General features: G+C 39.2%; 3 protein-coding genes across 6 annotated transcripts; 1 reads left to right on the forward strand and 2 right to left on the reverse strand.

Moving 5' to 3' along the window:
- The first annotated feature begins 4,543 nt into the window (after positions 1 to 4,543).
- On the forward strand, positions 4,544 to 9,375 carry RBIS (ribosomal biogenesis factor). Of its 4 annotated transcripts, none has more exons than XM_054595133.1 (4): positions 4,544 to 4,679; positions 6,835 to 6,951; positions 8,827 to 8,943; positions 9,231 to 9,375. In XM_054595133.1, exons 2-4 carry the CDS (start codon positions 6,838 to 6,840, stop codon positions 9,300 to 9,302), a joined length of 303 nt encoding a protein of 100 aa, XP_054451108.1. In that variant the 5' UTR covers positions 4,544 to 4,679; positions 6,835 to 6,837; the 3' UTR covers positions 9,303 to 9,375. The 4 variants fall into 4 exon arrangements, with proteins under 4 accessions (XP_054451108.1, XP_054451109.1, XP_054451110.1 ...); XM_054595134.1 differs by having other exon boundaries at positions 4,614 to 4,683; XM_054595135.1 differs by lacking the exon at positions 4,544 to 4,679 and adding an exon at positions 4,804 to 4,824.
- Positions 9,376 to 9,460: 85 nt separating this feature from the next.
- E2F5 (E2F transcription factor 5) lies at positions 9,461 to 24,571 on the reverse strand. The gene is made up of 8 exons (XM_054595132.1): positions 24,359 to 24,571; positions 17,919 to 18,028; positions 16,880 to 17,041; positions 15,611 to 15,654; positions 14,470 to 14,534; positions 13,169 to 13,436; positions 11,257 to 11,301; positions 9,461 to 10,116 (listed from the first exon to the last, which is right to left on the reverse strand). The coding sequence occupies exons 1-8, from the start codon at positions 24,569 to 24,571 to the stop codon at positions 10,007 to 10,009; spliced, it is 1,017 nt and encodes a 338-aa protein (XP_054451107.1). The 3' UTR covers positions 9,461 to 10,006.
- Positions 24,572 to 27,198: 2,627 nt separating this feature from the next.
- LRRCC1 (leucine rich repeat and coiled-coil centrosomal protein 1) lies at positions 27,199 to 56,637 on the reverse strand. Its single transcript, XM_054594864.1, has 19 exons — positions 56,450 to 56,637; positions 54,330 to 54,535; positions 53,958 to 54,023; positions 50,201 to 50,368; positions 49,660 to 49,835; positions 49,355 to 49,564; positions 43,670 to 43,866; positions 43,267 to 43,414; positions 41,966 to 42,114; positions 40,924 to 41,128; positions 39,935 to 40,074; positions 38,478 to 38,679; positions 37,786 to 37,971; positions 36,867 to 37,041; positions 35,854 to 36,017; positions 33,007 to 33,215; positions 32,776 to 32,913; positions 30,253 to 30,388; positions 27,199 to 27,470 (listed from the first exon to the last, which is right to left on the reverse strand). Exons 1-19 carry the CDS (start codon positions 56,536 to 56,538, stop codon positions 27,348 to 27,350), a joined length of 3,087 nt encoding a protein of 1,028 aa, XP_054450839.1. The 5' UTR covers positions 56,539 to 56,637; the 3' UTR covers positions 27,199 to 27,347.
- Between the last annotated feature and the right edge of the window lie 14,986 nt (positions 56,638 to 71,623).

The raw sequence follows: 71,623 nt of genomic DNA on the forward strand, positions 1-71,623 counted from the left end.
TTACCAAGCAGAGAAATGACCTTTTTCTGGGTAGCAGGAGCAAGATTCCTGTTACCTAGACAGGCAAGACATTCCGTGGGACACAGCCATGGTCTGTAGAGTCCCAAGTCCAGGGTGCTCTCCAGAAGTGCCTATTTCCTGCATCATTGCATCCTGTGGTTTGCACAGTTGGGACTTATTAACCACAAGAATGTCTTATCATTTGCTATCTTGTGAAAGGTGTTGATTTTATGGAGCTCACATATGGAGTTTCTATTATTTTACTTCCCCATTACTAAGGTTACCCTACCATGTGCGGGGGTGCATAACACAAGCTGCCTAGGAGAGATCTCACCAGGAGATTGCACAGAGGCCCAAGGGTCCAAAGGACTTACTCAATGACCCAGGTTTCATGCTAGAAAAATTCTCAGGCCAAAATTGAAAGGGTAATTCCAGTGAATCATGGCTCAAGTCACTTCTCAGATTCCAGTTTTTAGAAACTGGAGGCAAACATTTTGTCCGTTCCTGTCAGACAAGAATACATTCATTGCTAAAACCATACGCTCTACATTTCTGTTCTGTTTCTTCCCATACAGTTTTTAAATAATTTGTCCATATCCTATTTTTAGTGTTGCATATCTTATCTGAGCATATTACAGAAGCAAAGTATGAAAAACAAAAGGAGAGAGCTAAGATTACTTAAAAGGAAGTGAAATTGTATTGACAGCAGAACAATATTGAAAAGTCCAGATAATTCAGGCCAAAAGAATCCAGCTGTCAAAGAATTTAGTCAATTATTCCTTGGCTTCAATAAGTAAGTCAGCATCATTCTATTGCTGTATTGTAAGTGTTCATAACCTTAGATCTTATTCTCAGATGTGCTCCCCAAGAAAATATTAGGGGATGCTTACAAAGCTTTATGTGAAAGGATGTTCATCACAATGAAATTATAATAGAAAAAAATCTAGAAACAGAAATGCAAATGATAAGAGAGTTGAAATAACTTATTGTATATCAAAAAGACGTGACTTTAGAAAGACATGAAATATTGCATTTAAAAATATACTTAACAATTGTTTATATTTATATTTATAAATTATAAATTTTTATCTAGAGAATAATTCTCATTTTTAATTAACAACATAGTATATTTGCTAAGAAGAAAAGGCTGCAAAGAAATCTGTTTTTCAAAATCTGAGTGGTGGAATATCTTCATTGTTCAAACGTGTTTGTTGGGATCTCTTTATGTGCTGGCACTGTTTCTGACACAGGGGATGGTGCAGTTGCACAGCCAGCCCCTTGTGGCATCTCCTTCCTCCCTGAATCAGACTGGCAAAGTGACAGTGTGTGACTTCTGAGTCCTGGTCACTAGAGACATTGCAGTGTCTTCCTCTTTTGGATCCTCAGTCTGGGGGCTGTCTGCTTCCACTTCATGGGGACATGCAGGCCTGCAGAGAGGTCCTCCTGGAGAGGAGTCAGGTACCTGGCAGTGGCCAGCACCAGCTGCAGCCCTGAGCTATGTGCTTGGCTAGCCGATCCCCAGCCCCAGCTGAGCCTTCAGAAGCCTGCAACCCAGCCAACATCTAACTGAAACCTCATGAAAGATCTGAACCAGACCCATCCAGACAAGCCCCTCCCAAAGTCCATCCCCACAGAATCATGAGATAATAAATAATGACTGCTGTTTTGAGCAATTCAATTTTTGCGTGATTTGTTACACTTTAGAAAACAAATACAGCTGCAAACAAAACCAGATAGGAAAGCTCTGCCTTTATGGAGCTTACATTCTAGCAGAAGAGAGATAATAAGCAAAATAAATAAACTATGGTATATGATAATAATGGCATAGCAGGAAGCAGGTTGGGGAATAGGAGGATCCTTGATTTTACAGAGGTAGTCATGAAGCCCTCTCTGAAAAGATGCCCTTTGAAATAAGACCTGAGAGGTGAGGGAGGAGCCTTGCAGACATTTAGGGGTCAATGCCCCAGGCAGGTGGTCCAGAAGCAGGAACATACCTGCCATGATTACAGGAGAGTAAGAAAGCAGTGGGGGGTGGTGTGCCCGAGGGGACCACAGAGCTGGCCACAGAGCTACAGGCCCTTGTAAGTGCTTTGGGTTTTATTCTGAGTGATGTGGGAACATCGAAAGTTTGGAGCTGAGGAATGACATGATCTGACCACCTTTTCAGCACAACTCCTCTAGCTGCTGGGCTGGGTAGAGATGAAAGCAGAGGAACCAGCTAGGAAGCCATTACAACAATCCAGGTGAGACAAAGATGATAGTGAGTGGGATCAGAACCCCATCATGGCTGGTGGTGCATTTCTTCTTTATGCTTTTCTGTATTTCCAAATTTCTAAATGACTCCATGACTTTTCTAATTCAAAAGGAGAAAAAGAAGTTTTTAAGGATCCAAATGTTTGTTTCTGGTTGTATTTAATCATAGTATGGCCACCCATGTAATTCTTAGCAAAATTTTAGCACAAAAGGGTTCTAAAACACACCACAGAGAGTCAAAAACTGTCAACTTTGGTCTGTGAAAACTAACAATTTTAACTGAAAAACAAAATCACTGTTGAGCTTTAGAAAGCTTGAATGTTTACTTATCAACTAAACTTGATAATTACAAAGCACAGCATCCTTTTTTTTTTTCTTTAAACATTGCTGAAATTTAGAGTGTTAAATCCCAGTTTAATAACAAACACCATTCTTTGTCCTTGCCAGTTTTCTGGGTTTTAAACATGTACGTGCTGTTTCACAATTCCTGTCCTTTTTAAACCTTTACTTTCATTTTAACCAAGCATCATAAAATGTGAAGGACTTCATGTACCCTATAAATATTTTTATGGCCTTTGTGATATATATTTGACCATTTCCAACCTTCAGTTATTACATATGTCTTTGGTGACTGTCATTATTTCAGGTTTGGGATTTCTAGGTATTCAGCCAGGAGATTACTCTGGATAAAATCTGCTTCTTTAAATTGAAACACATTTGTGGAGCACCCATTGCTTCAAGGAACAGAGATAAAAAGAAGTGTTCCTCTAGGTACTTTGTCACTTTAGAATCATTTTCCATGTACTGGCTACAATCCTTGCTTTTTACACATCAGGGAATTTTCTCTCATTGAGCAAATGTTATGTCACAGCTCTGTGCACTGGAAATACGGAACCCTGGGTGAGATACAAACGTGACAGAGTAAGAGACCTGGCGGACTGCATGGATGATTGCAGACAAGCAGACATACAGGTCGTGTGACATTTGAATTATAGAAAATGCAGAGTGATTCCAACTCTTGGCTACTGTAAATAGTGCTGCTATGAACATAGGGGTGCATAAGTTCTTCTGAGTGGATTAAAAACTGGTACATTTACACAATGGAATACTATGCAGCAGAAAGAATTCCTACCTTTTGTAACAGCATGAATGGAACTGGAGGCTATCATGCTAAGTGAAACAAGCCAGTTGGTGAAAGAAAAATACCATATGATCTCACTTATAAGAGGAACCTAATGAACAAAATAAATTAATGAGCAAAATAGAACCAGAGGCATAGAATCACAGAATAGACTGACAGTAGTAATAGGGGAGGAGAAAAGGGGCTGTTTGAAATAAGATGAAGGGGTTAGTCAAGAAACATATATGAAAGACACATAGACATGGACAACGGGGTTGGGGTTGACTGTGGAAGTAGGGGGCGAGCTGGGTGGAGTGGGGCCAAGAGAAAAATAACTGGAACAACTGTAAAGCATTAAAAAAAAAGAAGAGGAAGAACGAAAGAAAGAAAATGCAGAGTGAACAGCTAACGCCTGAGATCTGCGTCCTGCGGAAGTCATTTCCCTTCACTACAAATGGTTAACTGTTTTCTATTTAAAATGACATAGAAATGTCAGTACGTATACATTTGTTTGAAACCTGGCTTTTTTTCTACGACGGCAAAAAGGAATTAGGGAAATACGTGACACTTTAATGCAGAGATGATCTTGGAAGCACGGGATCACTTTCCTAGAAAAGTCAACCTAGAGGTCTTAAGTGGGAAGTCTGTAAATACACAGCCTGAAGGCAGACGTGTTTCCTCTGCGTTTCTGATGCTCCCTGATCCTCGTTTGACAGCATCTTCATATCGCCCTGCACCCTTCCCTGTTCCATAGGTTGCTTTGAAGGAAACCACTCCCCCCAAAAACACTGCGGCTCCTCGCGCGTAGACACCACCTGGGGTGTATGTAAGTCCCCCCACCTGGGAGCGAAGACACCGCCGGAGCAGCGGGCGGGGACCACTGCTCGGGTGAAGTCTTCCCCGCTCGGTGACGAGGAGGCGTTCCTAACGCGAAGACCTGGGGAACTGGGGGCGGGACTTCCCATGGTGGGCGGGTCTTCACTCTAGGGGCGGGGTGTTGCGAGCTCAGTTACAGTGCCCGGAAACGAGAAAGGGCCCTGGGGGCGGGACTACGTCAGGAGGCGGGAACTTGCTGAAGGACGGAAACATATCTATTACGTTGATGGGCAGGGTTTCATTTAGACTGTGGGAAGCCCGCTCTGTGGGCGGAGCTTGTCTGTCCACGAGCTGATTCACGAATGAGACTTCGCTTTATGGACTGAGCTCTGCTTGGTGGGTGGAACCAAATATAAGAGAGGAAGCTTAATTGGCTATCTCTCCTAGAACTTCCTGGATCCTTCCTGTTACCGGGAACTAGGGCGGTTCTGTGAGTATGTCAGAAGTCTGCTTCGGGAGAAGGTGGTGGGTAGTTTTGGGGCTGGGACAGGGCTGGCGGGCCTCGCACCGCTGCAGCCCGGGATCCGGATTCGCCGCGCTCTCTCTGGAAGCCCTTTTCGGCGGCGTGCCGGCGGGTGGGAATCAGCCCTGGGCTTGGGACCAGTTTTTTTAGTGTCTGTTGTCATCATGGTTTACACGTGGTTGCCAGTGATATTCCCTGCCCCCGCCCCCCCCCCAAGAGAGTATTACCTCCACGAACCTGCCTTTGACAGCACCTATCATTACTTGTCTGTGCCACATCTGGTATATAGTAATTGATTAATGAGTACTAGATAATTGGTTGGATTTTATTTACTATTGGAAGGATTGTAGATCATTTAATTTGGGGGAATTTATTATGTGTATGTTGTTTCTTCTATATTAATGTATTTTTTTATCGTGTTCATTATTTTTAAGTACTATTGGGGTCAAAAGCGTTGCTGTTACGTAGTTGCCTGAGGTCAGACGTGGGGGATGTAAACTTGAGAGAGACAATGTGAGCAAAGGGAAGGAAGCCAGGATGTTCAGGTATCTTCAGAGAACAATATGCAGAGCAGGTGGATGCAATATGGAGAGGTAGCAGGGGAGAGTGTGACAGATGTATGCTGGATCCTAGGTACCATCAGTAAGGACAGAGCAAATTGCTTCTTGTGCCCTGGAGGAGCCGTCACTGTTTTTAATATTGGAAGGTTCATGTCGTAGATAATGCTGGATAGACTTGAATGCATGTGGCTCAAGCCAGGGGTGAGCAATCTTTCTGTAAAAAGCTAGATAGTAAATACTTTAGGCTTTGTGGGACACAATTGTAGCAGGAAAGCATCCATAGACAATACACAATTGAATGGACATAGCTATATTCTAATAAAACTTTTACAAAGACAGGTACCTGACGTGATTTGCTCTGTAGGTATAGTTTGCCCAGCCAGTGGTTTAACCAAATAGACCTAGGGACTGTAGCAGTAACTGAGTAAATATTATGTCATACTTTTTATTGCATTTTAATTTAAGTAAGGTTGGCCAAAGGTAGGTTTAGTTGCCTGTATGGAAAGTAATACAATAATTAATAAATAACACAAGAATAAACTGTGTCACATACTTAGAGCTGTAAACCTACTTATGCCCCTTCCTGTACAGGAGAGGCTACTAGGTCTAGCTTTGATTCTTGGCATTCCCTGATTATGCCCAGTGTGATAATGGGCACATTAACTTCCCTTTGCATTAATTTTGTTTTTAAGTTTGTAGGATGGGGATAAACAGTATCTTCCACAAAGTGTTATGAGGATTAAATTAGTCAAAGCACACAAAACATAAGCATGGTACACCTAGCAAATCTTTACTAATATTTTAAAGATTGTTCATGTGCATTGTTAAAAACATTGGAGAGATGTAAGGTTGAATTTACAGGCTTAGTGCACGTTTGGCTATAGAACAAAGAATATCTGTCTGAAGTTTCAAGGCAAGAGCCATTCACAGAAGGGTGACCTGAAAGTCATGAAAGTAGTTTAAGGGAAGGGGAGGTAGGAAGTGCAAGATTAATGACTGATTTTGAGGAAGGGCACAGTGGAGAGGAAGCGGGGCAAGTAGACAAGAATAAAAAGAAGGGAATCAGTCTTATTGTGTTGATGTTAATAATTCAACCAGCAGAAGTGATTGTGGCATCTTCAATGGGCCAGGTGCTGGAGATACAGAAAAGAATTAGATACCTACTCTGCACTCCAACAGCAGAAAATGTAAAGGTGGCAAAAGACATGGAGATAATTTAATATATACAGCAACTTTAAAAATAATCAGCCGTAAGATAGAATTTCTTAGATTTTAATTGGTCCCTTTACTCTAAAAACTTAAATCGATTTATAGTCATAAATGCGGGCAGCTTGAGCTCCTTTTATCTTTCTTTTTTTAAAGATTTTAGTTATTTTTAGAGAGGGGAAGGAAGAGAGGGAAACATCAATGGGTGGCTGCCTCTTGAGCACCCACTACTGGGGACCTTGCCCACAACCCAGGCATGTGCCCTGAGTAGGAATGAAACCAGCAACCTTTTGGTTCGCAGGCAGGCACTCAATCCACTGAACCACACCAGCTATGGCCTTTTCTTTCTTTTCTAGACAATGGCCAAGAACAAACGAAAAGGGCAGAAGTCCAGGAATGTATTTCACATAGCCAGCCAAAAAAACTTTAAGGTTAAGAGTAAAGCAAAACCAGTTACCACTAATCTTAAGAAGGTGAGTATTAAGCAACCTCACTTTAATGTCTACAAGCAAAGCATAATGGTTAAGCTACTGAGAAACTGAATGCTTTTATTTAAAACAGGTTCTTAGCCCTTTCTGCATGGGCAAGAGGATTTTAAACATTTGTTTAAAAATATGGAGAAAAATAACATCTCTTTCTTGAATCCAAATGTACAAAAAGAAAAAAAATTCATTACAAATGTGTGAAGCTCCATGTAACAGTTTGAGAGTGTTATTGGAGTACAGAAAAAAAAAAAAAAAACCAAAACAAACCTGGTATCAGAACCAGTTCTTACCTCTGAACTCGTACATATTCAAGAACCTGTCAAATGAAGATACAATATTTTATTTCTTAAAATGCAGATTTTGAAAAGTTTATCTTCTTTGTTTTTACTCAAAATATTTGGGAAATGGGAAATTTCTTCATCAAGATATTGTAGGTTCCTCAAGAAAATGTTTTCAAGCTTAAATAGTATATGGTGGCAGCTCTTCAAGACTTGGTAATTATCATAATAATCCATTGAAATGTAACATTTTTCAGTTTTCATGAACTGAGTTCAGCTTTTTGATCAAGCAGTTTTATGACTTTGGAAATGCTATAAAGGAAATAAAGCTGGGTGATATGATGGGGCTTTGGAGTGACAATTTTACATAGAACTGTCTTCAGAGTTGACACTGGAGCCAAGACCTGAGGGATAAGGAGCTAGTAGTGATGCAGAGCCAGGAGGCGCTGGGAGCAGTGTATTCCAGGCAGAGGACAGCAAGGCCTTGAATATTATTTCACTAGATGGAAGTGCTGGAAGCCTCACGTATGCTGGTGGGAAATGGCAAAGAGAGGGAAGTCTGCGGGTAGGCAGCCTGGAGGTGGTGTTTTCTCAGAAGTTAGCCTAACTTATGAGGGGATGGCATAAGGATGCCAGGCACCATGTAAAATGGTAAATTGGTTGGTTTGTGGCCATGGATTTAAAGGGAAGCCAATCACCCAATTATGATTTTCTATGGCTTCAGTTTTAGGCTCATTAAAGTATGATGGTTAACTAGGTTGCCAAACAAATATAGCTAAGGCAGAGAAGTTAAGGAAAATTAAGTGACTGATGAAATAATAGTCATGGGATTTGTGCTGGCTAAAGGGAAAAGTGAGGGTGGGTAGGAAAGTGAAAAATAATCAAAGTTTAGTGAAATTTTAAGAATTGTGAATAGGTTAACGAGGACAGGAGATGGGGACCTGGAGAGATGTTGAGGCCTTAGGTTTTTGTTGAAGCCACAAAGTAGTGATGCCAGGTCTGAGAGGTCAGTGAGCTGAGGTTCAACAACTTTCATGAAGGAACAAGTAATCCTGGAGATGGCAGGCGACAGTGGGAAGGGAGGGGGGTAACAGGTACACAGAAGCTGAGTTTTGAAGGAGAAATGGCTTGGGAACAGCAAGAACAGGACCGCTATCCTACTGTTCAGGTTTAACAGAGAGGGGCTGCCAGATGGTTGGCCTCAGATTGCCAGGGACTTCCATCAAGGCAGTCAAGGAGGGGCTGAGAGGTACTGCTAGCAGGACACTAAGCATGGGATCCAGGCTGCTTGTTTCACGGGTGAGAGATGACAGCTCTGTCTAGAGTGTGGTCCCTACTTTGGTCTTTGTGTACCAGTGAAATCAAGGTATGGATATTCCACATAATTTTTTTTTTTTTTTAAATAGAAACTTTTGTCTAAAATTTCCCAATAAGACCAATAGTTTTAGTGTGAATTATCCCTGCAAATTGGTACAGTTAAGTTTTTTTAGATTTTAGCCTTAAAAAAGTTAAATTGAGGTTGAATATATTTTAACTTTAATGGTCAGCAGATTGTGGATTAATGTTCTTTTCCTTTTTTTAAAAGATAAACATTGTGAATGATGAAAAAGTTAACAGAATGAATAAAGCTTTTGTTGATATACAGAAGGAGCTTGCTCACTTCTCAAAAGGCCTTTCCCTCGAATCTCTGCAGAAACAGCTGGTAGGTAGAAATCACTTCTTTTAACTAAACTAAAGACTAATAAATTAAATCCCAAATTTCCTAACCTGTAAGTTGCATGCAATTTTTAGTGCTTGGCTCTCTGGGATATGTGGCTGTACAGTATATACAGCATATTCATAAAACATTGAGTATAAACATGACAACTTACTGTTCTATGTCCAAAGGTATGACTAGAAGAAATTAAATTGGATAATAGATTATATGTCATTTTGTCCACTATTCTTATCAAAATTTTTAACTACTGTATAATTCTTTCCTCCCTCCAGATTCCTCAGCAGTGTCATGAAAACGAACCAGTTAATGTTGAAGAAGCTACTAGATTAATGGCTCAGTTGTAATGCACTGGTGATGCATCAAATTCCCCCAAAACACCAATAAATTAAATGTTCTATACAATTTTATTTTTAAAAATCTTGTTAATGTACAGGCATTGGCACATTTTAAAAACGAACTACATAAACATCTTTCCTATAATCTAGGAAAGTGGAATGTCAGAAGTCAACCAAACGTGATAAACTTAAAGTGCTAAAACAGAAGGCACTTCACAAACTCTGTTCACGGAAACTGACTATATCTTAGTCTACACCCCTTCACTTTATACTTTTATGGCAGTGAATGTCTGTCTGGATTGGAGCACACAGAAATACCGAAAGTTTTCTGGCAGTAAAAGCGTAACACATATAAGTAATGAGCCCTTGGCCAACATTTTCGTTTTTGATGACCTTAATTTAAGTCTACTTTTAACTTTCCTCTCAAAGAGTTAAAAAACAGGAGTCAGAATTGTAAGAAAAGTTGAAGTCTCAGAATGCAGTTTCTCGAGGGTGGGGCGTGGGTGGGTATTAAACCACTTTACCCTGAAGCAATAGAGCCCTTTCTGTTCATGGTTGAAGTTTTGTGAAGTAAGAGAGAAAGTACTAGGAAAGAAGACTTAAAAATCAGTGAACTAAACAAGTATTACGTTCATTATAAATACTTAGGTTATTAGGAAGTCTACAATATTACATAGTTAGAGGTAGATAATAGTCCCAGGTTTCCACTGAATCTAATAATTTAGTATCTGGACGTCAAACAGGTCACACACTCCTTCATTATCGTCTAAATTAAAGCTGTAGTCATCTGCTGGGGTGGGAGAGAGCCGGAGGAGAGGAAACACTGCAAACAAAGCACAAGTTCAGGGTTAACAACAGCTTCTAATGCACAAAACATAAAGCCATCCATTTAATTATGGTTTCTATGTTATGCAAGAATTTAAAATATACACTAGGAAAAGTAAAGACTGAATTAACGATTTGTTTAGTGTGTGTTTTGAAAGATAATTTATGCATTGATTATAAGCATAAGCTTGAGAAATAGGTTAAAATTTTTACTGGTTGAACTTGCCACTAAAATAACATCATTCAACAACATGGGTCCAAGTAGTTTCTCTGATCTGCTAAATGAACTACTACTTTGAAAACAGAATAAGGAACTAGAATTAGTTTAATAATTGTGTTGGTAGACTCAATAATTGTGAAGAAATTAATAATTTCTTTAGAAATGTTGAAGGAATCGAAGTGGTTACGGTTCCATTTGCTAACTTAACGGCTGCTCCTTCCCAGGTCTCGGCTGTAGTTGTTAGGGGCCAGAACTCTAAATCTAAGAACTTATAGAAAGGTGAAACCAAGAGAGTTATCACTGAAATAATTACAATATTGTAGCTGTTGATTTTTAGGAAGGATTTTGTATTATATGATGATATGGCCTGTGTCAGGAACAGTGCAGTTCATGTCCTGCAGTAGCGGGGGTAACTTACAAAGCTGTTCTGTTCCCCCTCACCCAAGGACATTTTTTCATTGCTTTTAGAGAGGAAAGGAGAGATACAGAAACATTGATGGGTTACCTTTTCATATGCGCCCCAACTGGTGATCAAAACCCATGATCTTTGTCTATGGGATGACACTCCAACCAAGTCACAGGAGCCAGGGCACAAAACTGGGTTTTCAGACTGATTACTTGTGCACTTATATAATTTTACAGTTCTTGGCCAGATTCTTGAGGAATGAAAGGGCTACTGTGCCACCAGCTTAGAAGTTTATTCAGTGTAGGGTAAGTGTACCCTCATGGAGTCTTCCCTTGAAACGCAGGCAAAGACAAATGCAAGAGGATGCCTATGATTTACTCTTAAAACATTAAAGGAGAATGTTTTTATGACTTTTCCTTGTATATTAAGTAAACAATAAATGATGTGCCATTTATAAATTCCAGAAAAATGTATTAATTATAAGGTAGGTAGTAAAATTTTAAATTACTTACCATCAGAAGACATCAATTCATCAATGATATCCCCACTAACAGATCCTGTTGGAAAGAGAAACGTGATAAACATTTTGTGACATTTCTGTAATAGTAAAGGCTGTTGTATTTCAACACAGTATATATTAAGTATATTAAAAGAGCAGCAGCTTCATTAACAGCATAAAGTAACATACTAGAACTTTGTGGAAAGATACTTTCATTCACACCTACTCTGTTTGGTTTTAGACTTCCGAACTCAAGATGTAGACCAAAATCAACCTCCTCCCAAAACAGACTCCTGGGTTTTACAGTCAGTGGTGCTGTAATTCTCCATCACCTGACCTTAAATTGTCACTTTCTGTTCCTCCTGTTAGCTTTATCTCCAGATCTCACACATCATGTAGTACTTATTTTGCCTAAACAGTATTTCTCATGCATTCATTTCTCTTTCTGTGCCCACTGTCACGATGGTACTTTGGCTTTAATGTTCTCACAGCTGCACAAGTACCTATGCCCTCCGCTTCCTGGGCACCTTCTCCCTAACCATGTCCCATGGCGGTCGGCGCACTGTGCATTCCTCCACAGACCACTTCTCTGGTCACAGACCCTCACTGGCTATCCACTACCTCCTCACTCAGTCTTACATTCAAAGCCCTCTTCAATCTAGCCCCAAATTACTTTCCTTACTACTTCCAAATACAAAATCATATATAGAAACTGCTCAGAATTTTTTGAATGCTTTGGAAGTGATATACTAACTGGATCTGAGTTAAGTCTTAAAAAGCTTGCTTGCCTTCTTCATCCCCATTAGATTATACTTAGAGGACAGGTTTTTTAAGGACCAGACTTTCTGTCATGACCCTCGTGATCTAATGTAGAAATTCTGACAGCACAGGAGGGAGGGTTTGGGAGCACAATGCTGAGTGACACTCCACGTGCTGTCGGACCCTTACAGCTTCACCCTGCAGTCCCATGGACAGCCAGGATAGCAGTCTCCTGCCACAACCCAAGACAAGTCCCAAGGTACAAATAAAACTCTGTACAGTGCAGCTTGGAATAATCTGCAGCACTCTGTCTAGACAGGTATTGTCCTTTACTGAGCAGGTATGCTTTCCAGATACAAGTAAAACAATGAAGAATGAAGGAAGAGGAGGCATTATGTCACTGCATGCTCTATAGCCCGACTGTTCTTCAAGGTGGTTAGAGTACATGTCAATAATTTATCCTCAAGGTACTAAGAGAGATAGCTGTACAAAGTAAACCTCAGATAAAATGTAGACGTGTAAATAGTAACAGGGGTTCTGGCTACTTCTGAGAATGGAATCCCAAAGAAAACTGAGCTTTAGATCCACTAAACAGTATACCCTTGCTGAGTATTTATAGTTCTATATACAGATTCAACAACATTACATTCTATACATTGTATGTTTCTGAATATACAATTGGATGGTGTGTGTAAAAAATGTATCTTAAATCTGCAGTAATAACTAAAAAACATATGATAATACATGTAATTACAATAAAATATTTAATAATAAATAATATAGCCTTGGCTGGTGTGGCTCAGTGGACTGAGTGCCAGCCTGAGAACTGAAAAGTTGGCTGGTTCGATTCCCAGTCAGGGCACATGCCTGGGTTTCAGGCCAGGTCCCCAGTTCAGGGCGTGTGAGAGGCAACCAATCGATGTATCTCTTGTACATGGATGTTTCTCTCTCTCCCGCTCCGTTCCCCTCTCTCTAAAAATAAATAAGATCTTAATATGTATATAAAAAAGAAAATATTTTAAAATTTCCCTCATAAAACTTGTCCCCATGCTGGACATATTAAGATACTAATATGTATTGATTAAACTAAGCTATTTGCCTCCTGTATCAGATAATAGAGTCACATGACAACCAATGACTTTCTAAAACAAAGGCTCTGGGCCCACCTGAAGCTAAGTCTGAGGCCGGCACGTGCTGGGGGACCTGGTCTCTTTCAGATGTGGGCTGCCCAGAGGGGCTCCGAGTGGCCTGGCTGGGCTTGTGTGGAGTCCGGGGAGTCGAGGGCTGAGAAGAGGGCTGTGTGAGGTCGTCTGGTGGGGGGACCGGAAAAACCACGGGGTGAGACGAACTGGACTCTTTATTTATAAGCAGTACGTGGATGGGGCCCGAGTGACTCTTTAGGTTGATCTGGTATTTCTTCTGTCCATTCTGACCCTTGAAGTTTTTAAGTATAACCAAATGAATAAATATTGACATTAAAAATGAGATGAAGCTACCAGGGACTAGCTAAATTTGCACAACAAAAGAGAATCAGTAAGTCAAGACACAAGAGTGGAGACCAAGAGTAGGGCTCAATATTAAGGCTCTAAGCCACCTGCCCCTGAAAGTAAGCTTTTTTCAAAAACAGCATCAAAAGCTCTCAGTTGTAGAACTGTAGCAAGCTTCCATTTTAATGTAATCATTACTCCTCACATTCTTTCTATGTGTGAACACCATCCCGGTTGCAGGCCGCTGTGGATGTGGTCACCTCAACATGATTTGTTTAATGACAAACATTTCACAATTCAAACTCTGTTTTCCACTCAGTAAGCATAAAAAACACTGATTTTCCTACAGACACATAAGTGCACCACCCCTGTATTTTAAAAGGTTATCTGCATCCTGAGGCTTCAGAATCCAATCATATAATTGCCTAAACACAAACTTCCAGAGTAGCTGGGACAGGAAAGTGGATGACAGTTACTATCTTTTTCTATCCTCTTCTTTGTTTGGTACAGCTTTCAAATCAATTTTAGGAACTCTGAATCCAAAATTAAATCATGAAACATATATTGCAGAGTCAATAAGTATATTTGACTCAATAAGCAAAAAGTGTTTTCAAAAAGGCCCAACTTAAAGCAATATATTGTTAATATTTAAATCAAACGCCTTCCTCAGTCAGGATTGGTACATCAGTTACAGATATACTTAAACTGATTTTTTTGATGTTTTAAGGTTATTTATTATATCTTGACTCATACCTTGATATCCTGTAGCCAAATAAATCAAATTAAAAATAAAATGTTACATAATTCATTCAGTTATGTCTACAATTTTACTAAACTAATGAAGACACACAAATTTAGTATCAATATCCTCAAACAGACAACCTGATAGTGTTCACACATAATTAGCTTATGTTCGGTGAAAGAAAACACATTTGTGTCTCTTGAGACAGCAGGTCCATTGTAACAAGTCCCCAATGTACCATTTCTGGAATAGGAACCTCCAGCTGTGTACCAGAAGGTGCCTGAATGGCCAAAAGTGTGTCACCTGTCAAAAAAAATAAAGATTTTTAAATTTTAGAAAATACTATCAATCCAGGAATAGAATGGCAACAAGGTGGACCCTGGAGTAAGAATGCCTGGGTTCAAACCCTAGGCTCAGGCATGGATTCCTAGCGAATATAACTTACTGCATAGGATTGTTCTGAGGATGAGGTCATATATGCATTAGACCTCAGAACAGGGTAAACTCTCAGTGTTAGATCTATTGTCATTAACAAGTTCACCTCAAATTAATTTTGCTTTCACTTAGTCTCATGTTAAGTTTGAGACCCTAGAAACCTTTTAACCTCAATTAAATCACACTGTTTACCTGAAATATTTAAACTACGTAAATGACTGGGGGCATCAGGGTAAAGTGTGACACACTGAAATCTTGAGCTTACATGAACTTACTTGTGAAGCCAAATTCTACAGCTGTCTCTGGGGAAGACTAAGAAGACTTCCCCGGTGGTAGCCAAGTGGAGCAACAGCCACACCTCTGCCCGCAAAGTCAGTGATGTTGTGCTCTTGAGAGGCATGATTAAATAAAATGTGCATGCACAGTTTCATTTACTTGTGTTAGATACAATTACAGGAACACAGCCCCGCCCTTTCAGCTATTAGTCCAATATGTTTTCATTTCTGGGGAGATCACAAGACAGGGTGAATGGGGTGAGGAACAGTTTTCTTGGTTATAAACCGATTCCCTAAGAGTCCTCATGCTTTCTCTGTATTCCATTTGTGACCAGCACACTTGTTGCAGTTTCATAAACAGAGCTGATGAGCACCCTGTTCAAGTTCAAGTTCCATCACTAACTGTGAAACTGTGACTGAGACTATTGTTGCTTCATCCTGCTCTCACTGGGCTGCTGCCCCTCCCACCCAGTTTATTGCTATCAATGCAGACAGTGATGGACCTGTGAAAAGCAGTTACTGTCACGGAAACAGAAATGTGAGTGGCCTACAAATATGGCACACTGCAAAGTGACATGAGATGTCCACTCCTGACAATAACAACCAGTGAGCACAAGGGATTCTGATTCACTGCAGTAAACAGGTTGAGCAGAGGAAGAACGTACTTACCGTTAAAGCAATTGCAGATGTCCTCATGAGTTACATAGGAAAACGTACTGTCCTAAGAGTTAAGGAACAACATTTGTATCAAGGTATAGGCGTTTCCATTAAGATAATCTGAGGCCAAAATAAACAAAATGACAAATGCTTGTGGGGCTCTCACCCATGGTCAGATTAAAAAGAAATCTTCAGTCTGAAAAACTAAAGACAACCAACCAAAGGTCCCCAAAAGGAAGGCCCATTCTGGGCTCTGAGAAGAAGCCACTTTAGATTTCTGTAACATCTGAGGGCCCTTGCGAGATAGATGGAAAACCTATTCATCAAGGGAGACAGGCTTCTGGGGGAAGGATACTGATGGGGAAAAGGAAGCCACAACCACAGAAGCCACCAAATCCAGAACTTTCTTAGGCTGCAATTTGGGGAACTGGGAGTGACCAGAACCTTGGAAAGCAGTGCAGCAAAGCCCAAGATTAGCTAGTTCAATGGGTTTTGAATCTTGGGGATCCATCATAGCGCCCATCTTGAAAACCCACTGTTACAGAACTTAAGGAGCTCTGACCCATAGAAAGAAAATAACAAGTAACATCGAGGACTTGAGCATGGAGGACAAGACAACATAAAACATAATTGTATACCTTAGTCAGATGCTCATGAGGGCACAAAATCGATGCAGTTAAATGTTCCATAGAGCACAGGTATGCTCACAAATCATGAGCTTCAGATACCCAAGAGAACAGCGATTATAAGGAACATGAAGTGTATCGCTCATCTTTCCGAATATGACAGACACACTGGCCTTGGAACCAGCCCTCCCATCTTGAGTTAATATCAGGCTGAAAGTATCCTGGATTGATTTCAAGGCCCATGATATTTCATTTTCCAACCAACATTAATTTTTCAAAACTTTGAGAGTTGCTGACTACCACTTCAGAACATGGAACACAATGATTTAATAACCTATGCACTCACAATGACATCTAAAGTTCACCGTCCCACTGAGCATACTGGCTTGTGTATCACATCCTATCAATGGGTAGACCAAAAGTAGATGAAATTGTTTTTCTCAATGCAGCACAGGAATGGTATTACTAAATAGACTATATAACTAAAAAAGGTAAAATATTTAAATTATTAGAAGCATAAAATTGTTATATTTACTTCCTAAACTTAAATCTCTAAAAACATTACAACAAACTACCCAATGTTCTACCTGGAAGAATGTCAGGTAACATGTCCTCTCTGGCTGTACGTGCACATGTAAGTTATGGAAAAGGATATCTATTATTAATAGAATCACCCATCACATTTTTGATGCTCTGCTGAAGCCATGACTTCTGCTGATCCAGTTCTCTTTCCTTCAGTTCCAGGTCCTCAATCTCAGCTTTGAGATCTCGCAGTCTCTCCAGGACCTCTTTCGTGTTGCAGCCAGCACCTACACCTCTTAAAAACAGGTGAGAATCAACATGCTCACATCAGACCTAGGTTAACATCACTTGATTTTTATAGCAATAAGATTGACTTAATTAGCAATGTATTCAGGACAAAGATCTTTACACTCTTCTAAAACTCAAGGATTAAAAAATTAAATACCATACCTTTGAACGTGTTTGCTTAGATTATTTTTTGGCAAGAAGAATGAAATTACAAAAATTCTCAATGTTTTAGAGTGGTTTTTGTTACCTGGAAAGTCAGGCTTGTGACAGATGCACCAAAAAGATATCATGGCTAGTCACACTTGGACATCTCACAGTTACACTGAGATACAGATAAAACAACTTATAACCTTTAAATATTTGGGTGGGATTTTGACTAAAGAAAAAAAAAATGATGGCCAAAGGGAACAAATTTGCAAAACAGAAAATATTTGTCACATTCAAACATATTGTATAACCATACCACAGTTAACAGGACATGTATTTTGATCAATTATTACTTATAAGGTCCATTTCTCTATATATTAATATGTAGTTCCTCCTCGCAAGGAGTTTATATTAGTTAACGGGCTGACAAACACTTAGGCAGAGAGGGAATAAGAACACGAAGCAATGTGCAGGGTGTGCCAAATGAGGGCTTAAGGGAGAATTATGATTTGAATTTGAAGAGTATAAATTAAACAGCAGAGAGCAAGGGAATGGCCTAACTCAGGAGCAATACACAGGGACACACACAGAAGCCCTGAGAGGCAGGTCCTGGGAAAAGTGGGTCCCAGTATGTGACCAGAGGACTTAGGAGAGACAAACAGTGGAAAAGTTGGATTTTATAGAACACTAGGAAGAAAAAGCAGGGTTTTAGAATAGAGCACTGATTTATAACTCACTTCCATTGGATGCTATTTTTTGACTTTTTCTCAATCAGGTCAATTCCTTCTAAGACATTGGTGATATCATAAATTCTTCTTTTTTGCCTCACAGCCAAAGTATCTGCAGCCTGTTTTAAAGAAAAAAGGACAGAGGGAAACAAAGACCAATAACATAAATTAAAATTCATATTTTAAAGCCCAAAACTTTGGTTATTAAGTTCACAGCAAGAGAGCCCAATCCCAGATCTGACCCACACAGCTGTTAGGAAAAAGAGCTGGGTGTATTCAAAAGCAGCTCTCACACTCTGGGAAGATCACAGAAATTATTCAGTTTAAAAAGCTGCAGATGTTGAAATGGAAAGAAAATAACAAGGTCAGGACACAAAGCCCACAGAAATGAAAGAACAGTGAGAACACTTCATATCATATTATGGACTAATCCTGGGTGATGCAAACTGCTGACCCTTTCAAATCCTATCTCATTTCTTTGTCCATAAAGTCTTGTCTAAAGACAGCTTCAATTTTTCTTGGGAAACTTTGAACAATTATATCTCAGCAAGTTTTAAAATAATTCAGTCAACATATTTGCGGGGGGAGGGGGGGGATTCTGAAGGATGAATGCACGCATGGTAAAACCCTGAAATACATTATCAGCATTTTTTACACTCACAGTGAAAACCAGACAAACGGTATCGAATCAACAAGAAGTCAAGCTCTAGTCTGAGATGGCACCAGCAAATGGTATACAAGAGCTTGGTACTCTCACTCACATTTGACAAGCTCAACAAAAATACTCAAGTTGTGACTGAATTCAGGAATGCTGACAGTTCCTCCAACTAGTTGTCACTCACATTTCTCACACCTGTTCCCTAAGCAAATGAATGGAAACTGAAAGAAGGGAGCCCTCACAGCTCATTTTCAGAGTGGATTAGGCAAAAGCCTACCTCAATATGCAGTCACATCCTCAGATTCATGGCAGTCATGAAAAAACAACTTTGTGTTCTTACTGACAACATTTAGCAAGTTATCTAAGTTAATGAATGGCACTGAGCCTCATGTATTGGTTATCAGCCATCCCAGGACATCACTGCTTTCTTGATTCTATAAAAAAGCAGCTCTTATAAAACCCAGTTTTGCAAGCTGGACCCTCCCTCTACGGGAGCAAGTGTGACCAACAGTTCACCTCACAGGCATCTGGAACCTGTGCGTGCAACATTGGTCCTAGCAATCCATTTGTTGTGCCACCAAAATGTCCAGGTTACTCCTACCCAGTCACTCAGATCTTCAGGGAGGGGATCCATGCCTCAAACAGTGGACAGGAGAGTAGGCAGGATGTGGCAGAGACAAGGGAGAACTGGAAGCGAGGCTCTTTGACCTAGACAATTATAACTAGGACCGGGCCTGGTCTCACTGGTTCTCTCTTCTCTCATGCTCAGCAATCGCTTTCTGTGTATCTATCTTCACAAGAGTTTCGGTTGTATAGCATGAGGCTGTTTTCCTGAAGAGCAGTAGTCACTGCAGAGTTAACTGTAAAAATTGGAGTTGTGGGTACGTTTCTCACTTTCCTCTGATGAGGTCCCTTGAGAGGGAGCCCGGGGCTCCCAGGCTGCTGGGTCATCTGCATCTAAGACCTTAGACATAGCAGCACTATGGCCACCCAACAACGGTTCACTGTTTAGAGCACCAGGACATGTCTGCATGAACCAGACCACAAGAGCTGTCCTAGGTCATTAGGCGAAGAGCCATCAAATATCGCTTTTAGCTCAATTTTTAAAATTTCTTACTCCTTAACAACTAACAAATTTAACCCTTGATTTCCAAAACTCAACATTATTTCCTAAATACTCTTTAAGCACATAAGCATATAAATGGCCAACATGTATGCCCAAGAGCACACCGCTTGGACAGGACTTGCAAGAGGCTTGCACATTAGCAGCCACATCAGCCTTGGAGCAGGTTGGAGCAGGGCATGCCAAGGTGTCCAAAGGTCAACTGGAGGAAACAAGGGACAGCTGGCCCTAAAGTCAGAAAAGGAGGGAGGGGTCCTGGAAGCCAAGGGAAGAGTGAAAGAAGGTAACTGCATCAGGAGCTGCTGTGAGGGAGTCAGGAGCACTGACACGTAATCCCTGGAGATGACTCTGGAAGGACCACTGGGGTCCATGTCACAGCTGTTGGGGCAAGTAACAAAACTCAAAGTCTTAATGGAGAAGAGGTATCAGAAAACTGGGGTAAAAGATGAACAATACCAGGGGCTCTTGGGCAGCAGCTGTAGGGAACTGTGGGGTCTCTCCAGGAAGTATTTTTTCAACAAAGGTGCAGGTAGGATGGTAGGCAGGTAGGGAGAGGTAGGACATCTCCATGTGGTAGATTTATATTTTCTTATCAGTGGGCATGCAATGAAGGGGGAGGGGAGGTAATGGCTGAGAAAGGAGGAGACTATGAAATTCCCCTGCAGGAGCAAGAGAGAGCAGCAGAAGGAATGCTGGGCCCCTTGCTGCTTGGCGGTGAGCTGCACTGACATCCCAGCATCACTGGTTTCCTCCAGCCTTGGGAGATGGTCCTGGATACTGATGAGGGGTGCTCAGGGCAGAGTGGCATATGCTCTTCCCACACTGCCACAGTCATGTGCTTCAGGTTTGCTTAACAAAGGCTGTATTTGCTGTTACAGGGTTTGACTTATACAGCCATGACAGAAGCACCTAATTGTACCACACCAACTCTTTTTCAGGAAAATACACAAGCAAATGTAACCCTCAGGGGGAATAGATTTCCCCTCCAAACATTAAATCCTGTTCTAATAGTGTCACCGATGGTGAGCAAAGTGATGCATACATAGGTGGAACAAAATTCAAGCCAGGACGCTGCTAGGAGTCGGGCAAGACAAAAAAATTAAGAGATGAGTTTCCTTACAAGTGCTGAACAGGGCTTTGTCCCTTCTGCACTTTATTTGCTTAGGATTAATTGCTGCTCATTTACCCAAGGATGTTCTGATGGCATGAGGTCCTGAACATGAAAGAGTAACTAGGGAAACACCCTGTCTCTCAGGTTCTCCATTTGCTGTGCAGGTTGGCTGTTCTACTCTGGGATTACAGCTGTCAGTACATGTGCTCTCAGTGTTTGGGCTGCTGGGCATCACAAACAACGTGACTGCAAGAAAGGCCGGCATCCAAACCCACAAACATGCAAAAGACACTGCATACAACCAGTTTGTTACATACACACACATATGAAGTGACAGCCTGGGAAGTAAGGTGGTAGGATCCCAAGTAACACAGCAAGACTGCTCATGAAATAAACAAACAAACAAAAAGTATGTATGTATGTATTTTAAATCCTCAACAGAGGTTATGTTTATTGATTTTTAGAAAGAGAGGGAGGGAGGGAGGGAGAGAAAGGGAGAGAGGGCATAGGGAGGGAGAAGAGAGAGACAGAGACAGACACGGATGTGAGAAACATGGGTCAGCTGCCTCCTGAGAGTACTGAACCCTCTACCCAGGTATGTGCCCTGACTGGGAATCAAACCCACCTTTCTGGTGTACAGGACGGGTGCACCAACCAACTGAGCCACTCATGAAATATTTTACTGAGAATTTCAAAAAACCCAAGTGAACTCATTTTCAACTGTGCCCTACAGTGTACTATGTCTATCTCAGAATTTTAAATAATTTCAAACAGTTACAGATAATTAATATAGAACCTTTATAAGCCAGTAGGGGTAATCATTATAGATCTTTCATAGAGGTTACCTAATTCTAAATGGTCACAACTGCTTTGTAAAGTACCTATCATTCTGTTTTATAGGAAACAAATTCAGGAAGTTAATGAATACCCACCCAGGCAGAATTTGGCATTACTTATACATTTGTGAAATACATTTGTGGCAAAACATTTTCAAATGGGCTTCCATACTTTTAAAAAGACTTTAAGTAAATATGTGCACAGTCAAAAGTTCCCCATCTATATAACTGCCCTGAAGAAGCAATTCAGGTGCCACTGATCCACAGGTGCTTTCACCTGGAGTGTATGAAATGGTCTGAAAAAGGAACATCTTCATTTCTACTTATTCATTTGAAAATAATAAACAGTAACAAAAAATTGTATACATGTCTAAGACTTGGGACTGTGGTGACACATTGTACAACGAGGCTTAAAAAATTAAATAGTCTCGTAGAAAAAAGAGGTGAGGTGGAAGCCAATGAGAAAAGAGTTCCTGGAAGAGGCTGCTATGTGCTTTGAGTTGAAAAGGCAGAGGGCATTATCAGATAGGAAGTTAAAACCCAAGAAATACCTTACTTCAAGGACACAAAGGCTCCCCCAAGAAGCAGCATATTATGTATTTTAACTCCAACTGAGTACTTGGGCCCACAGGAATCTCTCCTAGAAACATAGTCAGTGTATTCCTTACCTCTGGACTCACGATTTTTGAAATGCATGTGCTTTAAATTTGTTCCAATTTTTATTTCTTGGTTTTTAATAGACTGAATAGCTTTTACAATGGAACTCCATTTTTATTGTCTTAACTCAAGAAATGCATTGCTAAGATATAGCACTGTGTTCCTTATTTTTCAGTAGTACTGTATATGTAAGAAATTAGAAAAGAAACAACATCCATGTGGTCTCGGATATTTTATGGTATCCAAGATACGTGGATGTGAAGGTTGATATAATTTTCATATTCACGATATTCACAAAAAATGATGCTTCTCTAACAGCCTCTTAAAAAATACCAAGTATATAACTCAAAAGTGTCAGTAACTCATGATGAAAACAGACCCCCCAAAAGTAAAAATGTAAGACAAAAATGTGATTTTATAATTTTACATTAGAGGAAATGTACTGTCAAAAATGTGTTAATGATAAACAAAACAAAATGCGTTAATGATGTTTTCCTATGGTGCACAGTAAGAAACATCACTGGGAAGATTTCAATGTAAGATTTTACATATATATGTAAGTGAATGAAAAATATATGTAAATAAATGATGTATTTTTTCATACATATGTGAAAAAGAATGAATGCTCTCTAGAAATAAAAATCATTACTAAGACAATGTTATTGCAGAAACCTCTGAACTTTTAGGAAACTGTGAATAAATATCAAATGCACTTTCTGTTCATTGGCCCTGTGACTCCAAAGAGCAATTTCATGAAACACAAGGAAGCCAAAGAATCCAAAGGCACACGGGGCTCAGCTGTGTCATATCCCCAGGCCAGTGGAGGGAGAAACCCAGAAAGGCAGTTCTCAGAGTTCTTTTTTTTCTGGAAAACCCCAAATTTGCCATATTCCTTTTACTCAAGTCACAGGATACAACTGAATTTCTTCATTTTCAACAGCAGTTTTTAAGTTGTGTTTTTGTAACATCCTCATGACTATCTGTGAAATTTTTTAAACAATGCATTTTAGTTCATGACCATTTTATTACGGTGTATTTGCAGCACAGTCATTTAGGGAAGGAAGGGGCTGTGGGAAATGAGAACAGGAATTTGCATAGGTGGGATCCTCAAGACCACCACCCAATGCAAAACACACATGCAATTGTTCATAGCAGAGACAGAGCCAAGACACAGCCACTTAACTGAACACCGAGGACACCCAGGGAAGAGAGGACCTGAAGACACGCCACCCAAGGCAATCTCAGGTCCCAGGATACTCCCATGGCCACAGTCACACCGTCCAGCCAGGTGGGCTTCCTGGGCTCCTCTGGGTGCGGGTACAAGGCTAGGTGTTAGCTCTGGCTAAGGACAGTGTCTGGGGGACATATGCAGACTGTGGCTGATCGCTTAGTACTTTGTGTCATTCGTGTGTTTACAGCCCGGTTCTTACTTAATCCTGGCGCTTGGTGACTTTTCAATGCGGTGGTCCCCTTGTGTCCCTCGATGCATCCTGGCAAACTCTGGCTGGGGGGGTCAGGTCACTGTGTGTTACCGCAGACATTCCGTGCACGTAGTCATGTAAAGGACCTGAGCTAGAGCCCAGGACGGGGTGTGCCCCAACGACACAAGCGACTTCAAAGGAAGAGAAGAGCCCTTCTCGTGACCTGGTGAACCCTACCTTAAGAGATCTGTGACCGTTGCCGAACGAAGTTACACATCAACTGTCCCCCACAACCGCTGGACCATGAAAAGCGGACGACGGAGAGGATTTTGTTAACCATTATTTTAATGGGGAAGAGCTGAGGGGGTCACAGTTTTTCCTTGTTTCATCCGGAATGGGTGGTTAAATAGCTTTTGTTTTTGTTTTGAACAAGGCGCGCACGGTGGCCATCAGAACGGCCCATGGAAACCACCGAGTCTCAACAGCGGTGATCCCAGAATGCGGGCCCGACGCGCGGCGGAAAGCGGCTCTTTGTGGAGCGCGGGCCGGGCAGTGGCCACGCGGCGGGTCAGGCGCAGGGCCAGCATCCCCTCCCCCCGCCGGTTCTGCCCCCGCCCCCTGCGTCCCTCGGTGGCGCGCTCACCGCCTTGAGGTCCAGCACGCCGTCCTGCGCCTCCTGCAGCAGCGACACGAACTTCGCGGTGAGCAACCCCAGGCTCTTCTCGTGCCGGCTGCTCCCGCCTGCCGGGCCCCCGAGCTGCGGTGGCGGAGCGGGAGACGAGGGGGGCGGCCGGTGGCCCTGCGCCTGGGCCTGCGGCGCCCCCTGCCCAGAGCTCCCGGGCTCGGCCGCCGCCATCCCCGGAGTGCACCCCGCCGAGGCCGAGTTTAAATGGCAGGAAGTGACGCCAGGCACGGTTGCTGGGAGACGCACTAGCGGCGGGGGGGGGGTGGGGTGGGGCGGAAAAAGTAGGTGGAGCCTGAAGGAGGGGGCGGAGCCAGGGCCTTTCCAGGCCCTCCCCGTCTTGTACGCAGAGCTAGAGTTCCACAGCTCACAGCTCTATCGGGCCCCATCAGGGTGGCCCCCGACCCCCGGCCGAACGGGTTATTTCCCGACTATTGAATCCCATGGACCTGCACGTCTATCTTTGTACCAGTAACATAGTCTCTCGGTTACTGGTCTATTAAGTTTGGAAATCAGTAATGTGCGGTTCTCAACTTTATTTTCCTTTTTCAGCATGGTTTTGGCTACTTTAGGTCTCTTTAATTTCTTTGAATTTTAGGATCATTTTAGAAACTTATGCAAACAAGCTAGTTGGGGTTTTGATAGGGATTGCACTTGAATCCTTAGATAAATTTGGGAGAATAACCATATCAACAATGTCTTCTAACCCATGAGTATCTTTCCAACTGTTTTGATTTGCCCTTCTTTTGTTAAATTTAACCTAATAACTTTCTTTTTGATGACATTGCCAATGGATTTCTTTTTAAACCACTTTATTTAGGTACATTGACATGTAAAACATGCACATATTTATTCAATGTAATGTCATGAAGTTATCAAGATAATCAACGTAGTCATCAAGTCCCAAAGTTTCCTCCCATCTCATTATTATGTCCTTGCTTTCATTGCTGATTGTAGTAACTTGAGTCTTGCTGGTTCTTCAAGCTTGTGAGAAAGGCTGTCAGCCTGCCCAGCCTGGTGACTTGACTGATGGAGCTGAGCAGTGGGGAAACCCATCTCCTTGGTCACAATCCACCATGGAATTTCCTTCAGGCTGAGCAAGTGATGGGAGATGGATATAGTTTGGAGCCTCAAGCTTTTGCTATCGATGGAGATTTAGTAAGTCCTATTCAATAAATGTCTTTATTTGCTATATGCTCTTAGGGCAATTTTCAGACTGTAAATGGGTGTTTTAAAATCTTTGGCAGTTAGGGTTGTTTTGCTGGGAAACAGGACAGCAGAGTTCCGCATGCTCGATTCCAGAAGTGGAACCTGCTGTTGACTTTTTAACTATGATTACCATATGCATTTTAATTTATCAGTTGTCTTTAGATCAGTATTAACTTGGTAAAATAAGTTGCTACAATATAGCTCTATTTCCCTCTTCCAACTTTATGCTATTTTTTCACATATCACATCTATATATACTATAAATCCAAGTGTTATAATTGCTTTACATAGTCTTCCAATAGAAAAATATACTTAAGAGCTCATGTAAAAACTTACCCACATTTGTTTCCAATATTCTTTATTTCTTCCAGTAGACTTATTTCTCCCTCAAACTCCAGTGGGTTTGAGTTATTGTCTGGTATCATTTCCTTTTAGCCTTTAGGACTGTCTTGTAACCTTTTTTTGCAGGTAGTTTGGCTAGTAATATGTTTTTTGTCCTCCCTCTGAAGGATGTAGCATTCATTGACAGTTTCTTGTCTTTCCACATTTTTAAATGTCTTCCTGTCTTTTGCTGTTTCTGAGAAGTCCACTGTTAATTAATTATATTGCTCCACTATATGAGATAAACCATATTATCTTGTTGCTTTAGACTTTCCCAACAGTTTGATTATGAAGTGTCTAAGCGTGGTTCTCTTCATTTGCCCTGGGTTTTATGGGAATCCTTAGGTCTACAGGTTGATCTTTTCTTTTGGTAAAATACAGGAAGTGTTCAGCTACTATTTCTTATGTTATTTCTTCCCCCCAACTCCCATTACACCTTGGTATGCTCAATGCTGTTCCACAGATGTCAGTGTGAAGCTTGCCCATAATGAAATGTGCTTCTCTCTTTTAGAAGCACTTACATTTTTTCTGATTCCATTTAATTGTTAAAAACATGGTATCATATTCTGTTTCAAAAAGTGAGAATAGTATTAGGTTTTTGTTCCATATACATATGAAGAAAAGAGATGACAAAAGCAAAATAGTAATAGCCAGAGAAAATGAAAGAAAACTGTTTACAGTTACAAAATAAGAATTCTCTTCATATATACAGTGATTAAAAGAAAAAAATGAGAAAATGAGGGTATAAGAGTACTGTTCCTCTTGAGGAGCAATGTTTATGAAACCTTAAATGTAATATCTAATAAAAAAGTCAAATGTATTACAAAAAAGGGGTCATTATGAGTGATGTGGAGAAGGCAATATATGCTTTCTTAAGAGTGCCACATCTTTTGACCATACAGATTTCAGGTACTTTTTGGCTCTATTGTATGAGCATTTTGAAAGAATGGAGCTACATCAACTAAAAGACAACCAATGAATATAATTAGTTCTTCATTAATACAATAAGGCAACAATCATTAAAATACTTTCCCTAATATAGTCAAGAGCTAACTTAATTTCAATTTACATATTTATAGACAAATGTGTAATTACTGAACAATTGTATAGCACAGAAACAAAAAAGTGTCTTAAATCTAGTTATTTTGATAGGTTTTTCTAATACACATATTTATCAACAATTTATTATAAAAACCTACATATACAATTAAATACTTTTTCAAGTCTTTTAAAATATAATCAGAATAAAATGTGTAGAAAGAGACATTTCAAAGTCGTGGCAGTTACTACTGTTACAATATTTAATCATTTTTACAATAGGTCTGCTGGTCCATTTCAATTAAATTCATTCTCAGAATCATTACAAATCTTGTTGAATTTCATTTAGCGCAAAAGCCAGTTGCTTAATTTTTGCTTCCATTGCTTTTTTGTTCTTGCAGTTTTCTTGCAGAAGTTCACGCATTTCTTCTTCAACCTGATGAACCTAAATCAAATATAAATTTTACATTTAAATTTCTTAAATAGATTTTAAAATGCATTCTGAAAGAAAAAAGTCAAAAATTGATTCTTATGCATTTTGCAATTTGAGACATTTATTTAAAGCAAAGAGGTGAGTAAAAGGTAACTTGTTCAAATACTAATTGGGAGTATGATGTTTATGTTGTATACAAAGTACATACATGTATGTTACCTATTTCTCATAGATTCTGGTGATGAACACATGGTAAATGATTTAAACCCTATTTTAGAGTTTAAAAAATCTGTTGAAGGTTGTGCAGCTTCTCAGTAGCATGTCTGGACAGAAAGAGTCTTCTGGCTTAATCTTTGCACTGTCCTGTGATGCCACGAGGGCTGAGACATGAATTCACCTTAAACATGAGACCCTGAAGGACTTTCAAACCTGACATAACCTCCCCTCCCGAATACTATAGTCAAGTTCCTACTGCATTTCTACAGTTGCTGTTGGTGCTTATAAATTGCCATCTATCTGAGAGGTCATTTTATCATTTATTCCTAACCTACACTTCCTGAGAATTTTCTGTAATTGATACTATAAATTTCTGCTTGAAATTCTCTTCTATGATAAATACAGCTTTTCCAGCAGAATTATCACAATGTCCATCCCTTTTCCTAATCTCTAGTACAGATTTACTATTCTTTCTCCCTCAGAAAGCTAAAACTTCTCCTATTTCTTTTTCTTGACTATCACATGTAAGCCCTGGTGCCATTACTCTTAACTCATGAACAGACATCTCCTTAATGTTACACTGCATCAGCAGGAGGGGTCCAATTCGGAACTCAGCGTTTTCCCTTCAGCCAAGGGCCTAAGCTTATACTTTACTTAGTACCTCATAAACCCTTGCCAAACTCCTCAGATTTTAAATAAAACGTGAATCATCTGTTGACTTGACAGGAGATAAAGAATTTTGAACAAAGTATATTTTCTTATTAATTGTGATTATTTTCAAAGCCCTCATCCATCTCTCTTCAGACTCCTGAGGGTAATCAATGTCCACTAATCAAACCACCTTGATCATAATGATACAGAGTATCCCTTTCCCCTTCTGTTGTTTGACTCTTTTCCAGCTGCTTTTTTCTGAGTCTCCAGTCTTACAGAAGATAGTCATCCCACTTATCCAAGGGGATATGTTCCAAGACCTCCCAGTGGCTGCCTAAAACCACGGATAGTACCAAACCCCATATATGCTACATTTCTTCTTACACATATATACCTATGATAAAAGCTTAATTTAAAAAATAGATTTTTAAACACAGCAAGAGATTAACAATAACATAATCAGAGCAAAATACTATCATAAAAGTTATGTGATGCGATCTCTCTCAAAACATCTTACTATTCTGTACTCACCCTTCTTATTCTTGAGATGATGTGAGGTGATAAAATGCCAAACCTATTCCTGAATCTGTGACCATCCCTCACTTGCAGTAAATGGCCTGGTGTCACTCATTTCAGGGGCTCCCTTGCTGAAGTCCTCACAAAGGCTCAGTGCTTTCTGAGCAACATGTTGCCATCAATAGGAACATATTTTCTGTTCGTGTCTTCCACCCACAAATTTAATGCCTTTTTCATCTTAGCTAAGCACTCATCACTCTGTGGCCGTAACATTTGCAGTCTGAGGTACAACGGCAAAACTAGCACAAGTTTCTTTTTCCTTCTTCAGATCTTCATGATAAGAGATTCATTCTTAATGTAGATTTTAGCAACCTCAGCATATGATTTTTTCTTTCCTTATAAAGTCCAGAATGTTCACCTTTCCACTTAAAGGAAGCTCTTTACGGCTTCTCTTTGGCGTGTTGGAGTTGCCAGCATCACAGCTCTTGAACTTTGGGGCCATTATTAAGTAAAATAAATGTTACTTGAACACAAGCACTGCGATACCATGACAGTTGATCTGATCACCAAGGTCGCTACTAATGCCAATGGGAAGGGAGTACATACAGCATGGAGATGCTGGACAAAACGATGATTCACATCCAGGGTGGGACAGATTTCATCATGCTATTCAGAATGATGCTCAGTTTAAAACTTATGAATTATTTCTGGAATTTTCCACCTACTATTCAAACCACAATTGACCGTGGGTAACCAAAACCTCAGGAAAAAAAAGGTGCATTTGGGGGAAGGGGACTATTGTATCTGTTTCTTATTACTTCAAAATCAGGGAAAAATAAAATTTCACAACTGTCCACTCAGCTAGTGATCTCAAAAGAGGGGTCACATCTGAATTACCTGATGAGTTTTAAAAATACCTCGATCTGACCCCAGACTCAGTGAATGAAAATCTCAGGGGGAAGCTCAAGCATGTGTATTATTAAAAGCTCCTTTGTCAATGATATTAATAAGATAAACTTGATAGTCCCGAACCCTAATTATTAATAAAATACTTCTTGAGAACTTTTCCAGAGTAGTGATGGATTGTATTTAATATGTTCAATTCTCACCCTGCTTATGTGTAAGCAAACAGGCTTTGCTCTGAGACTGGTCAGGGAGATGGTGGACTTTATTGAGAGATCACGGAGCAGGTACATGCCAGAATCAAATTTTCAATTTTGGTTTCATTAGAATTATATTCTATAACCAATCTAAGTATTACAATACTTTGGCCTGGCTTCATGATAGTTTGGCAACATTCTTCAAATCTATTTGGTTATTAAATCATGCTGCCTTTTTTCTTTATAATTCTCAATTTATTTAGCTGTAACAATTTGATACTGATAATCCAAGTGCATTTCACTTACAGTACCTTTAAATTTGCAGAATCAATATATTTCTGCTTTTCATTTTCCAATTGTATAATTTCAGCTTGATGAGCTTCAACAATTGCTTCAACTTGTTTTTTAAAGGCATCATCCATACTATGAAGCTTCTCCATAGCATCCCTTAAAAACAGAAAACAAAACCCAAGCATCTCTGTGTATAAAAGTTAGGATTTCTTTTTCTTCTGAGAGGGCAGCTTGTATATTCTTTTTTTTCTCAAGTATTCACCCGAGGATACATTTACTGATTTTAGAGAGAGAGGAAGGGAGAGAGAGAAACATCGATCAGCTGCATCCCAGACCGGGGACCAAACCCACAACCCAGGAATGTTCCTTGATTGGGTGGTGCAGAGAGATGCTCCAACCAATAAAGCCACCCCATCAAGGCAATGTGCATATTTTAATAGATGTGTAACTCCATTAAATAGCAAAGGGCTATCTATTTCAGGTAACTTCAGAGAGATATAAGCAGTTCACCATCCAGCAGAATCAGTTAGTAGCAGGATAGGGTAGAGTAACCTTTGCATATCTGTTACATTTCACCCTCCAAAAGTTTGAGTAATCTAGTTATCACTTATTGAATCTAAGGAAATTGTTTATGAGCACCTTCACAGATATCTACCATTAGTTCTTTTTCCTCCATGTATTTGCAGTGTGCTAATAATTTGAGAAGTGTATACCACAGACAGGTTTACATTTATAAACAGGTATGTCTGGCTTTCCTGTGCTAATGCTTATCAGATAAAACCCAAGGTTAATAAACACATTAAGTAGTATTCACAAAACTTTAGTGCTAAAAGTTTCTTATAGGCAAAACACCAATTCCTTTATATTAAATATGAATGATTTTATTTAAAAAGATTCATAATGAAAACATTTCCTAGTTTTGGCATCAGCCATAGAAATGGCAGACTGAACATTAGTCTCTTGTATTCCCAGTTACAACACAGTAACCAGGTGACTGAGGGCAAGTTAAACTCTACACTGAGGTTTTTCAATATAAAATAGAATAATCCTGCCTGTTCTGTCAACCTCACTGCTGGGTTAAAAATAAAAGATAAGAAAAAAATATCAATTTATACATTAAAAAGCTATACAAATAAAAATCTATTTTTATTAACAGTAACTCACTTATTTTATTAAAATTCTATTGAATTAAAACTCTTATATACTGCCCTGGCTGGTGTGGCTCAGTGGATTGAATGCTGGCCTATGAACCAAAAAAAGGCCACCAGATGATTTCCAGTCAGGACACATGCCTGGGTTGTGGGCCGGGTCCCTGGTGGGAGATATGTGAGAGGCAACCACACACTGATGTTTCCCTCTCTTTCTCCCTCCCTTCCCCTCTGTCTAAAAATAAATAAATAAAATCCTTAAAAAAATCATGGATACCGATCTTAGTCATAAAGGCATTAACACAGAAAATCAGGTCTAATGTTTTGCCATGAATGAGTGACACATTTAACAATGGAATATAAGGGATTCTAAAACTTGTCAGGCTTTATGATTTTTATTAAGTTTTGGAATTGTTATTTATAGCAATGATTCTTTCTTACAGGATCTAAAGGACTGACAATTGCAAAGGTGTGATGGGCAGGAGAGAAAGTTGAACAGGTCCCAAGCTGAGGACTCTGGAACAGTTGGTTAAAAACAAAGCACAACAGGGTGTGTTAACAGGCAAATGAGTAACTACTGTCAATCAAACCTTTCTGGAGAGGACTAACACTATCAATTTCATGGAGTTAAAATATGAAGAATCCAACTCCAGGTCCCATGAGATATGCTGGAATGGGAACTCCTGCTATGGGAGTCTATGTGCCCTGCTGTCTATACCACTCTGTATCTCAACATGAGACTGACTGTGAAACCGCACTACCTATTTCCAAGGCAGTCAACTTTATAAATTACTTTAACAGGTCTAGCTATAGATCTTAGAAGGTAAAACTTGCATTTCCTCTAGAGCATTTAGGAAATCCACACAACCAACACCCAGGAACATGTTTTTTCCCCCTTTGAAATCAGCTCTTGCTTCTCTAACTCAGTGCCCCAAAGGTCAGGCAACTTACTCTTCTGAAGTCTAGGCAATGGCCATAAATACCACTGGCCACTGGCTGCTTTCAAATACCACTGGCCACTGGCTGCTTTCAATCACCCAGTATGGAAACAGCAAGCACAATAATAAAAACAATAGTCATACAGTAATTACTATGTGTCAAGCCCTATATTCTCTCTCTCTCTCTCTCTCACACACACACACACACACACACACACACCCCCCCCCCCCGCCTTAAAGCTCACATCAACACAATGGCAGAATGGGGGAACTATTCCTTTCCCTTTTTCCCTTAATAGATGGAATGATAGAAAGGAAAGGAAGTATTCGCCAAATAACTGCCTCCAACATGTTTTTAGCTTCCTCCCCTTCCCTCTTTCTTTCTATGCATCTCACTCATCCCAATTCAGTGTTTCTGTTTACAGAGGGCCCTGGCACTTGAGGACTTAATGCTTACTTTTGCAGTTCAATACTTTTGTCCCTCTCTGCTTTGAGTTTCCTTTCCTTGTTTTCAAATTTCTCTTTCACTTCTTTTACTTGCATTTCCAGATTACAGAGAAGTTCCCCTTTATCATGCCACTTTTGATTAAGTGTACTGTATGAGAAGAGATAACGTTAAGAGATAAAATCGGTTATACAAAATTATTAAGCCACATTTTATTTCTCAATGGCAAATACCATAGAATACCTGTAAGCTTTTCTAATTTCTTCAAGTTCTAATTCCTTTATTTGCAACTGCTGTTTTAGTTTTTCTTTTCTTTCATTGTGTCTTTCTAGTTTCTCAATTATGTCATCTAGTTGTGAAGATTTTTCATCAAGTTGTTCTTGAGTACATTTCTGTATTTCAGTGATCTTTTCTTGTAATATTTTGACTTGTTCCTCTCTTTCCTGTAAACACTTCAAGAAAATAATCAGTACTTTATTAATCCCAGATGTCTCATTTCCTAATTAAGTAGACATGGTTTAAAATTATTATAAAAACTACAAGTTAGAAATAAATTGAATGTTCAATGAGTATTTTAGAAAAGATTTACAGAATATTGTTTATCACAGTCAATAAGAAACATCACTACTACTTTAAGTGCTATTAACAAAGAAAATTTTTGTCCTATTCACACTTTTCATTTCAGGAAGTTAGTAATTATTATTCACACAGAATAGAAGGAAAAGAGAAAGTAGCAGAATGAAAATTTCAATTAACATGATTCTACATTTGAAAGAATCTGTGTTCTTATGACAGAAAGAACCCCAGGTGGCTGACAGCCATACAGCAAAGGCTAATTGTTCACTGGATGCAATGGCACAAATCACACTATTTCTACTGTGCAAATACTTTAAAATAATGATTTCATCATTACTAAAATGTCACATGCAAACAGGTTTTACATCTCCCAAAACATCCTCTAATATTATGTCTGCTGTACTGTGAGTCAACACGCAGAAGGATCAAACTACCTAAGGCTCTGTGCACTGTTTGTAGACTCTAGGTCTCATGTAGGCTGTTTATCCCAATGAACTTGGTCTGCTGTAGTGGGTTGTCTGGGCCTCTGGGGCAGCCTGCTGCACACGAGCATTGGGCTGCAGGTGAGAAGATGGAAGTGGATCTTACTTTTGTCCTGATTCTCCTCTGCCCAACTTACCTTTGCTTTTTGTTCCTCTTGGGAAGATGGAGGCAAACAAATGCTGGACAAGTCTAATTTAAGTACAGATTCTTAAATCTCACACAGAATGTGGTTCAGTTCCTCAGAGTGTTACAGAGCTAAAAATTCTAAGCAAAGGTAGTCAGGTAGTCTTGACCAACATTTGCATAAGTCTTGAATTGTTTATTTTCTCCCACAACTCCCTGAACTACTTAGGAGTGGGCAGTCTTGATACATGTTATCAAGACACCATGAAAGTCATAAAAGATTCTTATAAAATAACCCTATTAATAATAACAATAACATTGCAGCATCAGAGTCTTGTGATCCATTTATACTAAAAAGTACCAAAATAATACATGGAGAGGAAATGGAATTTCAAAAATTTCTGTTTCTGACTCCCATAATCAGAAGCTAATTATAGAATTAGCTTAGTTGAATACATCAAACTCCAAATTTTGTCGATTAGGTCATTATCCCCTTAAGTTATTAGTTATGTTGACTTTACTGCTAAAAGAAATTATGCCTGGCTGTCTCTATATGTTACATGATTATTTGGAAAGTACCATTAATGCTCATATCTTAGAGGCTGATAGAATGTTCTTTAAATGTATTAAATTGTGGGGAAAAAAATAAAGGTAAAAAATCTACAAATGTTTTATATATTTTGCTAAAAACCTAAAACTAAAATCTATCTGTTTTTTGGCTCCACTATGTCATTAAGTCATTTCCTTCTAAAACTCTGCTCAGATTGAGAAAGCATCAGTCTTACTGTGTGGTTAGTCAAACACAATGCACTGTACCAAATGTATTGTCTGTTTTGCCTTGTGAAACTTAAATACAATCACCAGTCTTTCTGTTTCATATATTACCTTAATTTAAAAGAAAATAAGCTTGGTTAGATTTTTAAAACAAGAAAAAAGGCTAACTGCTAAAAAATTTTAATAATTTTCAATGCAGCCTGGCACATATGACCAGTATATTTGAAATACTGAGTATACTAAGACCAAATTTTCAATTGAGGAAGTACCAATATAATTGTTCAGGATAGTTCAGGCATTCATACCTACATTTAGCTATGAATAAAGCAATATGGGAATAAATAGGTTTCTTTATTTTCTGTACTTGATGAAATTAAATTCTAAGGAGTTTCTTAAAAATGACTAAGGGAAAAAAAAATCATATCTTAGGTAGTTACAATTTGTCTAAAGAACGAGTTTCTAATTTTATGGGTGATAACCCCATTAAGGAGTTCCTTTACAAAACCCCTTTTCAGTTATTTTTATACTTAAGAGATAGCCTCTAAAAGAAAATTTTGAAATTCAAATGTGATTTAATGCTCAAGATAATTTTCAGAAAATCTCTCCAGAGAATTTTTATATAAGATACTTTGAAACAAGTGATCTTTGTAAGTATTCTTTCAAGATAGGTCCAGCTGAAGAAAAGTGTACACATGGTGTCTTCAGGAACAAAGAAGAAACTTGTAATCTATTCATATGCCTTTAAGGATAGGAGGTTTGTCATCACTTTGAGAAGTGAGTTAGCAATATTGAAAGATATTAAACAATGCTTTAAAAGAATATTTTAAACATATAAAACATTCATTTTCTTATGATTCCTAACCTTTCATTGACACTATTTCCAGTTATTTCAAAGGGCCATAAGAACATTCTCCGTAAAATTTTGAAGTGAAAGTAAATGCAAGTTAATAAATGAGTATCATGTACCACTTTTAAAAGCAAAGGGGCAAACATTGCAAAAGGAAACACATGATAATCTGTCCTAAATTTCTTAACAGTTGGGATTCATAGAAACAAGCATTTATTGGATACTCTGATCCACGTATTTTTAAACCTGCCATATGCCCTCCTCCCAAAATAAAACATCAAACTTACAACTTTTAATTTTCTGATAGTCTCAGTTTGGTCTTCTATGATTTTGCACTTAATTCTTAATGTGTCATTGTCACGCTCACTTGCCTTCCGCAGAGATTCATTTTCTCTACATAAACTTTCAATCTGTGCCTCTAGTTTCCCACGGTCCTGGGCTAGACAGGATCCTGAGAAACAAACATCACCAGTAACAAACTTTAGAAGACCATGGAGGATTTGTATTTTGTAAACATATATGTTTTAACAATGTATAATAAAGTAAAACAAAAAACTAATTAAAGAAAGAAGATAGATGTTATTAGCACAGTAGGAAGAGGAAAGGGCCAGAGAACAAAAAGGCCTTTCAAACCCCTGTGGCTATTTGAAAACCTAAAACCACAAACTGAGAACAACTAACTCAGGCAGGTACTATCATATTTAATTGGTCATATTATGGCACACAACCAACCAAAATCATGTGAAATAATCCTATGTGGAATGACAGATGAACCATGCTCCACTGAAACCAGTATCTGTGAAGTGTCTGTGAATGCCCTAAAACAGGCCATCTCTTGCTGTGCAGTGATTGGAAAGAAAATGGCCTGAGTGTCAGTTTACCTAAGCAGACAGTGGTGTTCATCGATAGATCATTTTACTTTTTTCCATGTATAACAAGATAACTGTTGCTAACTTTTTTAGAAAAAATCTGAATGCTGCTGTATCTGTACAAATAATGCAAAATCATTGAATAAGAAATAAGTACTTTCAAAAACTTATTCAGCTGTAGCACTCTAAAGGTATACGTTGTCCAGAAGAGTAACACAGTTATACTGGGAAGAAAAGCAACAACAAAAGGATCAGAGTGATAACTCATAATTGGTACAATAACCTATTTCCTGTTTCCAAGAGGAACATGGAGAGCGTGGCCATCGCTCCTGGTTGTAGGGGCAGGGAAGTCCTTCCTTTTCTCTCTAATATACAGATTTATTCATTTAGAAAAATGGGCTATTTTCCCTTTTAAAATTTGAGAATTTTACCTTGTTGTGCCAGCTCATGTCCCCACACTTTTCTTTCTGTCCTTAAACCGTAAATTAGTGATTCCTTGGCTGCTAGCTCTGAAATAAGCTGGACCTTTTCATGCTTGAGAAGCTCAATTTGGATACTCTTCTGCTTGTCATCTTCAATCAAGATTTCAAGGGTGTTGATTTGATTCTGTATACTCCCCAAAAAATTGAAAAAAATGCAAAGTAATTATTATATTTAATTTTTTATTTTCTACTTTTTGAATTTTATAAGAAAAAGTGTTAATTAAGCAAATACCAAGTAAATGTCCCTCAACTGTACATCGGAAAAAGTTTTAGTTTTATTAACTGAAGATAAATGTAGGTCAGGAAAAAAAAAGTCAAATTCTAACAGGCTACTCCTTCAAACACTCTGAATTTTATTCTAATACCTTAAGAGAGGAACTACACCTGTAATACTCAAAATTTCTTCGTATTTACATCAGCAGTCTAAAGGTCACTTACAGGGAGGAAGTTCTCTTGGGCAAAATATCCCTGAAGTTTAAAATGGCAACAACAGAAATTAATTTAAAAATTATTACAGTAGGTATATCTAAAAAACTACCATTACACAAAAGTAGTACCAGTGACTCACGTTATATTTCCCAAACTCCAATTATTTGAGCATTGTCATCAGAATTTTTGCTCTATCACTGTGCAACTGGCACCTAGTTACTTAGTATGTTTCTTAAAATTAATTGACTTACTTTATTTAAATACTATTTTAGCATAAACAATATGTTCTGAAATCACATTACTCTCCTAGTTTTATTATTTTTCTCATAGGCATCAAATACATAATTAGTATGTTAAAATTGTGCACTTCCTAAAAATTACTACAGGCCCTTGAGAAAATGATGAAACGAATTGAAAAGAAAATGTTACAATGTCTTACCTGCAAATTTGCTGCTGTTTCCTGTTTTAATTTGGAAACTTCTGCCAGTTTTGTCTTTTGCTCCTTCACCATACATGTCAGATCTTTAATTAAAGAGGAAGACTCGTTTTCTTTCCGCTGAGCCCAAACTAGAGCATGTTTGCTCTTTGCTAACTCAGTTGCAACACTTTCAAAACCATCTTTAACCTATATTTTAAAATTGCATCATAAATATCAGTTCTCCAAATATTTAGAAAATATTTGTTTCTGGAAACAGCTTACTTCTTTCATGTTTAGAATCACAGAGGTTTAGCACAAGAACTCACAGATAACTGGCTTTGCAGGCTAGGCCACGTGGTCTGTGTTGAAAGTACACAATAGCACGGCTGTATTCTAGTAAAACTTGACAGACAGTGGCCACAGCCGGGATTTATTATGCCAATCCCTGCCCTACAGAAACAACAGATTCAGGTTTCCCAATCCTCTCTGTACCTGATCATTTAACAACTTCATTGGCTTTGACAACAGCACTGACAAGCAGGTATTATTTCAGCAAAACAACTAAGGCTCTAAGAATTTAAGTGATCTGCTTAAGATCAGATAGCCAACATGTCAACAGAGCTAGAAGCTAGAACTCTAAAAAGTGTGGTTCTCTCATCAAACCATATGTTGCTGGTTCTGTTTTCAACAAAAACCTAAATGCCAATTCTTACATCTTTAAATCTTCTGGCTTCGACAGTTAAAGCTATACGAAATTCATTCTCTAAATCCAGGTACTGCTGATTTAATGAGTCGATTTTTTCTTGGTATTCTTTTATCTCTTGCTCATGCTTTGTCTCTTCTTTAGCTACTTCCTTAGCTAAGGCTTCCTGAAACTCAGCATCACTAAAAAACTCCCTTGTTTCAAGTTCTTTCCTAGAATGAAAAACAAATAAAAATCACAGGATGCTGTTCACTTGGAAAGAAAACTTTTAAAGGTCTTTAAATAGTCATTAAATAGCCTATATTCCCTAATATTTATTTAAGGTGAGCTCTTCACTTTCAAACACAGAAACTGGGATAGGACAGAGAAGGAGTATGAGATTTACTTGATTGTTCAGTGGGGATGGGGATCAGAGTAGTGTCCCATTTCTAGGTTCATGGAGATAGTTCAGGGTCCCTGTATGGTTACAGCTCTAGGGTTCTTCAGAACCTCTACATCCTTGTACCTCCTGTTCTGGCTGAGTCTTTGATATACAATAAACATAGCCTGACTGGTACTCGTGGTTGGTTAACAGGAGAAAAAATCTGTTAAACTGAAATTATTCACCAATCTTTTAACGTAAGGTCAGTTTTTTCTCTATATGTGAGCTCATTCCTTAGAGTTCTCTACTATTTTTCCTGATTAAATCAAGCCCATAATACAAAATCCATTATTTCTGGTTTTGGTTTCTTTATATTAGAACAAGTAAAAAAATATCTGTAAAACAAGCTAATTACAAAATTTTAGATTTGTTAATTATTTCCCTCAATCTTTTATAGCTGTCCTGCCCATACATAGGGTGTCAATTTTCCCCAGAGCATCTACATTTAACTTATACGTGAAATCACAGAATTAGCTGAGGGTATTAGGAAATAAGCAGCTGAAAGCATCTCCATCACTGCAGACTGAGTGCATGACAGGTATACTGCAGCCCCATGGATCCAGCTGGCCTGTGCCCTTTTCCGGAAACAAACTTTTATTGGCACACAGCCAGACTGGCTGGCTTACATTTCTACAGTAAAGGCAGTTAGATGTGGCCTGCAAAGCCTGAAATACTTTCTATCTGGTCCTTCACAAGAAAAGTCTGTTAACACCTGCTTCACACGAACAAAGAATACTGAATAACTCAATATGCAGTGACCTCGAGATCCATTAAAACAGTTTTCTGTTGGGTTTGCAGAAATGCAAACACAGCTTCCCTGCTGCAGCCCACACCTCAGTAAGTCACCTGTGTGTCTGTAAGCTGCCAGCTCTGCATTAGAAACCAACTTAGATGGTCGCACAAGCACATCCCTTCCAGGAGCTCTACCAAAAGCCTCTCCACTGCTCAGTCCCCAGCTAGTGTTTGTGGAGTGGGGAGGGGGGAAGAATCAAGTGGCTTCTTTCCTGTGCTTGAATGGCAACATTTCCTGGTTCATTTTCATTTACCTGTGCTCTTGTTCTTTCAGTTCAAGAAGCTCATGAAGCTGCTGCACCTGCTCCTTTTCTTGATGAAGGGAAGTTCGCAGTAAGTTTATTTCTCGGTCAGCAGCTGCAGCTTTGAGCTCCACCTCTTCAACAAGTCGCATCTGAGGAAAAGACACACAATAATAGCCTTCAGATTCTCCCTGCTTCTACTTTAATGCCCATTTCCCAGAGAAAAGTACCTTTTAAATAACAGAACCTATTGCCCAAGTTGATTTTCAAAATGTCATAGAAGAATGATGCTGTCGTCACATGAGGTATAGCCTCCGAAGCATCCAACACACTCTCGTTGCCTATAGATCTTAATCAAAATTCTTACTTAGAAAGTGTGAGTGAAATACCTTCTGAACAAAACAGAAACAGGCCCACAGATACAGAGAACAGACTGACAGCTGTCAGAGGAGACGGGGGCTGATGGGCTGGGTTAAAAAGTTGGAAGGAATTAAACAAAAAATAAAAAAAAATACAAACAAAACAAACAAACAAAAACCTCACAGACACAGACAACAGTATGGTAATTACCAGAGGGAAAGGGGGGAAAAAGAGAATAATGAGGGGAGGAGGCTTGATTTTGGGTGGTGAACACACAGTACAAAATGCAGTTGATATATTATAGAATTGCACACCTGAAACATACAATTTTATTAACCAATGTCATCCCAATAAATTCAATAAAAATATGAAAGAAATACCTTCAGGCGCCCCAAAGAGACTTTAAATCCTGGCTCTTGGAACACAAGCCCAACAACTTGCCATATGTCCACCAAGTTTTCTGGTTGCCTTGTGAGTTCTAGGAGCCTTAATTCAGAAATAACTTCACAGACTGAATTGCCATAACACTTAATTTTTGCACATTCTAACATCTCTGAGTCTACTGAATAACCAGAGTTGTTTCAGTACAGAGCTAGGACTGGGTGTTAACTCAGTGGCTAACAGACAGAACAGAGAGATACCTGGGCTGCTTGCTGCTGTCCTTTCTGCCTCTCCATCTTTTCTAATGCTCTCTCCAGGGCTCTCAAGTGCCTGATGTGATCTTCTTGCTGATCTCTCGCTTTAATTAATTCAATAGTTAGTTTTTTAATTTCATTTTGAAGTCTGTGAACCATAATTTCGAGTTGCACTTTGGAATTTCTTTCTTTAAAAATAATTTCCTTTAACCTAAAGCACAAATCAGATGTGTATATTATACACAAAAATGAACAAAAATTGTAGTCAACATCAAAGGTCACAGTAGAGAGGAATATTTGAAGTACTTTTGTAACTCATCAAATTAAAAAAAAAAAAAAGGCTGAAAAACAGAATAATATGTCTCTTTTCCATCCCTGAAACTAAATTGTGTCAAAAGGAAAAGCATTCTACCTGAATTAATGAAACTTAATCTTATGTGAACTTTATTCAATAGCAAAACTTTACTGAACACTTGTTTCAGGCACTGTGCTAGATGTGGGCTTAAAATTCAACGGCATGAGCCCTGACCAGATGGCTCAGCTGGTTGGAGCAATGCACCATACACCAAAACGTTGCACGTTCAATCCCCGACCAGGGTACATACCTGGGTTGCAGGTTCGATCCTCAGTCAGAGCACATAAGGAAAGCAGCCAATTGATGTTTCTCTTCACCCGCCCCCCGCCCGCCTTTCTCTCTAAAAATCAATCAACATATCCTTGGGTGAGAATTAGGGAAAAAAAAAAAAAAAAAAAATAGCTGGCAGCATTAATAAGGTACAGCCCGTTCCTTCAAGGAACTCTTGCTGGTTTTCACTTGGAAAACTTACTAATCTGACACCTCCAGCTGGAGGGCCCAAATAAATATGGCCAGCATTCTTTGTTTATGCAACAAGCTAATGAAGTACTAAATCTTTAAATACAATTAGTTCAAATTGAACTGAAACTACATACACTGGTCTCACTTCAGCTGGTCTAAACAAAGGTGTTCCAACTGCGAGTTCAGTGCTGTTTGGGTGATGAGCTAGCTCCAGTCATACTTTCCCCTTACCTATCTGTGGTGAGTAGAGCTAGGCTATTGATGTCTTTCTTTTCATTTGCATGTTTATGTAGTTCATCAATATAATCCATAAGTTTCTTTTCGGCTTGTTCGGCTTTCCATCTCTTCTCTCTCTCCTGGTCTAGTTGTTCAAGGAGTATCTGAAAGAAAATAGTAGTGTTATGTGAACTTTGAAAAGTTACCCATTCTCTCATTGCCCAACTTTCTCATTTATAATATGGGAATAACAGCATCTCATTCAGAATGCTGTGAGAGAATTAAACTAGGGTAAGTGAAGCATACAGAACAGTGTCCAGCACTGAAAGATCACTCAGGAAGTGTTAGCTGCCTTACTATCATAATGACAGTTACTGTTGTTTTTCTCAATATTAAAGCCTCTATATTTGAGAATAAAGGGAGGAAGCCCACAGCATGAAAGGTGAGAAACAGTTTAAAAAGCAATTATGGTATTGGAAGAGGAGTGCACATTTTAATCAAGACCAGTACTTCATAAGTAAAATTAGGGCAAGTTAATAAAATTACAGAGAAATCAATGTGTACTAAAAATTCTTAACACTTGAGAATGATTAAGGCAAATACTGAAGAATTTTTAAATTCTTAAATGCCGCTTAATCTGGAATCCATGAGTTCAAAACTGGGTTTTGGGGGAGTCCCTGACTTTACACACATTTTGTGAGTGTGAATAAATGTAGACTTCTCTGAGAAGACCAACAGATTTCCATAGATATTTTAAAATGTCTGAGGCCCAAAAGTTAGGAACCACCGCTTAAGAAATAAGAATTTGAAAATTTAAACAAGTTTCTTCCCCCACAACTATTTAACACATGATTTCACTAAAATCTGATTTTAAATAAACACATAATTTCCATTCCTTTAAAAATTATAAAAGTAATAATATCAGACAAAATCTAGTAACCAGAAAGAAAAAAATAATTTTCATCACTCCAATAAAAATATACACAATCTTTTGTGCTCATAAAAACATGCATTATTTTTCTGGGACTGGCTGTATTTAAAGCTATTCACATTTGCCCTGGCTGGTATCAGTGGGTTGAGTGTTGTCTGCAAAGCCAAAGGTTGCCAGTTTGATTCCTGGCCAGGGCACATGCCTGGGTTGCGGGCCTGGTCCCCAGTTGGGCTCTTGCAAGAGGCAAACAATTGATGTTTCTCTCACGCATCGATATTTTTCTTCCTCTCTTTCTCTCTACCTTCCCCTCCCTCTAAAATAAGAAAATAAAATCTTTTAAAAGAAATTATTCACATTCATTTCTCATGTATCTCTTGAATCCTACCCGGTAGGTGTTGTCTTCAGAGCTGCTGTTTTCAACTTTAATTAATTCTGTCTTCTGCTCTTCAGCTTCCTCTAATCTGTTACAGTTTGCTAGAGATGATCTTACATACAATTCTTTAAAGAAAGGCTGTTTCATTTTACGATTATAACTGTAAAGAATAAAACACAGACAATAACCCATAGAAACGGTCAATGTTTATGTTTTTTTACAACAGAAGTAAGGACAGATACAGGGATCTTCCTGTATAAATTTATAAGAATGTACTGACCAAATCTGAACTGGCAAGGCTGAAAAGTCATACATTTGACATTAGTAGAGTAAAAAATATCAACCAGAGAATAAGGAAGAAGCTAGCAGTTATTAACTTCTGTGCACTTTATTTCAATTTAACTGAAACACATACCTTATAAATGGGTTGTTGTTTTTATTGTGGTGCTTAATAGTCTGAATTGTTTTGGAATAATATGGGATTTTTGATCTCCTAGGAATTTTTCTATTACATTCTTTTCTGTTTACATAGTCACTTTCAGAAGTCATATCTGTGTCTCTTTTTGGTCTCAGGTCTTTCTCAGGAACATTATCTAGTAAAGAACTAGAAGTCTAGAATTAGAAAAACAACAAAGTTTGTTAAAAGGTTGATTTGGTATAAAAGACTAAAATTTGAAATCTCCTAAAATATATGATGACCTTTTACAAGATTAATGGTTTATAAAGTATGTTTGAAAATAAATACAGGAACTCTGCCTCTGGTATGGACAAGCAAGTTCCTCCAAGGTTGACTCTCTCAAAGTAAGAATGATAAACTCTGAGAAAAATACAAATAAAACTACAAACAAAAACTATTCGGAGGCCCTGAAAAGTGAAACAGGCTTATTCTAGAGGGGAGTTGACACTTTGGAAAATAACCAGAATGGGGTATTTCTGTCTTTGTGGTTTTTAGCCTGAAAACATACCACAATGTGTACTATTACGGAGGGGTGTCCAACCTGCAGCTCGCAGGCCGCATGTGGCCCAGGATGGCCATGAATCCAGCACAGCACAAAATCGTAAATTTACTTAAAATCTTTTTTTTTTTTTTTGCTCATATTTTTCACAGTGTTTGTGTATTTAATGTGTGACCCAAGAAAACTCTTCTTCTTCCAGTGTGGCCCAGAGATGTCAAAGGTTTGGACATCCTGATGGGAGTCTTAAATTCAGGTATAAAAATCAAGTTTTGGGGTCTGATGATTCAGAGGACAGTAGAGAGATGGCAAGAAGCCAAGTAAAGGACAAAATTCAGCCCAAGAGACAAAAGTGAATAGTTTAAATCAATGCAAGTTAAATGCTTGCCACAACAAATATCGAACTCTTTGGAGACTCATAACTGTACCAAGTCTCCATAACGTAACATTCACGATATCAGGAATAAAAGCCAACAATTGTCATAGGAAGAGCCAGGAAAGTATGACTTACTCCCAAGAGAAAAGGCAATCAATGGAGACCTAAACTGGGGGAACACAAATGTCCAAATAAGCAGACAATAACTTTAAAATAGTGGTCATAGCTGTGCTCAATGACATAAAAATTATGCTCGTCATGAATAAAGAGAGAAGAAAATTCAGCAAAGAAAGGGAAATTATTTAAAAAAAGAGGAAATTTCACAATGAAAAGTACAATGTCAGAAGTAAAAATTCACTGGGCTTCATAGAAGAATGAGGTGACAAAAACAGTAAGTGAACTTGAAGGCAGTTTAATATAAATTATTCAATATGAAGAACACAGAGAAAAAAGTTGGTAAGGTAGATATTTAGAGTCTCAAAGAGCTGCGGTTCAATATCAACAGATCAAGTGGGATCTGAATAAAGAGAGGAAAGAGAATGGGACAGAAAAATATTTGAAGAAGTGATGTCCACATTTTCCTAAATGGGTAAGGAAATAATTTAAAAATTTATAATGCTCAGAGAAACAAACCTGAAGCACGATAATATGAAGAAAACCATCCGTAAACACAATGTAGTCAAACTGCTAAAAACCAGGGGTAAATGTTAAGAAAATTAACGGGAGAAATAAGACAAATCCACAATCACATTTTAATATCTTGCATGCAACTGAAAGAACTAAAAACCAAGTCAGTAAAGACATGAAACATCTGAAAATACTATCAAGCATCCTATTCTGACGTCACAACTGTAGGACACACATCCTGTTCAAGTGCACAAATAACATCCACCAAGACAGGCATATGCTGGTCAATGAAAGAAGTCTGAGTAAATCAAAAGATGGAAATTACCCAGAATATGTTCTTTGAGAAAAAAGAAAGTAAATGAGACACTTCTAAATAATTCTTGGATAAAGGAATCACAAGAGCAATTAGACAACATTCCTAGCTAAATAATAATGAAAAGAAAAAAATCTTTCAAATATGGCTAAAGCAGTGCTTTAAAAGAATATTCATCGCTTTGAATCATTAAATTAGAAGACATGTCCAAACAAATTCAATAACCTAAGCACTTACATTAAGAAGCTAGAAAATGAAAAGTAAACTAAAAGTAGAAAAGAAATAAAATGTAGAAACTGTGAAAAAGTAGATACAATTAACAAAGTTGATTTCTGCAGAAATCAATAAAACCCTCAGCTAAATTGACTAAGAAAAAGAAAAAAGAGTTGCCTTAGAATTAATAAAGAAATTGAATTCATTATTAAGAACCTCCCAGGCCCAGATGATTTCGCTGATGAACTCTACAACATTTAAGGAAGACATAATTCCAGTCTTACAAAAACTCTTAGAAAACAGAGAAGGAGGGAACAGTTCATTTACATAGGCAGCACTAACCCCTGACATTAAAACCACAGACCCTACAGTAAAAGCATAAATCAATATCCTTCATAAGCAAAGACATAAGACCCCTTGTTAATACACCAGCAAACTGAGTCCAGAAATATATAAAAAAGAATTATCATAATTAAATGAGGTTTATCCCAAGAATGAAATGTTGAACATCATAAAATTAATTAATATAACTCACCCTATTATATGAATAAAGAGGAAAATCATATGATCAGTTCAACAGATGCAAAAACATTTGAAGAAAAAATAATTCAACACTATGAGAAAATTCAGTACACTGGGAACAGAGGTAAATGTATTTTGATAAAGAATACCTATAAACAACATGTAACTAACATCGCACTGAATGGCCACATAGAACATGCTCTAGAACCAGGAAAAATGCCCACCTCATCATTTCTCTTTGCACTGCACTGGAGACCCTAGCTGCTGCAATACAGCAAAAGGAACAGCATTAAGATCAGGGAAAAATAAGAAGTCTCTAGATGATTGTTCTTGTAGAAAATCATCAGAAATATATAAAACAAGGACTAGAACTAATAAGTTTTTAGCAAGGTCACAGGATACAAGAATCAACTACATTTTTACATACAAACAGCAATCAATTGTAGTTTCATATACAAAACTACAAAAATTGTTCAGTTATGATCATGTTATAAAACAAAATTCTTAGGAATAAATTTAATAAAAGATGTGTAAAACTGGAATGTTGAAAAATACTGCTGAAAACAATGAAATGAATCTAACTAGAGATGTGTTCACAGATTTAAGACTCAGTATTAAGATATTAATTTTCAAGAAAGAGATAAGCTGATCTTAAAGCTTAAAGAACTGCAAAGAATCTAGAATACCCAAAGTAATTTTGGAAAAAAAAAAAAATTGGAAGACTTATATTAACAGACTTAGAAAACTACTATGAAGAAACAAAAATCAAGACAGTATGGTTTGGGCATAGGATCAAAAAATGGATCAAAGAAATAGAAAAAAGGGACCACGGACAGATTCTATAGTTTGTGAGGTCATGTGACTTTTTTCAACACAGGTGTCAAAATAACCCAGGAGAGAAAAGCCTTTCCAGCAAGTGGTTCTGGGAGAACTGAATATCCACAAGGACAGGAATAGATTCAACCTTGCCTCCCTATAGACACCTCAGTGCAAAAGTAAAACCATAGCTTTTTAGAGAATAATAGAGGGGAATGTCTTTGTGACTTGGGGATACCCAATAGTTTTAAAATTCACAGAAAGCAATAACCATAAAAAAAAAGAAAAAGATAAACTGGACTTCATTAAAATAAATGAATATACAATCCACAATTTGAGAGAAAATATTCACAAATATTTGACAAATACATTTGACAAATATCTGATATTAGAATGCAGAGTATATAATGAATTCTTTCAACCCAGTAATAGTCTAACAACTCAATAAAAATATGGGCAAAAAGTTTCAACAGACACTTCACACAAGATTTATGAATATTCAATAAGCCCATAAAAAGTGCTCAACACTGACAATCATTAGTGATATTCAAATTAAAGTCATAATGAGTACCAGAACACACCCAGCAGAATGGCTAAAATAAGATCAGCACTGACACCCACACTGGTGAGGATGTGGGAAACTGGACAGTTTGCATTGTTGGTGGGACTGAAATGTATTGACCACTCTGGGTAATCTCTGGCGGTTTCTTATGTAACTGTATACACACTTAGCCTATAATCCAGAAATTCACCTTCTAGCTTTTTATTGAAGAAAAAGGAAGACATGATTGTATAAGCTCACAAAAAGACTTGTACAGTAATGGTCATAAACCTGGATGTAACCCATTGGAACCTCAAGAGGGCAATGAAAAATAAATGTTGGTACATTCATACAACAGAACACTACATAGCAATAACAAACTAGGGATAGATAATCCGTGCATTGGATTCAAGGACATCGGGTAGTATATCAGGAGATTTGGGATTGAAGCTCAAAGAGGTCTTACTAAACAAAGAATTCTTAGATAAACTCCTGGGTTTCTTTTCCATATAACAAGAACAGTGATGTATTAATTCCTATCTACTTGACTGGGTTGTAGTGAGAATGATATGACAGTGTAAGAGAAGCTGCCAAGTTCATTTCAAATTTGAATTAAGCTGAAATATAAATTCACTGGTCGAAAAGCTGGCCATTAGACAAAATGGAGATGAAATCTAAGGAAATGGAGGAGTCGAAAAGCTTAGTAATATGTCATCAATGATGTCAAAAGAATGTTAGGCCAGCACTGTGTCCCAGCTCTATCACTATCTCCAACTGTGGTCCCAAATGAAAATCTCTCTGGGCGCCCTGGCACGAAGAATCCCTGCAGCCTCAGTCACTTACTCACTCACTCACCTAGGGCAGGCCTTGTTTATTTAGCATTATTAGTGTCATAGCTACAACAGTTCAGTATGATTAAAAACCCACTGAACTGTAAATATCCCATAAGCATTCTCTGTTTCCTACCCTTACCTCATCTTTGGAAAAAAAAGTGAACATTACAAGTTGTGAAGTAATACTGACAGATACTTGATTAACAGCCTAGTCTCTCTATCAACAACCTTTCTACCCTACATCCAGGTTGAGGATAAGGTAATAGTCTTCTGTGCGCTAGAAGGTGTGGTGGTCAAGATAACACCTGCCTGCCGGTCAGAGCGAGGGCTGTAGACCCAAACAACAAGTTCTAGGAATTGTAGTTCATCCACACGTTCAAAGATTCTAAAAACCAGTGCAAAGGGTAAAAAAGAATGAGTATCTTAGGGAAGGAGAGATTAATGGGGAAGGTCTACTGGAAATAGAAGTTGAAGCAGGAAGTATATAAATTATACTTGATTTCAGCTGTGAGTCCCAGAAGTCGTTTTGGCCATCAAATGACTGAAGAGATAGGGGAGGTCAAAAGAGACTCAAAATTCTCCATGTTAGCAGATGTGAATCCTGAGTTCTGCTTCCTTCATTTTGAAATAATATAGGTAGGTCACTGAAAATAAGGTGAAGTACAACAGAAACTACTTAACAAAGCTTTGAAGGAGGACAAGGAAAACGAAGGGAGAAAGGGTGTCACCTTTTCCTCCTATTAGTACTATAACAATTCTGTTTCTGGAAAAGACAAAAATATACACACACACAGATACAGTAAAGGCGTTCGAATTGGTCCACTTGAACCCATTTTTTATTTTAAATTTTCTGAACTCCTATTTATTCAACAAATGCACTGTTTAGAAAAATAGAAAAATAGTTACTTCATTGAGAAGCTGTAAAAACTGATCATCTAATTTCTGAAGTTTCATCTCATTCTGAAAATCGCCTTCATGATTAACCTTCTTTGGCTCAGAAGACGGACATACAGACATAAAGGATGGCAAACCATTGTCCGTCGGTGTACTCGCAAACTGATCCAGGGGAGCCATCTCATCTATGCGGGCTGTCTCCACTGGCATGATGTCAGTGATCTAGGACAGACACAACCCAAATCCTTAACATTTATGCTTACTATTAATCAAAAGATGAAGTTACCTTTATATTAGGAAAAAACCCAATACTATACCTCATCTTCACTTATATTTAGGGGAGAATTAGATGAAACTAAATTATCCAAAAGACCTTCAAAGCACTGCAGACTTGATGAATTTATTTGTGACAGATTTACTGGTTCACCAAATATGTTCTTGCAATCCAGGATTCGAAGCTGTGGCAAGGTCTGGAGCATAACCGCTCTGTATCCTTGGAAACAAATCATTCAAAATGAAAAGTCAGGCATTAAAAAATGTTAGTTACTTCTAGCATCAACTAGATTCATCAACTACCAGATACATCACCTACAGTTGCAATGTTATAAAAATATTTCATTATGACATGTTAATTTCGAGGCACTAGCTTATCAAATGTAACTGTCTAAATAGAATGATTAATCTGTGCACTCTGTTTTTAACAATTTAGTTTGTCTAAATGAAATAATTTATTTGCAATCATGTTTTTCTAAATACATAGTAAAAAGTTACAAGTTTAAGACAAATAAAAACAGGTTAAAAACACCAGTTGCTTTGAACAGTGTTACAAAAATTTGAACATTGTTAATTAGTTCTTACCTGGTACACGGCAGACAGGATTATCCTCACCATCCTTTTCCAGAACAAGATTCGTCAGGAAGTGCAAGCCCACTACACACTGAAGTAAGTGATGGATGCTGTCTAAGCAGTTACTGTGCAGGTCGATATATTTAAGTTTATGTTTGATTCCATGAAGGGGCATCAAACCTGTAAGCCAAAAAAACCCTGCTGATGTCACCGCAGCAGCTACCCGAGTATCTCACCAAACATTTGTAGGTGGGTTCTATTTTGAGAGGCAAAGCAGCAGCATGACTGATGACTCGCTGTGAAAGCAGCTCTCATGAGGTGGGTTCAGTTGAGTCAACTGTTGCTTTGAAGAACAGAGGTTCCTGGAGCCTGGTTCTCTTCAAACAAAACAAATGGGCCTCCCCAGGCCATGGAGATACTTACAGAACAGCATAAAGAATGGCTCCAGGCTTCTTTTTCATAAGCAGACACTGAGTACACTTCAATTGTTGGTTTGAGCATAAAATACAAACAGCACGCCTTTTGATTTAGTTCTCTGGTAATATCTGTAGCTTCAGCTTACCTACAGTGTGGTGGTGCTAGGAAACCCATCCTTGGGCATCCTCTGACTTGGCTCAGCTGTGGTGCCCCAGGGCCATGCACCCTGCTGGCATACCCCCTGAAGGACTGGCTGTTTCTCTATTTTGCTTGTTAGTTCATTTTGTTCATTAGATTCCACATATGAGTGAAATCATATGGTATTTTACTTCTTCTGACTGCCTTATTTCACTTAGCATGTTCTCAATTCACATCCATGCTATCATAAAGGGTAAGATTTCCTTCTTTTTTATGGCTGCAAAGTATTCAATTGTGTAAATGTACCACAGCTTTTTTATCCACTCCTCTACTGATGGGCATTTGGGCTATTTCCAAATCTTGGCTATTGTAAATGATGCTGTTACAAACACAGGGGTGCAACTGGCTGTTTCTTTCCTGCCTCAGAACTTGCTTCCAAGTGGCGCTTCCTGAGCAACACTGTGGCATGCAAGTGTGAAGGCATCAAAGCCGGCAGGGCTCCCCTCAGTCCTAGAGAAGGGAAGTTGTCAGTGGACCAGCGCCCCAGCCTCCCTTCTTCTGGAAGGGCTGTTCTGAAATTCAGCCTACACTGAAAAGGTCCTGCTCCATGTTGCTGGTTGTCCCCTTAGAGTGGCCCTCCTCCATCCACATGCTCTCCAATGCCTCCCATCATGTCACATGCTAGGTCTCCAGCCAACCTCTGACCACACACACACACACACCCACCCACCCACACCCCCCCAGCAGGTTTCTCAACCTTCATTTCTCCATTTTCCTTCCTAATCATCCCACATTAGAAAGCACTCCCATCATCCCCTATGACTAGAGAAAACTCATGTTCATTAATTACCTTCAACTCCTTTTTCCTTCATTCCCTAATCTTATCCATCAGCAAGTCCTATGATGTCTATCCACAAAACACATTTACCCATCTCCAGTCTCCACCCTAGTCCAAGTCACCATCTTCTTTTCTGGACACTGTAGCAGTTCTCCACCGGATGCCTGACTTCCATTCCTGTCCTCCTAAAATCTACTCTTCCTCACTCAGAAGCCAAAGTAATCCTTTAAACACATGCACTATGTCACTTGTTTAAACCCTCCAATGGCTTCCTATTGTACCTATGAAAATATGCAAACTTCACCCTTTGCCTACTTCGTCTTTCTTCTTGAATACAAAGCCCTCACTTGTTTTGCTCCAGCCACACTTCCTTCAGACTCTCTATCATGGGAAGCTTGAGCAAGCCTTAGTGTCTCTGCATGCTGTAGCATATAAACTGCAATTATTTATCAAGGTGTTTCTGAACAAATAAAATTAAAAATAAGAATTATCTATTAGAACTTCCAGGGTGGTCTACTATACTTTTATATTCCTTATCAGTAAGTCACTAAAATTCATCCTTTTTAGGTATGGAGTTTGCTGCACTTTCACCAACATACAGTTGTTTAACTATGATTGAGATACAGAATTTCCACCACCCCAATCAGTGTCTCCCTATATAGCAATTTTCTCTCCCCATCTTTAAGCCCTGGCAACTAATGATCTGATTTCTACCTTTATAACTTTGCCTTTATCAGAATGTCATATAAATGGATTCATACAGTGTAGCCTTTTGTGTCTGGCTTTCACTTAGCATAATTCTTTCTAGATTTATCCATGTTGCTGCATGTATCAATAGTTCATTCCTTTTTATTGCCAAGTAGTATTCCATTGTATGGATGCATCACCATTTATCTGTTTACCAGGTGACAGATAGTGGGTACTTTCCAGGTTTTGGAGATTATAAATAATCATAGAAACATGATGATATGAAAAGCTATATAATCATATAAACACTCATGTATAGGTCTTTGATTAAACATGTTTTCATTTCTCTTCGATAAATGCCTAGAGTGGGATTACATGATATGGTATGTGTACATTTAACATTTTAAGAATACTTCAAATTGTTTCTCAAAGTACTTGTACCATTTGAACTCTACCGGCAATGTATGTATGTTCTAGCTGCTCCACAATCTCACCCGCACCACATGCTATAGTTTTTAAAGCTACCTATTCTAGTAGGTATGAAGTGGGTCTCATTATGGTTTTAATATGCATTTCCTCAGTTACTAAGGATGCTGAACATTTGTATATCATGTGCTTATTTGCCATTTGGAAATCCTCTTGGGGAATCGTGTGCTCAAATATTTTGCCTATTTTGGGAGGCTGCCACGATCTTACTTGTTTTTCTTTCTTACTACACTGTTAAGCCCTGCGACAAGAACTTTATCTTTTGATACAGTGATTTTTAATAAATACTTGAGTAAATAAATGAACTTATCCAAGATTCACATTTTTCAGATAAGAAAACTGTATAAAAAAATAGCTTTACTCAACAGTGCACAGCAGTAACAGATCTATAGCCAATACTCAATCTTAATACTTTCACATCTTCGGGGAGAAAGCTTAAAAAATTAAAATACTGCTGCTACTTAGGCTTAAGGGTAGGGATTAGATCATTTCATTTTTCTGTATACTAAACACCTAATGTAGGGTAGTGTTTTTTCAGTAGGGGAGAAAACAAACATGAGTAAGGCTGTTTCAAATATTGATAAAGATCAGAAGATAATTAGAGGAACTGCCAGGTCTAATTGGTTATTTGAAGAATAATTATGAATGCTAAAGTCAAAAAGAAAAAAACAATATATTTCATCCTCAATTTGCCATAGCCTTTGGGATGCTATATACACGTACTGTCTGATATGGCAGAATGACCACAGGTGGCTTTGTAATTTTAAATGAAAATGTTATTAAAATAAAATGACAAATTCAGTTCCTTAGTGCATTAGGCACATTTCAAGTGCTCAAAAGCCACATCTGGGTATTGGGTGCCATCCCAGACAGCAGAGATGTAGAATATTTTTACAAGAGAACTGTAAAAAGTTCTATTGCAACAATTTTTCTCTATAGAACAGTATATTCACTTATTATCTAAGATTAAAATATTAGTTCCCTCAAATGAGGTCTCTCCTATCCTATTTTTTTCTGTTACTGATCATTCTAGTTTTTGTTCCAATTTTTCATTCAGGTATAGCTGTGGCACCAACACATTCTCTAGGTGAGATTTTTGGTCAAAAATTGTATTATTAAGATTTTTGACATGCTGAGCTCGGTCTAACTCACCGCATATGGCAAATATTCAGGATTATAGGAAAATTAAGCAAATCTACTTACCACTAAGATCATTTATGTGGTTATAGGATAAATTCAGTCTAGTCAGATTAATTAGTGATTCAAGCCCTAAAATAAAATAAAATAAAATAAAGCTTTTGCAGGATTCAAATTAATTAGAGCTACATAATACTACAATGCTATTTTGTTTTGTTTTGAAGCAAATATTCAGTCTCAAATTAAACAACAGTGAAATCCATTTTATTGGTATTTTACAAAATAAAAAGATAACTTCTCTAGAAGATAAACTTTTATATAATAAATTTTAGAGTCAGTTTTCAAAAGTTTAACGTTCATCCTTCTTTTGGGAAGGAAAGAAAATGGACTTAAATGATCTTCCTTATTCAAAAGATTACATGAAAATCACTTACAAACCTTCTATTCTTGTGATCAAATTGCAGGACAAATTTAAAGTGCGTAGTTTTGTCAATGTGCTTAGTCCTTCGATTTGACTTATTTGATTAGATGACAGATCTAAATGTTGCAAATTCCAAACATGATCAATGGCTTCTATCTTTGAGATGTTGTTGCAATGCAGATTGATGGCATGGAGGGTTGAATCTAAGGATAACTCTGATATGCTATAAAAGAAAACATGTATTATCAAAAACAAGTAAAAATGAATTTTTAAATCATGAACAAAAAATTAAAATTTACCCAATACCCTGGAGATAAGTGTGAGCTCTACTCATTCTATAATGAAATCCTTCCTACTTATAAGTAGCCTTTAAATGTCTCATAAGGTGCAATGATTTGTATCACAAACCAGCATTTTGGACCATTTATATAAACAAGAAACCCTCCCAGGAGAGGCAAGTGACCCTAGGAATTTCTAGTTTCTCTATGCAAAGTCATCAGCACCCAGTGAGGGCATCAGTGTAAAAGCCCTGGATCCTAATAGCCCAGAGCAAATCTGCACTCTACCACCTTTTCTGCTGTTAATTGAGTAAATGAGTTAACCTCTCCAAGCCTCAGTTTCCTCATTTCATTCAATTCTCAAAATTCTAAACAGTAGGTATCATAAGGAAACTGAAGTTTACAGAAATGAAATGTGTCCAAGTTCTTGTAGTTATTACCTAACTGAGCCAGTATAAATCCAGATCTGGCTCTAGAGTCTATAATCTTACTTATCTATCTACAATGGCTACTTAACCCAGAATGTAACTGATTTAAAAAGAAATCATTGAGTATTGCTATTTCTACTGAAAAAGTGCCTATCTACCCTCCTTGACATTTGAAATGTACCACCCGTAAACGGAACTTATCTCTTCATTCTCTCAATTACTGCCATTTAAACTTGAACCTCTCTGAAGACACCAGTTCCAGGAATACAAACTAGCATACATAGTTGAGGGGAGCTGTATAGAGGCACAGTCGAGAACCAGGACACACAATGACATGGCATCTGCTCCATGTTCTGTGTACCCCTGTAGAAAAAGATGCAGTATTTCTACAGGTCAAACTAGCAATATCTATAGGTATGACTGAAATATTTCCCAATTATGTAGTTTCTGTCATTTACTGAACTATTTAGTCCAGATCTTATGCTATTAGCACGTGCTCTTAATGACAGCTATTTACTTTCTGAAACATTTCTGCTTTTGGAAATTAGTATTGTGCAGATTATGTGACACTGCAGAAAAAGCAGACAGAAATGTGTGTGAATTCGAACCCAATCGCCCATCAGGTGCATTAGGTTGGAAAAGTTATTTATATCCTGAATCTCAGATTTGTCACTTGTACAATTACCACCTTGCAGAATTGTTGTGAGGATCGGTGATAATACATGTAAGATGGACACACAGATGGCATTCAGTAAATGACAGTTACGATTAAATATAAAATATTCCTTTGAAAAAATAAGTCTTCCTGGGGTCTTCTGGCAAATTCTGGGCCAGGATCCAGAACAAGATGTTTAATTATGAACAGCCAGGCTCGCAAAGGAACAGCACGTGAAAAGGCACAGAGGAGCAGAGGCTGGACCTGGCTGTCATTCTGCCTGGCGAAGTAGACTGCCGGTGGGGAAATGGTTAAGAGATCGGGATGAGGAGAGGTGGGAAGGGGCCTGTCAACAACACACAGAAACAGCCAGGTACATCATGCACAAGACTGGATTGCATGAAAGAGGGATCGGGGACCTCAAAAGGGTTAAGCTTAGTACTTGCAAAAAATATGAGAACATATGCACCGCGGGGCTCTGCAAAGGACAAACTGGAACGGGGAAAAAGACCCGAGGCACGGCCAGTGAAGGTGGGGCGGAGGGCTGGGGTGTGAACACGGCTCCACAGCTGCCGATGTCGAGAGTGTCAAAGAAGGGTCAGCGCAGGGACAGGCAGGATCAGGGGAGGCGGGGGTCCTTGGCAAAGCAAGGAGGACGCCAACAGTATGCCATAGAACAGGACCGCAGAGGAGGGAGAGAGCGCGGCCCCTGCACCTCTGAGGGCAGTTTCAGAGTGGGTCCCAAGGAAGACGCCAGTCCCTCGGGCACCCTTCACCTCCGCAGGCCTTTGTCCATGCAGCACAGGTCTCCGTAGCTGCTGTCGCCGTCCTCATTCTCGACTTCCGCCTCCACGGGTGCCTCCATAGATGCGGAGCTGGGTCTCAACCGGCGCCCGGCGCTGGGTTCGACCTCCCGGAACACTCCTTACGACGAGCGTAAGTGCGGACCGCGGGGCGGGGCCAGGGCTCCCTCCAACCGCCGGCCGCACTTTCCCGCCTAGCCGGCGCTGCAAAAAGGGAAGTCGCGGCTTCCGCGCCAGAGGCTTCCGTTCCTTTAACGGCAGCATTGGCGCCAAGCCTGGTACTTGCCGTAAAGCGAGCAGCATTCGGTGGGCGGTATTGAAAGCGAGTGAGTCGTTTCTGTGGCTTTTCTGTGTCATTTTTTTGCGTTGCTGGCCCTGAGTTCTGAAGACGGTTTCACAACAGCTTGTCCCTGCAGATCTAAATTCTTACACATTCACAGGTTGTCCCCCATCGGTCATGATTGGTTAATGTTGGGGATGACTTCCAATGCCTGGTCCGCCCTCTGCAGCGAGGAGTCAGGGGGCCCATTTTTGTTCTGGGAGCTTTCATAATTCAGTAGGGGAAGCAGACGGGGTGAGCGCTGATGAGACGATGTAGGGGTAATACTGGACACCATGCTGACTGAAGGAACTTTCGTCTTACATGCCTGACCATGACTCCATGCGTTCAGTAAAATTCCATTGTTGAATTTAACCTAACCATTCTTAATGGAAAGAATGTACAATGACATCCTTTCTTAACATCAGTTCTGCAAAATAGTTGTTTTGTCCAATTACCATGAATGTTTGTGCAAGCATTATTTTACAGGCCCTTCAGATGGTTCACTGACCACGGAAAACACCTTGTGACTACCTGGGAATCAATTTTAGCCTGATTACGACCGTGGGACAATTGACCTCATCCTTCCTTATTCCCAAGCCCTACACCCATCCCAAGGCCCCGGTATAAGACACCCTCAGAATTTCTCAGGGAGTTCGACTTCGCTCTTCTGGCTGACTTCCTTGTGCACAAGTTCTTTTCAATTAACTCTGTTTGCTTGATCTTGTACTGAGTTCAATGCTCATTTTTATGACATTAAGACTCAAGAACCTGGCATTCAAGGTCGGGTAACATTAGGAAGAGCAAAGGAGCAATGAAGCTGACTGCAAATGCTATCGGTAGTGGGGTGTCCTAAACAGAGGGTATTGATGATTGGGCATAGTTATGCTAGGTCAGGGGAGCTCTGAGAATGCATGACATTCCACAAGGAAGACAATACCTGAAGAAAGTCAACCTCCTCATTAGATTGCTCTCTGAATCCAAGGTATAGCTCAACTCTGAAGCTATCACTACTGATCTGATGTGCTTCCTCATTACTTATTAAGTAAAGGCCTAACTTTCTCATTTAATATTGAAAATATTTACAGGCTTAATTATTATTAGTTTACTGTTTAGCGGGCAGTGCTCTGCCTCCGCTTCCCCTGGCTGAAGAAGTCCTGCTTATTTGTTCAAAACGTGTAACCATGATTCTCTATTCTGATAACCTCACGCTTTGGCATGTGTCTCCAGATCGTTCCAACAAGAGGTGGAGGTAGAAACTCTTTACTGGCTTTTTGATTCTTGGCTTACTTGTAACTATTTTTTTAATCAATCAAATTCATTGGAATGCTAGTCCTAGTCCCAAGACATCTAATGCTAAACCTCAAGACATCTTGCATGCTTCTGCTCACTCTGTTGGAAAACAGTCCACGTTGAATACTAACCTCACTTCACAGCTGGATTTCTGAGGCTTCCCTTCTTGACCATCCTGGCAATTCCCTTTGCCTTTTCCCCTCTTTGGATATTGTGTCTTGGGCATCATGTTTTCATTTTTTTCTTGGTTTATACTCTGCCATGGTATATGTTCTACAGGAGCTTCTTGAAAAGGGTTGTTACTTTATTAGTGTCTTCAAGCTTGCGATGTTCCAAGGGTCATCTTACGGGTTCCCAATGGTCTTAGCTTTCCACTTACGCTAATGCCAATGTCAATTGCCACTTATCATCCTTTCTAAGTTCCAAAATTTGGTTACATCCCTAATCTGCTGTTGTGTCTTACTGATCTTTTTATCACTATCTGTTTATGTGTATTTGATTTCTTTCATGTCACATTGTGGAGGACTGTGAAGACTGACATCCAAAGCCAGGCTAAGTGCTTGGCAAGCCACACTTCAACAACCTGCATCTGCAAAGCAGAACAAGCTGGCAGCTGATGGCAGCCAGAACCTGGGGGTTGAGAAGGAAATAGTTAACCGTAAGCTTCAGCTGAATGTGACTGCAGCTTTGGCAGAAGAAAGTTTGATCATTTAGGTAGCCTGGGAAATGAACAACCTTTGCCCATAGCTGCAAAATGTCCTTGAGCCTCATCTAACCAACTCCCATAAAATAAACATGGAGACTGTGTTCAGGGTCATTGTCTCTCCATCGGAGGACAATGCCCCACCTGGCCCTCGCTTTTCCTTAGACTGTCTTATGTTGTGTCTTTGCGTTGTGTTGTGTCTCTCTCAGTTTTTTGTCGCCCCGGCTCAGGGACCTCCACTCCACATGGGTCACGCCATCACATTAGTGGGGTTTCAAAAGGAATCAGGTAGCAACACATATCATACCAACCAGCAAAGCCTTATTACATTTTTATTAACCAGAATTATAGAATGACTAATACGGCATTTATATGGTGAAGGGAAGAGGGGGGAAAAAGTCGTTCAAGTGGCCATTAAATTGCTGCAGTCACATGGAGATTATGCCTTCCTCACTGTTGAGCATACTATGTTTTCTTTGGCCCTATTTCATTGTTAGCGTTGCTAGACAAAATGGACACTAGATGGCTGTGAAAGCATCTATATTCTGAACAAGCCATTTAGTTCAAGTCACCATATAATATCTTCTATAAGAAAAACATTTAAATACACACACACACACACACTATACACATATATTTGGTTATAAGAAAATGAGTTTAAAGCTACTACTAGTCATTCAGGATCATTCAGAAACTTGTAAATTTTCTAAATGTTCTTTATTAATAGTCTATAAACATTTGTTAAATATCTGCCAAGAACCAGGTTGTGAGTGGTGCTGGGGCCATAAGGATAAGCAATGCAGACATGACCCTGTCCACATGCAATTTACTGGCAACAAGAATTCAGAAACAAAACAATGATTACAAATGATAAATTGGAACTGTCTCAAGTATACAAAGTTTGTGAAAAAACATAAGATGCTACTGGAATATAAATCAGAATACCTAGCACAGACTGCATGAAGGAAGGCTTCTGAGGAAGTAAGGTCCACTCTGAGTCTGCAGGATAAAGACTGTTAAAGCAGCTGTTGAAAACATGTCCTTTCAAGGCTGAGGGATGTGAGAGGACATGGAATGGAGGTAAGGCCATGCTGCCGCTTTGGGAGCAAAAGTAGGTAGGGGGAGAGTGGAACACAAGACTGGTGAGCTTCCCAGGGTCCTATCATGAAAGGTCTTGGATTTCATATTGGATCTTTGGCAGGTGGGCATTTAAGAAGTATTTTAAGCATACTAATCTTGTGATTGCATATACATTTTTAATAGATAACTTACCACCCTTGCAGTATGGATTAGATCTTGTGACGTTTCCAACTTTTCTCAAGTTATTTAAATTATTAGATTAAAAATGTTCAAGAAATAACTAGTATCAGTGTATAGGAATAGTGGCTTTGGGGATCTAACTTAGGTCTAGTGAGAGACAAAGAAGCTCCCAAGATGAAACACTCAAAGGAAAATTTAGAAGAGGAATATGTATGAATATATAACTATACAAAGCATGTATAATGTACAAATATATGTATATATATAACCACTGCTAAATGCTCACAGTTAATATGACTTTTATTATAATTATTTTATTTTCCTAATATTTTATCATCAGTTGATACTTTTTTGGAATTATAAGCTGTGAAGGGATTCAGAATGAGTTACAAGGCATGGCTTTGCCTGCTTTTTGTCATTTATATTATGGATACCATAATATTCTCTGCTATGAGTTTGTAGTAGCATGGACTTTATCAATAGAGTCTTCCTTCGGTCTAAGGGAAAAACCCAAGCAGTAGGAACACATTGTATAATTTCATAGAATTTTTAAGATATTTAGAATTTTACATCTTTTTAATTTATTTTTTTAAAATACATTTGTCTCTGCCTTCCACCCATCACTTTCCCCTGCCCCCTCCTCCCTCCCTCCCTCAATCCTTCCCCTTTCGTTTTGACCATGAGACCTTGCTATATGTTCCTTGACTTTCCCCTTCCTTTCCTTTTTCCCCACCCTCCCTCCCTCCTTCCCTCTAGTCTCTGTTGGTTTCCTTTCAGTGTTGCTGGTCTTATTTTCCTTGCATCTTTGTATTGTTGGTTAGGTTTCGCTTATAGGCGAGATCATATGGTATTTGTCTTTCGCCCCCTGGCTTATTTCGCTTACCATAATTCTCTCGAGTTCCATGAATGCTATCGTGAAGTGTAGTAGTTCTTTTTTTCTTTCTGCTGCGTAGTATTCCATTGTGTAAATGTACCATAATTTTTTGATCCAATCGTCTACTGATGGGCATTTAGGTTGCTTCCAACACTTGACTGTTGTAAATTGTGCTGCTATGAATATTGGAGGAAAATAGGTTCTTTTGAATTGGGTTTTGGGGTTCTTAGTGTATAATCCCAGCAGAGGAATCACTGGATCAAAAGGCATTTCCATTTTCAGGCTTTTGAGAAAATTCCACACTGCTTTCCCCAATGGCTGCACCAGTCTGCATTCCCACCAACAGTGTACTGTATTCCCTTTTCTCCACAGCCTTGCCAGCACCTGTTTGTTGATCTGTTTTTCAAGGCCATTCTGACCGGAGTGAGGTGGTACCTCCTTGTAGTTTGAATCTGCATTGCTCTGATGGCTAGTGATGCCGAGCATCCTTCCAAATATCTCTGGGCCCTGTGTATCTTTTTGGAAAAGCGTCTGCCCAGGTCCTTTGCCCATTTTTTGATTGGATCATTTGTCGTCTTGGAGTGGAGTTGAGTGAGTTCTTTGTATACCTTGGAGATCAAACCTCTATCTGATGTATCATTAGCGAATATATTTTCCCATACGGTTGGCTCCTTTTCATTTTGCTGATGTTTTCTTTCGCCGTGCAGAACCTTCTTATTTTGATGAGGTCCCAGTTGTTTATTCTTTCCTTTATGTCCCTTGCTTTAGGAGACATATCAGTGAAAAAATTGCTGCGTGGGATATCTGAGAGTTTCCTGCCAATGTTCTCCTCTAGGATTTTTAAGGTGTTGCAACTTATATTTAAGTCTTTTATCGATCTTGAGTTTATTTTTGTGTATGGTGTCAGCTGATGATCCAATTTCAATTTTTTCCATGTAGCCGTCCAGCTCTCCCAACACCATTTGTTAAAGAGGCTATTATTGCTCCATTTTATGCTTCTGCCCCCTTTGTCAAATATTAGATGCCCATAGAGACCTGGGCTTATTTCTGGGCTTTCTATTCTGTTCCACTGGTCTATGGGTCTGTTCTTGTGCCAGTACCAGATTGTTTTGAGTATAGTGGCTTTGTAGTAGAGTATGATGTCCGGTATTTTGATCCCTCCTATTTTGTGTTTCTTTCTCAAAATTGCTGAGGCTATTCGGGGTCGTTTATGGTTCCATATAAATTTTTGAAATGTCTGTTCTATTTCTGTGAAATACGTCATTGGTATCTTAATAGGGATTGCTTTGAATCTATAAATTGCTTTGGGTAGTATGGACATTTTGATGATATTAATTCTTCCAATCCATGAGCATGGTATATGCTTCCATTTATTTGTGTCTTCCTTAATTTCTTTTTCCAATGTTGTATAGTTTTCTGCATACAGGCCTTTTACGTCTTTGGTTAAATTTATGCCTAGGTACTTTATTTTTCTTTTTGCTATATCAAATGGTATTTTTTTTCTGATTTCTTCTTCTATTGCATTGCTGGTGTACAAAATGCCTTAATTTCTGAATGTTGACTTTGTATCCTGCTGTTTTGCCAAATTCACTTATTAGGTTGAGGAGTTTTTTGGTAGAGTCTACAGGGTGCTCTATGTACACTATTATGTCATCTGCAAACAATGATAGTTTTACTTCCTCCTTTCCTATTTGGATGCCTTTTATCTCTTTCTCTTGTCTGACCACTGTGGCTAGGACTTCCAATATGATGTTGAAAAGAAGAGGTGAGAGCGGACATCCTTGTCGTGTTCCCGATCTTAGTGGGAAAGCTTTCAGTTTTTGCCCGTTGAGTATGATGTTGGCTGAAGGTTTTTCATATATGGCCTTTCTTACTTTGAGGAATGCCCCATTTATTCCCATTTTGCTGAGTGTTTTGATCATAAATGGGTGCTGTACCTTATCGAATGCTTTTTCTGCATCTATCGAGATGATCATGTGGTTTTTGTGTTTTCTTTTATTTATGTGATGTATCACGTTTACTGATTTGCGTATATTGAACCATCCCTGCATCCCTGGGATGAATCCCACTTGATCGTAGTGGGTAATCTTTTGAATGTATTGCTGGATGCGGTTTGCCAATATTTTGTTGAGGATTTTAGCATCTATGTTCATCAGCGAAATTGGCCTGTAGTTTTCTTCCTTTGTAGGGTCTTTATCTGGTTTTGGGATCAGGGTGATGCTGGCCTCATAGAAGGAGTTTGGGAGTCTTCCCTCCTCTTGGATTTTTTGGAATAGTCTGAGAAGGACAGGCTTAGCTCTTCCTTAAATGTTTTGTAAAATTCTCCTGGGAAACCGTCTGGCCCTGGGATTTTGTGTGCTGGGAGTTTCTTGATTACTGCTTCAATTTCCCCAGCTGGTTATTGGTCTGTTCAAGCTTTCTGTTTCTTCCACCTTCAGTGTTGGAAGATTATACTTTTCTAAACATTTGTCCATTTCATCAAGATTTTCAAATTTCTTGGCATATAATTGTTCATAATAGTTTCTGACGATCCTTTGTATTTCTGTGGTATCCGTTGTTATTTCTCCTCTTTCATTTCTGATATTATTAATTTGGGTCCTCTCCCTTTTTTTCTTGATGAGTCTGCTTAAAGGCTTGTCAATTTTATTTATCTTTTCAAAGAACCAGCTTCTGGATGGTTGATCCTTTGAATTGTTCTTTTCGTCTCTATGTCATTCAGTTCTGCTCTAATCTTGACTATTTCCTTCCTTCTCCTTGCTCTGGGATTTACTTGTTGTTGTTTCTCCAGTTCTTGCAGTTGTAGTGTTAGGTCTTTTATTTGAAATGTTTCTATCTTTTTTAGGTAAGCCTGTATTGCTATGAACTTACCTCTCAGGACCGCGTTTGCTGTGTCCCATAGGTTTTGGACAGTTGTCTGTTCATTTTCATTTGTTTCCAGAAATTTTTTGATTTCTTCTCTTATCTCATTATTGACCCATTCATTGTTTAATAGTGTACTGTTCAGTCTGCATGAGTTTGCAAGTTTTTGAAGTTTCTCTTTGAGGTTGATTTCGAGTTCCAAGGCCTTGTGATTCGAGAAAAAGTTTGGTACTATTTCAATTTTCCTGAATTTGCTGAGGCTTGCTTTGTGTCCTATCATGTGGTCTATCTTTGAAAAACTGCCATGAGCATTTGAAAAGAATGTGTATTTTTCTTCTTTGGGATATAAGGTTCTCTATATGTCAGTTAAGTCTCTTTGATTCAGTGTGTCATTCAGTGCCACGATATGTTTATTAATGTTTTGTTTGGAAGATCTGTCCATTTTTGACAGTGGGGTGTTGCAATCCCCTACTATGAGTGTGTTGCTGTCTATATCTTTTTTGAAGTCATCCAACAATTTCCTTATAAACTTCGGGGCTCCTATATTGGGAGCATATAAGTTTACAATGTTGATGTCTTCTTGATAGATTCTTCCTTTAAGTATGATAAAGTGCCCCTCTGTGTCTCTCTTTATGGCCTTTGCTTTGAAATCTACTTTGTCTGAAACACGTATGGCAACGCCAGCCTTTTTCTCATGCCCATTTTCTTGGAATATTATTTTCCATCCCTGTACTTTCAATCTGTGTAGGTCTCTTGCTCTGAGGTGGGTCTCTTGTAGGCAGCATATGTGTGGCTCAGGTTTCCTTATCCATTCAACTACCCTGTGTCTTTTGATTGGGGCATTGAGTCCATTCACATTGAGAGATATTACTGATAGAAACTTACTCATCTTTTCTCTTTGTACTTGTGTTCCTCTCTGTCTCATTCTTTTCCTTCATCTGCTTAAACCAGTCCCCTTAGCATATCTTGGAGTGCTGGTTTGGTAGAGATGTATTCTTTTAGCTTTCTTTTGTCTGGGAAATTCCGTATTTCTCCTTCTATTTTAATGGAGAGCCTAGCTGGGTAGAGCAGCCTTGGCTGTAGGCCCTTGCTTTTCATGGCTTGGAATATTTGTTGCCATTCTCTTCTGGCTTGTAGTGTTTCTGTTGAGAAGTCAGCTCCTAGGCGTATTGGGGCCCCCTTCTATGTTACTTTCTCCTTCTCCCTTGCTGCCTTGAGGATTCTCTCTTTGTCTTTGACATTTGCCATTTTAATGATGATGTGTCTTGGAGTGGACCTCCTTGAGTCCCTCTTGAGAGGGGTCCTCTGTGCCTCCTGGATCCATGAGAACCTTTCTCTCCTCAAATTAGGGAAATTTTCCATCATTACTTTTTCGAGGAGGTTCTCTATTCCTTGCTCCTCTGCTTCTCCTTCTGGTATCCCTATTATACGGATATTATTGCGTTTCAGGTTGTCCTGCATTTCCCTAAATGCTTCTTCATTCTTTTTTGAGCCATTTTTCCATTTCTTGTTCTTTCTGGGAGCTTTTTTCTACCTTGTCCTCCATCTCACTGATTCGATCCTCAGCTTCCTCCAGCCTGCTTTGGATTCCTTCTACTGTGTTCTTCAATTCAGAAATGGTATTCTTCATATCCTCTTGTGTCTTCTTGATAGTTTCTATGTCCTTTTCAAGGCTGATAGTTTGCTGTAAGATCTTGATAGTTTCTCTGCAGTTTCTCATAGTTCTCTTTGAGCTGGCTGAGCTCATTGAGCTTCCTTAGAACCATTATTTTGAATTCCATATCTGATAGTTCCCTTGCCTCTATTTCATTCAGCTCTCTCTGTGGGGAGTCCTGTTTTCCACTCATTTGAGGGGAACTTCTTTTTCTTCCCATTTTTGTGAGAGTCTGTTAAGTATTTTTGTCCTTTACTTTTCTTTCTGGGCTTGCCTCTGATGATGTCAGTTTTTGACCCTATAGGGCCTTGGGTTGTTTGTTTGAGCCTTTCAGGAGTCTAATGCCTGTGTCTGACTCCTGCTTGGAGCAGCTCTGTGACCCCTTTGGTCAGTGCTGGGCTATTTTTTGTGATCTTTCTGCGCTCTCACACGGGCTCCTTGAGCGCGTTCCCAGTGCGGCAGCGTCCCCCACCTGCCTGGGCTCGGATGTGCTTGCCCCAGACCAGGGGGCTTATTCGCGACCTCGCATATTCATCTGGCCTCCCTGGCATGCGAGCTTCGCTGCACTGGTCAGTTTAGGGTTTTCTATTGTGTATGTTCCCCGCTTTTAGCTCTTTGGGTGCTTTGCTTGCCCTCGCCAAATGGGGACTACGGAAATGAGAGGAAATCAGCTCTAGGACTCTCTGGTTAATCCCGTTTCTGGTCTCTCCTCCAGGGACTCTGGGCAGCTGTACTTATTTTATGGGCCGCTCCGCAATCGCGGCGGGTAGGTCACTTTACGCCTGCCCTTGCCCCTCTGTGCACTCCCTCGCAAGCCGTATGGGTGCCAGTCTATGTGAGGCCTTGCTGGCAGGTGCAAGCGTTCGCCAGCCCACGTGGGTCACACACACGCTCGCCAACCCTCGCAGGTCACTTGGCGCAAGTGTGCGCGCCTGCTCTGGGTGTTTTGGGGGTGTCTATGTTTGCTTTTCGGCTTTTGGCTCTTTCAGGGTGTGGCCTCTTCCCGCACAATGGAGACTACGGCAAGGAGAAGGAGTCGGGACTCCCCGGTTCCTCCTCCTGTTCTTTCCCCAATGCCTCCGTTTCTAGTCTCCCCTCAGGGGCCTCTGGGCAGTTCTGTGACCCCTTCGGCCAGGGATCCAACCCCGGTGCGGACTGCGTTTCAATCGCAGGCAGTCTGGTTCATGCGCGCCCTGCTTCTGCCTCTTTGGGGTCGCGCCTTTCCAGCCCACAATGGAGACTACAGAACGGGGAGGGAGTCGGGACTCCCCGGTTCCTCCTCCCGTTCTTTCCCCAACGCCTCCGTCTCCAGTCTCTCCTCAAGGCTCTCCCAGCCAGTCTGCACTCAGCCCCGTAGCTCAAACGAGTACAAGCTGTGCGCAGGGCGCACAAAAGGCAGGTTAATTGATTCCCTTATGCCTGAGCGAGATGGTAGCTGCAGAGTGGGAGGTGCGTTATCACAGGGGCTCCACTGGCCACCGTGTCAGTTCTCTTCACAAAGTTTTCCTCACCAGTCTTTTCCCAGGCACCAGCCCACCCTGCTGCCGCCTCTACCCAGCGATCAAGGAGGGTGGCTGCTCCTGCAACTTTTGCATTTGCCCTTTAAATGTCTTTTTGCATCCCCAGCCACCTGTCTCTGGCAGAGAGCACCCCTAAGCTTTTTGGGGTTGCATTTTGTCTGTATTTTCTCGGCTTTAGCTGCTGTAGTTTAGGGGTTCCTGTTTACGATTCAGACCCTGTTCTTCTCGGGGGGAGTTAACTGGCCCTTTCAATGTCCGTCTGGTGCCAGTGCTCATGGGCACCCAGCCCACCCTCTCGAGCCTCCACTCAATTCTCACCCTTTGGGATGTGTGAGAGTAGAATCCACTGTCCGCCACCTTGATTTCTGAGCCTCATTTATGACTGCTGCTTCACCAGTTTCCCTCTAGACTATGACTCAAGGGCAGGAACTGTGTCTTTCTAATAAAATTTTCAGTTTTTCAATTATGGTTGACATACAACATTATATTAGTTTCAGGTGTACAACATAATGATTAGACATTTATATAACTTAGGAAGTGATCAGCCTGATAAGTCTAGTACCCATCTGACACCATGTATAACTATTAATAATATTGTTGACTATATTCTTTATTTCTAATTTTGCATCTAAGTCTTAAGGCATTGCTTGCCTCATAGAAGGGGCCCAATCAGTATTTGTTAAATGAACAGGTATTTTCTAATGCCTGCTTTGTGTTTGACAGGAGCCTGTGCTCAATGTGTGAGCTTGTAATGAGAGAAAAGGTCACCTAAATAGCCTTGCTTTTAGAAGAAATCTCCCAACTCTGGGATAAGCAGTCTCAGGAATACTTGACACTAGGCACTCATTAATTTCCAATGATCTTTTATTCCTTCCTTATAGACTCAATTATATCATAACACTTAAACTACTTGAATTTAATCTTTCTTCATCAGAAAAAGTATTTCAAGGGCAAAAAACTCATTACTTCTTCAAACTCCCTTAATAAGCTGTGGAATTTTTCAGTTAGCGTAAAAGAAAAAAAAAATGCCAATGTCGGTTAAAATCTTATCAGTGTGTCAGGCTCTCCTTTATTTGTCTTGACAGTTCATACCTTCCATGCTTATCTAATCATGTTACACTGCAACTGTGAGCCTTCTGCAGCCCAGGATGGCTGAGCCATCATTTTGAATTTATCTTGGAAGCAGCTATAATAAGAAAAAAAAAAAAAAAGATGAAGAAGAAACTTGACCACGGCATGTTGGTTTAAACTCCTCTTATTTGTATCATGAATTGCGTAATCTCCAATACCCTGTCCCCAGACTCCTTAACTCCAAACCAATGTATGGAAAATGTATCTTTAAAGCTCTTATGACTCCATGTGGTTTTCTCCCCTTGTTTTTAATTCTACAGAATGAGGTCACTTCGCCTAATTTTCCTCTGTATTTCAATATTTAGATTTCCTCTACTCTAAACACTTGTAAATTTTTTAATAGGATTTGACTGGCCTTCAGTTGTACGTTAGTGTTTATTCCAGACTTTTCTCCAAATAGATTCAGGTCTTCCATGTTTTGAATTAATGGCATGTTCGCGAGCTGAAACATGATGACTATAAAACAGAAGTATGCAGGGAGGGCATGAACAGTCTAGGTTCTGGAATTTGCAGCCTGAATTCCAATCCTGTCTCTGCCCCCACCTCACTAGTTGTAATACATCCTTGAACAGGTAATTTTTCTGAGACTTGGGCTTCTTGTCCTTAATATGGGGTAGTACTAATACCTGGGCCATAGAGCACTTATAGAGCATTTAGAATAGGATCTGGAACATAGTTAACTCAAAATAAATGTTAGCTTGAAAAGTAAACACATAGTGGAACTGTAAATCTCATAGAAATACATATTAGATATTAGTCTTACCCAGCAAAAAGTAATTTTTAGCTATTTCAAAATTCATTTCTTAAAGGTAACCTGGTGGTTATGTCTGATGACTGCCTCCTACAGTCAGTTCAGGATCGGAGTAACCCATCCTTCACTATTTAAATAATAATAATGTCTCAAATCCTTCCTACAACAATGGGATACCCACCATCTCTCCCATAAAAATTTCTGTGGTCCTCTCTTTCAATACTAATACTTCTTGAGTTGCTGGCTAGATTCACATGTTGTCCTCAACTCCTGATCTTTTCCCCACTCAAATCAACCCCAAATGGCCATCATCCTTTCCCTTCATTTGCTCAAAACACCACTCACAGAGGTATTTTCATGTTAGATTATTTCTTGAAGGATTTCTTGTATCTTGGAACAGAGTGTCAGACAATCCGAAATGGAATATTTTATACTCTTCTTCCTCAGTGTCCATCCTCCCACTATGGGAGGCTGACTCATAATCTTTTCCTTTGGCCTGGGGCTACCCATTCTCACCAGAGGCTCCCATCTTTTCACCTCCTTCTCTCATGGTCCCCGAGTGCCCCCAAGCTCAGCGTTTCTCCAGGTCTCTCATGTGCAATTCAGTTTTCTGTTTGTAAGGACCATTTTGGCCTTTATCCTCACGGCTTTACTTTTCTAAATTAATATTTTCTCCTTCAGAAGAAATCTGCTATCCACTTAAAATAATATTCCCATAGCACCCTTATCTCAAAGTAAATAAGCCATAATTCCTGCTTTTGTAGACACAGTTTATTTCCTGAGGAGGAATACTTAAAAACTGTGAGTTGGTTTACTTCAGGTTTCTACACTCAACTCCGCCTGGCTCCCAACTCACTCAGAGCAAGAGTTGGGGTCTTGACAAGGTCTGCAGAGTCCCAACCCTCACCTGGCCATCTTTCTGCATCTTTCTGGTTCCATATTTAGATTGTGTATGTCCCAGACCTGAAACATTATTTCAGAAGCATATGGAATTTCACTTGTTCTATTTGTTGATTAGGAAAAAAAAAAACATAGCCGAAGTGCATTGTCACCAGGTGGCAGTGTGACAATGTTATTCCCAACCTGTCTTTGAGGTTATCTGGGTAGAAATAACTTACTAGGACGTTTTCTGCCCCGATCTATACAAAATCACATAATCATAGCTATTAACTTTGTTAGATACTTGAAGATCTTTCAGTCCTATGTTCTAGCTAAAGGTTAGCAAACTGAGGCCCAGGTATATAGGAATTATAGATATAGAAATATATATATGTTCCTAGGGAGAGAGACAGAAAGACAGAGACAGAGACAGAGAAAGGATTTTCAAGTTGATTTCATTTTTTACAGATGAGGAAAATGAAGTCATGGACAAGGAGATATATTAGTTGAAAAACTTTTCATTGTGTTATAAATTCAGCACAACTTGGTTTTTAAATTTAAAAAGGAGAGTGGTTGTTACTGAAGCTTCTGGAGTCCCCGGATAGAACAATCTTGCTTCGGACGCAGCTGAATCCAGGCATCTAGTCTCTTCTCTCTTTATCTATTTTCCTCAATGGTGGCTTTGTTTCAGGTTTTGAAATAAAGAGTGACCCCCAGCCACTCTTGCCTTATACTACATTTATTCCTTAGAGTATCTGCAGAGAAAGTAATTTCTTTTTCTAATATTTTCAGTAAGAGCCCTGGAACTGAGTCTCATTAGGCAGACCTGGGTCGTGTTCTAATTGGAGCAAGGGGAGGAGTAGAGCCCATTCACCTTTCTGAGGAACAAGGTTGGTTGGGGGCAAGGTAAACATGTATAGTTTTTCAGGTACAGTTTCTCACTCCAGGGCAGTGCGAAGCTGAGGCCTTAATGAAGAACTGAAATGCAGCCTGAGCTCCACTTGTCTACGTACGATATGTTAGAGCTGCATCTGCTTGGATGGAACACTTCTCCTAATTTTTCTCAGGACATTGCATAAATTAGTACAAGTTCAGCTTATTATCAGAAGAGTGAATGAATGCTGGGTAGACCTAAATAAAAATGTCCACTTCTGGTGACAAAAAAAAATCATTATTAAATTTGATTTTCTTTTTCTTTATTTCTCTACATTTTTTAAAAGGGAGGTAGGATTGTGTTACACAAAATGTGTGGGGATGTAGAGTTGAAATGCCTAGGTTGGAATCTTGTTTTACAATGTGCTAAGTGTGTGAATTTGGGAAAAATTTGAATATTTCTCAGTCTCAGTTTACTTAAACAGAATAACCATATTTCAGGAAGTTTGGAGGACTAAATGAGACATATAAGCCCATCACAGAGCTTAGTACATAACAGTGGAATTAATGTTAATTAACTGTGGCAGTTTTTGTACATAGGCCTGAACTCTTTGACAGTCCTCTCAAAGATAGAATCTGTGTTCCTTTCCCAGGTTTGGGAACAGATATGATGGCATCGACCAATAGAATATAGAGAAGTGACACCATGTGACCTCTGAACCTAGGTCCTAAAGTGTCATCTTGCTTCCTTCTGGAATGCAGATTGAAATGCTGCCCAGAAACTCCCTGCTGGGACCTCTGAATGGATGTTTCATGCAGTGAGAAGCTCAGGCCGCACAGAGGAGACAGAAATCCCTGCCAGAGTTCTTGGTGGGGGAATGTCAAAGAATTTCAGGGCCATGATTTTAAAATGCCTTATGCTGTGGAAACACTCTAATGAGTGTGATTTTCCTGCAGGTAATTATTTTCTTGATTACTATGAAGATGTCTATAATGGTGATGGTTAAATTTATGTGTCACCTTGGCTATAG

The sequence above is a fragment of the Pteronotus mesoamericanus genome, unplaced genomic scaffold (genome assembly GCF_021234165.1).
Source record: "Pteronotus mesoamericanus isolate MK-2021 breed Mesoamerican mustached bat unplaced genomic scaffold, CSHL_Meso_final scaffold_54, whole genome shotgun sequence".
NCBI classification, from domain to species: Eukaryota; Metazoa; Chordata; class Mammalia; order Chiroptera; family Mormoopidae; genus Pteronotus; species Pteronotus mesoamericanus.

Excerpts from the sequence above, each read along its gene's own strand:
- RBIS (XM_054595133.1), top strand. The coding sequence starts at position 6,838 with ATGGCCAAGAACAAACGAAAAGGGCAGAAGTCCAGGAATGTATTTCAC. Across the intron at positions 6,952-8,826 it reads TTACCACTAATCTTAAGAAG|ATAAACATTGTGAATGATGA; the intron begins GTGAGTATTAAG and ends TTTTTTTAAAAG. Across the intron at positions 8,944-9,230 it reads AATCTCTGCAGAAACAGCTG|ATTCCTCAGCAGTGTCATGA; the intron begins GTAGGTAGAAAT and ends TCCTCCCTCCAG.
- E2F5 (XM_054595132.1), bottom strand. The coding sequence starts at position 24,571 with ATGGCGGCGGCCGAGCCCGGGAGCTCTGGGCAGGGGGCGCCGCAGGCC. Across the intron at positions 15,655-16,879 it reads GGTGATTCTATTAATAATAG|GTTTTCCTATGTAACTCATG; the intron begins ATATCCTTTTCC and ends TTAGGACAGTAC. Across the intron at positions 10,117-11,256 it reads TGAATTGATGTCTTCTGATG|TGTTTCCTCTCCTCCGGCTC; the intron begins GTAAGTAATTTA and ends CTTTGTTTGCAG.
- LRRCC1 (XM_054594864.1), bottom strand. The coding sequence starts at position 56,538 with ATGGAGGCACCCGTGGAGGCGGAAGTCGAGAATGAGGACGGCGACAGC. Across the intron at positions 40,075-40,923 it reads GACAGCAGCAAGCAGCCCAG|ATGCGACTTGTTGAAGAGGT; the intron begins GTATCTCTCTGT and ends TCTTTTCCTCAG. Across the intron at positions 30,389-32,775 it reads AAAAGTATTGAACTGCAAAA|GGATGCTATGGAGAAGCTTC; the intron begins GTAAGCATTAAG and ends TCTGTTTTTAAG.